General features: G+C 37.9%; 1 pseudogene; it reads left to right on the top strand.

The window, feature by feature from the left end:
• Window positions 1-42,514: 42,514 nt before the first annotated feature.
• LOC145167586 (anthocyanidin 3-O-glucosyltransferase 2 pseudogene) lies at window positions 42,515-44,108 on the top strand (annotated as a pseudogene).
• Window positions 44,109-72,089: the final 27,981 nt, after the last annotated feature.

Raw genomic sequence — 72,089 nt, 5'->3', positions numbered from 1 at the left:
TCGGTCGATTGCACGCATCACACCCCATTTCTTTTATAAAAATCCTTAGATTTAAATGTTTGTTTTTGTGGAAAAACCTATCAAATCCTCGATTTGAGTCCATACACACTCGAAAGTATGCCCGAATCACTCAAACCAAGGCTCTGATACCAACTTGTAACGTCCCAAAAATACAGATAAAAATTTTGTTTTGAAATTCATTCCATTCATAAGAAACCGACACCAAAGTATTCAAAAGAGTCACATTGTAACATAATATCACAGTACAAATCCCAAAATCACTAGTGCGGAAAATCATGGAGTGATGCGGTGCGATCAAGCCAGGCCCTTCCCCTTCAAACTAGAGGTACCTAAAACAGAAAATGAAAACTATAAGCACAAAGCATAGTGATTCTCCCAACATACCACATACTAATCAAACATACTATACAAACATATTGAACAAACATAGTGCCAAGCATATTTGGGTGTTGGCCTGCTCCTTCGGTCTATTTCAACTCGATACTGCCAAGCACAATTGGGTGTTGGCCTACCCCTTCGGTCTATTTCAACCGGATACTGCCAAGCATATCTGGGTGCTGGCCTACCCCTTCGGTCTATTTCAACGAGATATCGGGTCTATTTCACCCCCTACTACTATCACATAATATCATAACAGTAATCACCGAGTCATCATATAAATACAAACATTACTGAGAATTATCACAAAGACAATCATCATGCTATAATATAACTAGTGGACCGACCTTGGTGCCTTCGACCCACGGCTACTGCGAAGGAAGACTCACCTCTCGATCGGAAATCAACTAGTTCCGTCCGCTCTAATACCTACAATGGTAAACTTCCCACCTTAGCTCGTCCTCACGTCGTGGCCACTAATGCTCATGTCGTGAGAACAGACTCAACCCAGACTCACTCAGTGAGTCGACTCAGCTTCACACGCCAACATGACTCTCAGATTAGGACATTCGCCTACCTCACTTCGTGAGGTTCCATTTCTTACATCGTGAGATCTGTTCAGACCAACTTTAAGTATTAAGCTCTTAATCTGTTAAGGCATACTTGGGGACTTTCCAAAATACCTTTTTTGACCCTAGGGACCATAAAAATCGTAGCTTTTTGGTCATGCATGTCCAAGGCATTACTTAAACACTAGCTAGGTCAAAACAAGGGTATTAAGATCAAGACTCAAGCTTGGAGTCCAAAACCTACACCAAAACTCAGATCCAAAGACTCTCATATAGAAAATGTCCCAGTAATCCATAAAGTTGCCAAATTTATAGACCTCATGCATTTTAAAACACCCAACCATGCAAAGAAAGGTGCCAAAGCTTGGATCTAGCATGCTTAAGGAAAAATGATAGGAGCTTTATGACTTACAAATGCTTACAAGCTCAGTAAATCCAAAAGGGAGAGTCTAGCTTGCCAAGATGAACCACTACAAGAGCTTCCTTCAATTTCAAGTGACCAAAAACTCCAAGTAAGCTCTTCAAAATCACCAACAATGGCTCAAGGACTCCAGGAGGTCGAACTTAGGGTTTTTCAGGGGCTAGAGAGTGAGAGAGACTGCGGATGGGTGTAACACCGTAAATTTCCAAACAATTTTTTTTAAAATCACATCAATTTCATTAACACAACCATAAAAATCCCCAAATATCGAGTTATCAAAAACACATGTTCATTAATTGTTTAAACATAATCCAGGATCCACAAAATGTAAACTCCATCTCAAGTGTGTGTACAATAAAGCAGGCGCCTTCCCGCGATATTGAGACGTACCTAAAACACATATCACATAACACGGTAAGCATAAAGCTTAGTGAGTTCCCCAAAAACCACACATATATGATTAGCCAATCATGACTATACTCAGATAAGACCCTCCGGTCAATGTGTCTTAGTGGGACCCTTCGGTACCACAACTCGGGTGGACCCTCCGGTCCTAACTCAGCAAGCTCAGAGTAATACACATCATAAATCACATAGACATAATGCAGGATATCACAATACTCAATATAAGCACATAAGACCCTCCGGTCACACAAAGGTTACCACTCTAGCTAAGTACAGTGAGAAGACTCACCTCGTAAGAAATCAGATAACCTCGAACTAAAATCACTGGTCTAGCCTCCACCTAATACATACGATAAGTATCTCTAATTAATAACGGCTCTCAAAAAAGCTAGACTAAACCCTTCTATAAAATCATAGAAGGATAAAAGACCATTTTACCCTTCCATGGCCTTAATAGTCCACAAATTGACCAAACCCTAAAATTCAACTTAAAAGTCAACGGCAGCGCGTACGCCGCGCGTACAAGCCCTCTACGTTGGGCGTACTCCTTCGCCATGCACGCATCGGGGATTCTCGACCCTACGATGCGTGTACTGGGATTACGCTCAGCGTACATCCTAGTTTTTTTCTTCCTACTCGTTTGGTCTTAATCCGTTAATACCTTAGCTCAAATCTTAGATCTGGACTCCCTAAAAGCTCATACTCCATAAAGTCTGTGACTTTAAACCTTTGCATGGCTGAAAAAGTCACAAACACCAAAACTCTCACTCTCTATTCTCAAGAATGCTCATATCGCATGCATGGGGTGGTTTTTACATCCAAGACTCCATTTTTATGAAACCACTCCATTAAAACACTCAAAGGGAAATATATTAGGCTCTGGAGTTTCAACAACTCATAAAGCTTCAAGCTTTGGGACCAAAAACGCTAAAATGGACCATGTAAAGCACAAATAAAAAAGGATGAGAAAGCTTTGAGCTTTATACCTCTAAATGAAGCTCCAATCACAGATAAGCTCATATCCAAAGCCTAGACTCCTACTCCTTCCTCTTCAAAGCTCCTTCTTCACTCCAAAGAAACCACAAGAACACTTAATAGCTCACAAATGGACACACAAGCTCAAGGGACGAGAAATAAGGGTTTGAGAGGGTTGAGGTCTGAGAATAGTGGCCAGAAATGAGGCCATCATGTTCTCTATATAGGGACACACCCTTAATTAGGGTTTTCACTCTGGGCCTAATACGCCCAGCGTACCCTCTGGTACGCCCAACATACTAGGTGGCTTCCGCGTCAACAACATGCATATGAGTCCGCTGAGCGTACATACGCGTACGCCCCGTGTACTCACTTACCACATTTTCTCTAATAAAGGGCCAAACTTGACAATTACCAAAAGAACAAGGGTTGATGAGGTATACCTGATTTAGGGATGTTACAATTCTCCCCCACTAGAATCAGACTTCGCCCTCGAAGTCATCTCCTGGAAATAACTCAGGGTACTGCTCGTGCATCTCGGACTCTGGCTCCCAAGTCCACTTGGACCCCTTCCGATGTTGCCACTGTACCTGAACCAAGGGCACCTCTTTATTCCTCAAGACCTTCACCTTCCTATCTAAGATCGCTATCGGCCTCTCGATGTATTCAGGCTCGCATCAACCTGAATGTCCTCTAACGGAACCACTGTCCTCTCATCGGCTGCACACTTCCTCAACTGAGACACGTGGAAGGTGTTATGTATCTGGCTCAACTCTTCAGGTAGCTCCAACCGATAAGCTACCTTCCCCACTCTGGCAATCACTCTGAAAGGACCAAGATATCTGGGAACCAACTTTCCCCACTTCCTGAATCGGATCACCCCTTTCCACGGGGATACCTTCAGGAGGACAAAATCTCCAACCTGGAACTCTAGCTCGGATCTTCGCTGGTCCGTATAACTCTTCTGGCGACTCTGGGCCGTCAGTAACCTCTGTCTGACCGGCTGAATCTGCTCGGTCGTATTGAGCACTATCTCAGTGCTACCCATCACTCTCTGTCCTACCTCTCCCCAACAGATGGGAGTCTGACATCTCCTCCCATATAAGAGCTCAAAGGAGGCATTTTAATACTGGAATGATGGATGTTGTTGTAAGAAAACTCAGCCAAGGGCAAATAGGTGTCCCAACTTCCTCCGAAGTCCATAACACATGCACGCAACATGTCCTCAAGCGTCTGAATCGTCCGCTCACTCTGAACGTATTTATGTGGGTGGTATGCGGTACTGAAGTGCAATCGGGTACCCAACTCTTCATGGAACTTCTTCCAGAACCTGGAAGTAAAATGCACATCCCGATCCGACACTATCGATGTTGGCACTCCATGCCGTGCCACCACCTCTCTTACATAAATCTCAGCCAATTTATCTGCAGAAGAGCTCTCACTTATAGCAAGGAAGTGAGCACTCTTCGTCAACCGGTCCACAATCACCCATATTGCATCGACACCTCGCGCGGTTCTCGGTAGCTTGGTAAAAAAATCCATGGAAATCTATTCCCACTTCCATTGGGGAACCTCTAAAGGCTGCAACAAACCATGTGGATGCTGGTGCTCCGCCTTAAGTCGGCGACAGGTCAAGCACCTCTCAACAACCCATGCTACATCACTCTTCATACAGGGCCACCATTAATCTCTCTTAAGATCCAGATACATTTTAGTGGCTCCTGGATGGATCGATAATCTCGATTTATGTGCCTCCTCCATCAGTATACGCCGAGCTCCACATGTATAGTGAACCCAAATCCGCCCACAGAAGTCATAAGCCCGCGACTATTAGTCTCAAACTCAGAAACTTGCCCAATCACCTGCTCCCTCCTGCGGTTCTCCGGTCTCATGGTCTCCACATGGGCCTCTCGAATGGTATCTAAGACTGGAGTCATCACTGTCATCCTCATACACACATCTCAGATCGGAGTACTCTCTGCTCTGTGGCTCAAGGCATCAGCTACCACATTAGCCTTGCCTGGGTTATATAAGATCTCGCAGTCGTAGTCCTTCACCACATCCAACCACCTCCTCTATCTCATATTTCAGGTTGGGCTGATCCATGAGGTACTTCAGACTCTTGTGGTCGGTGTATATGGTACACCGGACTCCATACAGATAGTGACGCTAGATATTGAGGGCGAACACCACCGCCCCTAACTCCAAATCATGGGTGGGATACCTCGTCTCATGAGGCTTTAACTGCCTCGATGCATATGCAATCACGTGTCCCCTCTGTATCAACACCGCTCCCATCCCTGATATAGAGGCATCACAGTAAACTACAAAATCCTCCACTCCCTCAGGAAGGGCTAACACCAGGGCTTCGCACAATCTCTGGCGAAGAGTCTCAAATGAGCCCTGCTGCTCGGGCCCCTAAGTAAAAGTAACACCCTTCTGGGTCAATCTGGTAAGAGGGACAACAATATTGGAGAAATCTCTGATAAATCTCCGATAGTAGTTGGCCAGACCCAGAAAACTCCTGATCTCAGACGGGGATCTCGGCACCTCCCATCTCATAACTACCTCAATCTTGGCCGGGTCGACCAATATCCCATTCTAATTAAAGAGATGCCCCATGAATTGGACCTCTCGTAACCAGAAATCACACTTGGAGAATTTGACATAAAGCCTTTCAGCCTTCAATACTCGAAGAATCTCTCGCAGATGTTCCTCATACTGCTTTCTGGACCTCGAGTACACCAAAATGTCGTCGATGAACACGATTACCGATCGATCCAACATGAGCCTGCACACACGGTTCATGAGATCTGTGAACGCCGCCATTGCGTTGGTGAGCCCGAAAGGCATCACCACAAACTCGTAATGCCCATAACAAGTCCTAAAGGCAGTCTTCTGAATACCCTCCTCACAAACTCTCATCTGATGATATCCAGATCTCAAATCAATCTTGGAGAACCAAGATGCCCCCTACAACTAATTGAATAAATCTTCGATCCTCGGAAGTGGATAACGGTTCTTGACAGACACCTTGTTCAACTCCCAGTAATCAATGCACATCAGGTGTGAACCATCATTTTTCTTGACAAAAAGGATCGGAGCTCCCCACGGTGAGCTACTCGGTCTGATGAACCCCTTCTCCAGCAGCTCCTGGAGCTGTGAGGATTACTCTTGCAACTCTGGTGGCACAAGGCGATAGGGTGCCTTGGCAATAGGTTCCGCACCCGGAACCAAATCAATCCGGAACTCCACCTGCCTCTCGGGAGGCACTCCCGACAACTCCTCGGGAAAAACATCCGGAAACTCGCACACTATCGGGACCTCGGAGATAGAACTCGTTCTCCCAGAACCAACATGTATATCCATCGCATACACCATAAAGCCCATACAACCCTGTTGTAGAATCTGTCTCGCTCTGGAAACACAGCAGAAAGCTGATCCAGATCTGGTACCCTCACCATACACCGTAAGTACTCCCTCACTAGGGTCTCGTATGGTCACCATCTGACGCTCACAGTCGATCACAACTCCAAACCTACTCAACGATTCCATGCCCACTATAATACAGACATCACCCATGGCTATCAGTACCAAATCTATCGGAAACTCAACACCAAAAATATCTAATACACATCCTCGGAATACATCAGTGAAAAAAACCGCATGCTCGTCGGCTATAGAAACCCTTAGAGGTCGACTCAACACCTCTCGCCTGACACTGATGTAAAGACTAACAGCAGGTACATAAATCACAAGAAAAGTACCTATATACAACACAGTATAAGCAAAACAAATATCAAAATAATAGGAATAAGGAAATACGTACTAGCCACGACATCAGGTGCTGCGCGGACCTCCACCGCTGTCAGCTGAAAAGCTCTCCCACGAGCCTTCGGTGCCTCGAACTTCGCTGGTCGACTATCAGTAGCTCGAACTTCCCTGGGCTGATCCTTGAATAACCTGAGGGCACTCGGCCTTCCGATGGCCGGTCTGGTTGCAGTGAAAGCAGACTGCAAACCCCTTGGGGAAATCCCTTACCAGGTGCCCCTCTTTGCCACATTTGTAGAAAATCCCTACCCGACACGATCCCTTGTGACTCTTGTCGCACTTACCACAAGTGCGGCCCTTCTGGCCCCTAACCCTCGTATCAGCGGGCTTCGCCCGCTTTGTCGCCGGCTGCGACTATACTGGTCTCTAGTCTCTCCCCTGAGACTCCCCCTCCTCCCTAGCCTGTAACTCTAGCTCAATCTCCCTGCGCCTAGAAATGGTCTGAAGCTCAGCCAATGTCCGGTATGACGAGTTCGCCACAAAATCTCGTATATCCCTCCTCAGGATGCTCATATATCGGCCCACACGTGCCTGCTCGGTAGAAACGTGCTCAGGGCAGAACAGCGCCCTCTCATGGAACATTCTCGTGATCTCGGTCACAGTTTCTGTCTTCTGCTTCAGAGAATGAAACTCCTAGGCCAACCGTTCCCTCTCCACCGGGGGAACATACTCATCTCAAAACAACTGTGTAAACCTCTCCCATGTCACTGCAGCATGATCTGCAGGAGTAAAGTTGGCAGTCACAAACTTCCACCAGTCATTCGCTCCCAAGCAAAGTTGGTTCAGTGCAAACCGAACTCTCACGTGCTCAGGGCATGAACACGTGTAAAAACATCCCTCAATGTCTGAGATCCATCTCATAGCATCAATCGGATCCTACGTCCCATCGAACTCTGGTGGCTTCGTGTTGCTGAACTCCCGGAACAATAACGAGTCACCCCCCTGTGGTCTCAAAGCAGCTAGGGTTGCGGTGGCTGCGGCAGCAGCAACCTCAGTAACAGCAGCATAGCGCTCATTCAAGGTCTCAATCAACATGGTCTTAATAGACCCAAACATCTCTGCTATCGCCTCTCGGATAGCTGTGCCCACCTCAGGATGGATGATCCTGCGGATCTCCTCATCACTGGTACCACTGGTGCTCCTTGGGTTATTGCGTGTACCCACCATAATGTCTCTGAAACACAACATAAAAAAATCAGAGACTCATTCGATCATACTCACACTCGATTACCCGCCCCTACATGCTCCTTAGTATCCTAAGGATTCTTACTTGAGTTGCATACAGATCTGGTGCTTTCAGTAGTTCGGGCCCAATACTACCTTCCACACCAACCTGTAGTCATCCCAAGTCCTCCTCCTAGGATCCTATTTCACAACACTCTATCCCTCACGGATATCAAACTACTCTCTCAGTAGATTCCTCTATGCTTATCTAGGTATCTCTCCTAGATCACTCAACTCACTCTAAAAGATTCCTGCTATGTCTCTCCTACTCAATTCACACAGAGCAAATAATAGATAAGATCACTAAATAGCATACCCTAGGCTAAGGCATCATGAATTAGGCAAATATAGCTCTAATTTTGGAAGTACCTAGCCTATCCTCTAGCATGCAACTCTAATATCTCATAATATCTCATAACAACAAGTAATGGTATTTTGGGAATCACCGTTTGGGCTCTGGCTGATTGGACACACTGCTCCTCCTCCTTTTTCTCTAAAAAACTCTTTACTCGTTTTAGAAAAATCATTTCTTTTGAAAAAATTTCTCAAATCCTCAGTTTGAGTCCAGACACACCCGAGGGCATATCCGAATCCCTCAAACCAAGGCTCAGATACCAACTTGTAACACCGTAAATTTCCAAACAAATTTTTTTTAAAATCACATCAATTTCATTAACACAACCATAAAAATCCCCAAATATCGAGTTATCAAAACCACATGTTTATTAATTTTTTAAACATAATCCAGGATCCACAAAATATAAACTCCATCTTAAGTGTGTGTACAATCAAGTCGGCGCCTTCCCACGATCCTGAGAAGTACCTGAAACACATATTACATAACACGGTAAGCACAAAGCTTAGTGAGTTCCCCAAAATACCACACATATCTCATTAGCCTCTCATGGCTATACTCAAATAAGACCCTCCAGTCAATGTGTCTCAGTGGGACCCTCCGGTCCCACAACTCGGGTGGACCCTCCGGTCCTAACTCAGCAAGTTCAGAATAATACACAACATCAATCACATAGACATAATGCAGGATATCACAATTCTCAATATAAGCACATAAGACCCTCCGGTCACACAAAGGTTACCACTCTAGCTAAGTATAGTGAGAAGACTCACCTCGTAAGAAATCAGATAACCTCGAACTCAAATCACCGGTCTAGCCTCCGCCTAATACATACGATAAGTATCTCTAATTAATAACGGCTCTCAAAAAAGCTAGACTAAACCCTTCTATAAAATCACAGAAGGATAAAAGACCATTTTACCCTTCTATGGCCTTAATAGTCCACAAAGTGACCAAACCCTAAAAGTCAACTTAAAAGTCAACGGCAGCGCGTACGCCGCGCGTACAAACCCTTTACGTTGAGCGTACTCCTTCGCCATGCACGCATCAGGGATTCTCGACCCTACTCTGCGCATACTGGAATTACGCTCAGTGTACGTCCCAGTTTTGTTCTTCCTATTCATTTTGTCTTAATCCGTTAAGACCTTAGCTCAAATCTCATAACTGGACTCCCTAAAGGCTCATACTCCATAAGGTCTGTGACTTTAAGCCTTTGCATGGCTGAAAAAGTAACAAACACCAAAAATCTCACTCTCTATTCTCAAGAATGCTCATATCTCATGCATGGGGTGGTTTAGACGTCCAAGACTCCATTTTTATGAAACCACTCCATTAAAACACTCAAAGGGACAAATATTTGGCTCTGGAGTTTCAACAACTCATAAAGCTTCAAGCTTTGGGACCAAAAACCCTAAAATGGACCACATAAAGCACAAATAAAAAAGGATGAGAAAGCTTTGAGCTTTATACCTCTAACTGAAGCTCCAACCATAGATAAGCTCAGATCTAAAGCCTGGATTCCTACTCCTTCCTCTTCAAAGCTCCTTCTTCACTCCAAAGAAACCACAAGAACACTTAACAGCTCACAAATGGACACACAAGCTCAAGGGACGAGAAATTAGGGTTTGAGAGGGTTGAGATCTGAGAATGGTGGCTAGAAATGAGGCCATCATGTTCTTTATATAAATACACACCCTTAATTAGGGTTTTCACTCTGGGCCTAGTAGGCCCAGCGTACTAGGTGGCTTCCGCGTCAACAACATGCATATAAGTACGCTTAGCGTACACACATGTTCGCCCCGCATACTCACTTACCACATTTTCTCTAATAAAGGGCCAAACTTTACAATTACCAAAAGAACAAGGGTTGATGAGGTATACCTGATGTAGGGATGTTACAATGGGTGATCCTAGCCCTCTCATTCCATTATATTCGAGAATTAGGGTTTAGGGTCATAATACATGTATCACGTCGTGAGAACTATGCCTCACGTCATGAGCGTCATGAACACGGGTCAAACGATCAATAGGCATTCTAACGTCGTGACCACTATGGCTCATGACGTGAGCCTCCTCCAAAGATCAAAACTTTAAAAAAAATTAAGTATCTCCAGGTTTCGGATGCTACACAAACTATGCAGTTTTCAAATTAGAAACATTGTTCCCTACGAACAGTATTGTCAACATGCAATACTAGCATAACAATTATGCTCCCACTAGCTTTGACATATACCCAGTGATCAATTAGACTTCTAGAGATCAATATTCTTGAGTTTCTTACTGAAGTAAAAATGTATGTTATGTAATGCTTCGATAAGTCTCCAACTAGACTTATTAAGCTTATACACCTTCATTGGATAGAATATGTGTGTGTTCAAACCCTTTCATAACTCATAACTATAAGTCTTGAAAGTTTAAACAATTCCTTGCGATTCCTCACAATTTGAAATATGAAAAGGGATGTCGTAATCATATTATGAATTTAAGAATGCAATTAATACAAGCAATATTCGTACTAATCTTTATTAGATCCTTTAAAATCTACTATCGAAAGTGTTTCCTCATAAACATTCTCATGAACTAGAGCAAAAACTTTGCCACCTAGATTTTATGGTGCATATGTTCCCATCCATGTGAATCTATCATTTCCAACCTACAATCATACGACAAGGTTTAGGACCAAATCAAATTCAAAATTATCTTTCCTTTCATGGACTGAACTTTGCTTATTTTAAATTTCTTGCCCTCTGGTAGCACAAGGTACAACCAGTGCTTCTGTGTTGTTAGCAACTCACCCATATTGATCAATGTACTTTCACTGACCAATGTGATTTTTGCTTTTGCAGTTAATTAAAAACATAGAACTCAAAAGCATTACCAACCCAACTGGAAGGTGCATAGAAATAAGAATGTCTCAATCAAACACGATAGGTTATCAACCTCAGGCTACCTGCTAGTGATAACTAAAAGGTTAATTGTCGGTTGACTCTTGAAACTCTTAAGATCAATACGACTCCCACTGACTTCTTGACATATAAGTTTTCTCTCAAGGAACATTCCTTGACGAGCTAAAATAAATATTCAAAAGTTCATGTGGATTTCCAACAAGAAAAGATTTTATAGAATATGGCTCAGTTTATCCTTTGTTTATCGATTAACGAAAACATCACAACTCCAATTTTATATGTGCTAGAGGAAGAAACATTTTAACTCGACATATTTCGAGGTGTTTTCAACCTTCTTAGTTTGAAAAGAGTTTCAATATATGATTTTTAGTTACTAGAGTATGAGTCTAAAACTTGATTGGAACAAAGTATGATTCATCTATGATCGACCCATTTTCAACAATGGAAGATTCCTCTTCTTAGTCATAAAATTACACTAAGATGTTCTTCGAGGATCAAATGTGGTATAGCTCCATAATCATTATGATCATAAAACATGATACTAAAGTACTCTCCTTTCCTTTCAGATTGGAGAAACGTTTATCTTTCTGCCTAATAGATTCTTCTTATTCGTTATGCTACTCTTTGAATTTTTTTTCAAAGTATCAGAATTATGCTTAATCTTATAAACAGAACCATATTACTGAAACATTAGTAAATCATGATGAATAGAGTTATCGTCCTTTGTGGTGGATATGATGAGTCCATATCAATATGTACCAGATCCATTACTCTTTCATTTGACTCATATAAACATGTGATCAATGAATTAGTCATAATTTTCCAATGAACAAGATTCTTATATACTATACAATACGACTTGTATAACACCAGGTATCTATCCAGTTGGTGATGAGATTTCTTTTCGCATGGTCAATTATTACAATACCACAAGAGATATCATAAGAATCAAATCCACAATTAAAATTACTAATATTAGAAATGTAACCAACACTTTCATAAATGCCATTGCAAGGAAATATAAATAAAATGAGGCAACCAGATAAACCAAAATTTCACTTTTATTAAAAATAAATGAAAAATTGGAACTTGTCCTTAAAATGCATAAAAATGAAAAACTATTTTTTTAGACATCGCCTAAGAGTAATAGCAATCTATTAAATTATCCTAACTCCTTAGTAGTAGCTCCAAATCCTGATCTTCGAACCATGAGACTAAAGTCTATTTCTCACGATCAGATTTAGCTCATTCTGCTTAAACTTCCTTCTTTCTCTTATATCCTGCAATAACATCAAAATGTGATTATCACATCATGTATTAAGGGTCTTTGAATAGGAACTTGTTAAAACAATGGAGTTAGATAATGGATTTACTTGAAGTAGAGTCAGACAACTTGAATTTACTATCTTTGAGATCTTTCAGGTACTTTGGTCAGCTTCGTGACCAATGTCCCTTCAATTGGTAATAGAAACATATAGACACTTTGGATAAACACATGGAACTATCCCAGAACTAGTCTTTCTCTTTACTATACGATCAAACTGTTGGATCTTGGCCGACCCCTTTCCACTGGGAAGATAAATCTTTTCTGGACGACCATTCTCACCATTGTCAATGTCCATGGAAACCTTGGAATTAGACCCAATAAGCATTTTTGCTTTAGATGTGCTCTTAAGAATTTCTGCTTCTGCAACAATCAACATTTGGGTCAGATCAATTAGGGCCACGTCGATGTTCATCATATGAAATTTCTCAATGATCTGTTCATATGACTTTGGAAGCGAAAGAAGAACCAAATCAATGGCTTGCTCCCTTGGGAAAATGACACCCATTCTACCCAGCTTGTCAAGTTATGATTTCATTTCCATAACATACGCACACACATACAGAATTTCCGTCTTGATGTCTATATGCCAATAGGGCTTGAGTAGCTTCGTATCTTTCAACTTGGGAATAACACAAAGTTGGGAGAGTCACTGGGGGAGGAGGTGGAAGAGTTGAAGAAGCATGATGTCCAGTTCCACCATTTCGAAAAGAAGAGAAAACATTTTCACCTTGATTAGAAAGTGAAAGATCATCTTTAGAAGGAAGAGGAAAACCATTTCCAAAAGAATAAGGAAGACCATTTGCCTTGACATATATAATGGGAGAAAAGACAATTCAAGTTAGTTGATTTTAATCCTTAATTATTAACCCATAATTTTTAAATTAAGGATAGGATCCATATTTTCGATTCTAACTTTTAAGAGGGATGACGTAATCAAATTCGAATCTATTTTAGGTAGGCAAGGCTTTTACCAATTTCAATCTTATGAAACTCCTAGATCTTTTGAGATTCATTGATTCTTATCAATGACATGTTTAATCTCGGATTATGCTCTCACTTTTGTGACTGGATGCCGAGGATCACAAACGAGATGTGAATAACCATATAAATATGTTTGGCACTTTCAATGTCATTTATCATCTCTCATTAATGTGCAAGTTAACTACACATGCTCTATTAACAACGATAATTTTCGAGATGCCCATTATAACTCTTTATAGTCATTATTAGTGTGCCGGTTAACCACACGCGCTCCACTAACTACATATACGGTATAATGTACAATCTTCTTGTACTTTTAATAACATTATACTTTTAATGAGAATTAGTGTCCTATCAAATCTGTTCGGCTAACGACCCACCACCATACAAGAGAGCGGTGGGTAAGAGTGTATACCAATGGCGGTCATTTTATAGGTCGCTGCCATAAACTCCCTTTATATTATGGCTTCGTGAATGAGGTGTACTAGCGATTTGATTGACTTTAGTTTTATACATATATTAATAATTAAGATTTTAATTTTACATATAGTATAAGGTGTATTTTAAACTTTTCAAAATACTAGGGTTTATATTTCAATTTTCGAAATTAATATTCAGTTAATTAAATTTAAAATAAATTAATAATGATTTAATTATTATCCTTTAATTAACAACTAATTAAATCAATTAAATCAATTAAGGATTATCAAATTAAATTAATCATATAACTTAATCCTAATCCTTACCCTCTAATTTTCGAAAATAAGGGTATAGGATTTATCTAATTTTATTAATCAAATTAAACTAACAATTATCAAAATATAGAAACCCTATAAGCGTACCATTTTCCAAATTACTTGGGGAGGAAGGCTACGGTTTCAAAACCTATAACTAAGAACATTAAAAAGAAACATGCAAACCTTATACAATTTTTTAAATTGAAATTAGAGGGTTTTAGGATTACATACCTTTTAGTTGTTATAGAAAAAAACTAGAATTCCCCTTTGTTGATCTCTTGGAAGCAAGCACCACAAGTGTCGTGCCTCTAATGGAATCACCCCGAAGCTAGCAAGAAGATAATTTAAAAGAGAGGATAAGAGATTTTCGCCCAAGACTTGTAAAGGGAAGGGTTGGGATGAAAACAAGGCTTGTAGAGGGAAGGGTTGGGACGAAAACAAGGCTAGGAGGTTCCTTATATAGTTGAGGAAGCTTGGTGCCAAAGGTAGGGTTTAAGGGATAAGCCCTAGAATCCTTGTTGACCAAGCAATCCAATCCCATTATCCAAGGGGCCTTGGACAAAATCTCCTAGGGTTGCCCTAGAGATTTTCGTCCACGTCATTCCATGAGGTTCTATAGCCTTCATTTCTCAACTATCAATAAATAACCAAACAATCCTTGTACTTTTAATTAATCCAATTAATCCCAAAATTAATTCCAATTAATTTCTGATTAATTATTAATTAAATAATATGATTCATATTTAATATATTATTTTCATAGCCTCCTAGCCTTGTTTTTGTCCCAACTATCACACCCCCAAACCAGAACGACGGAAACGTTCGGGGGTGGAGGATGTCATGTATAGTATCACAACAATTGCATCATAGTAATCAAAGTAAACACAACCATTAAATTGAATATATATATATATAAGGTATTTACATCCGTTTGGTACATAGTTGGTATACATCAAAAGTATAGCAAAGTATAAAAAACGTGACTTTATATGCTCCGTCTTCTCAAAAGCATGTGGAAGTACCTGTCTACTGATTTCCTGAGAATACAAGCAGTTTTGAAAGAGTATCAGCATTAAAGTTGGTGAGTTCATAAGCATGTTTTTGTAATGAAAACCTGTTGATGAATCTGTGAAAAATGTTTGTATGTTTCCAAGAAAATCCAATATTTTTTTTAGTAAAAAGGTACTCTTAAACCCTAAGACCAATTGTAAGTTTGTTATTGAATTCTGTTTTTATGTATGAAAGTACTTGTATGAAATCCCCACGCTACCACCAGTAATGTAAATAATGCATTATATGAAATCCCTGGCTAACACCAGAATGTAAGTAATGCATTGTATGAAAACCCTGGCTAACACCAGAATGTAAGTAATGCATTGTAGGAAAACCCTGGCTAACACCAGAATGTATAGTAGTTTTATTATTTAAAATAAAACTATTGAAGAATGAAGTCCCGTAAACAAAAAGGTCAGTTTATACTGTTGTGAGTTCGTATAACCATACTTCATATGACCTAGTGACCCCTAAGACGTTCTTCAGGCGTCGGACGTTATGACATTTGTCACCCTATGCATGCCTGCCTAACTGTAGCTAGCAGTTTAGGTGTGGGATAGTCAATCCCGAATAGATCTATTCACAAATCTCACGCTCTCCCTCCAGGAGACTTTGGTTATACCATGATAGGATTTAGTCCGCACCCCGAAGGGTACAATTGAAGTGATGTCTCACAACCCTGTATTAACTAGTTTATGTGTAATGTAATGTTCGCTTGTACTTGAATCTATACGTATGTCTGATAGAGTAAAAATAATTATACTTAAATAATTATTTAGTAAGGTACTCTTGTATTCGAGAAACAGTATTGTATACCATAAACTAGTTTTACTATAGTTTATATGTTTGATATGATGCACGGTTCTTGAATTTGTAAAATGGTGTATTGAAGCCCAAACTATACCTATTATATTTTTATATGTATGTTTACTCGTATGCCTTGAATTATGTAAATGTTTGATGATGCTTCCAAAGTATAGCAACAAAGTTTGAATTTATAGCATGTATGATACAGAAAACCTTGCAATTTGTATATTGAAAACTACCCTCATGCTCAGCATGTTACATAAGGGATTAAGATATCTAAATATTTTTATAAAATGTATTGATTTCTCGATTTGTATCGATTGCAAAGGTTTTTAAATCCGTTTGAAACCATTTTGTATAAAAGCACAAAATTCTAGTATTTTACTTGTATTCTCCCCCTGAAACATTAAAAGTAGTAAAAATGTAGGGGTATGAACTCACAGTTGGTTGTGTGCGGAGACAACGAGACTAGAAATAAGGACCCTCGAGTTGATGTACGCGGCAATTAACGGAATCCTAATAATAATTAAACACATATTTGCATTTAATCTGTGAATCCATTAGATAAAGTGTTAGAAAACACTTTCTTTTGGTTAAACAATGTTACCGAGACTCGATTGAAGAGGAAAATGTGGGTTTACAGCCAAGATTCTGATTGGGGCTGATTGCGGCCCTGAACTGTTCTCGGTCGTGAACTGATTTCTGCCCTTGAAGGGTTTACGGTCTTTGAGTGGTTTACGGCATGTTCTTGGTGTTCTTGGTGAAATATGAAGATTTGAATATTTCACGGCCGTGAACTCAAGAATGAAGAATGTGTGATTTGATGAAATGGTGAATGTTTGATGCTCTAAAACAAGTTCCAAGGTGGATTGGATGATTTTCGGAGGTTAGATGAGAGAAATCTTGAGTTTTCGGTTGGTGGGTTTAGAGAGAAAAAGTGGTGTTTTCGGCCAGAATTGTAGAAATGAGGGTAAAAATATATATTTATAGGCTGGGTTCACGGTAGGAGGTGGGATCCCCAGGCCGTGAACGTGTTTACGGCTGTAAACACGTTTGCGGCCGTAAATGCCGAGATGAACGAGACTTGGCTGATTTTCGAAGAAAAACTTGATTTTTCGCACAATTTTAGTCCCGACACTTATACAAATTTAATTTATATAATCTAAGTTGTTTTCAACCCTTACGAGCTTGAAAAAGTTTACAAAATAAATAAAATTCGAAAATTTTATTTAACGGGATTTGACTTTGTTGACTGAAAAAGATTCGGGTTGTCACACCAACCCTTCCCTCTACAAGCCTACCGGGAAAATAACCACCATCACAATATCGGCAAAAAGTCACTAAAAATGATTGACAATGGGAGGAAACCGTATGGGAAGTGTGGATGGTGGCGGAGCCGAGATCGATTAGTGAAGCACCTCTGTTAGTTCGAAAATCGAATCAAAGAACTGTTGTAAGTTTCAAAATATGAATCACATAACAAATGAATTTAGGTGATGTTTAAATACCCAACACCATTGTAAAACCTTGTGGAGCATATCCAATAGCCCATCACATGCCTGATTTGGGTAACAGATCCGTACATCCGTTCAATCTGTCCATACGCCCTCCATTATGATGTCCATACGCCCTCCATTATGAATCCAAATAGCTCCTTAATTTCCCAATTGTGATAACACGAAACAATGTTTGATTTGCAGGTGGGGCAATAATTAGCTCTAAAACCTTATTTCAGAAAAAACTACTGAAATTGACTATAAATCACTTAAGAAACCTGGTGTTTTAGTCACTCTCATACCGATAAACACATCTTATCTCTCTTTTCGTTTTTAAAAGCAAATATGTTTGAGAAATCTATTTTTTATGTTAGTCGATTCTGCTGAAGAACATAACTATTGAGTTTTTGTGTTTTCCCTGGTATGTCCTGGGAGGGATGGTAGATCTCAGCTCTTGTTTGAGATTTTTGTTGAAGAATAAAGCAGCAAACACATCCCAAAGAGGGAGAGATGAAGAAAGAGGAGGGCGGTGCTGATGGTGTTTGACGGTAGTGGGTGGTGGTGATGGTGGGTTAATGGTGGAAGTGTTGGCTTTTGAGTAATATAACACTCCTATGGTGCACATCCAACCCTAAATGCTTTAGATCTATGTTTTCTCTAATTATACATGCATTTTGAATTTTCCAAAGCATTCTCCCTAACTAGCATACAATTGAACATTTGAACAATACAACTGGTTAGATAACTTACCTCTTAATAGGACTAGTAGTTCTTGGCCTTCAAAAGCTTGAGCACCTCAAGTGTGATGCCTCTAATGGTTCACAAACACCAAATGCAAGAGGATGCTTGAGAGAATAAGTTACTTATCACAAAATCAACTTCACTCTCTTAGAATGAATGGGGTAGCCGATTTTGGGACTAGGGGTATGCTTTTACTAAGCTAGGGTTACATGCATGAAAACCCTAATGCTCCATGACCTTTCATATTCTTATACACCATGGGTTAAACTTCCATGGATGGAATATCTCGTTGGTTTATCCCATCTAAGCAATCATGGATCATTGGCCCACACGATAAGAGTCATTGATTTACATAATCAATCCCCATATATTTAATTAGTCCCTTTTGATCACAAAATTAATTCCAAATTAATTCTTGATCAATACTAATTAAATAATATGATTTCTCAATTAATATATTATACTTATAATATATTAATAAATAAAAAATAACCTTATTCTCAAAAGTCCATCCCATCAAATTGCACTGATGAAGGCAACCCAAAAGGACCATGCTACAATCGGGTCAAGTACATCCCAGTTACATTTATGGGCTTAGACACCAAATCCAACAGTATCCCACTTGGATAAGTCTAATAACTATAACTGCCAATGCAACTTTAGGATCCGATTAGCAATCGTAAGCTTTCAAAAGTCGTTGTCGAACATTGACCCAGTTAGTGACTCGTCCTTTAGATAAGGGATCATATATTCCTCTATTCTCAAGATATCTATGCGGACAAATACATGGAATATAGTCATACTTATTGTCCTGCAATTTGTTTCCCGATTTCCGATTCATCTGACATAGAACATAACTAAACACATCAATTTAGTTCTGACCGGGCCCGACACATAGTCAAAACAGAATCATCGAGGGGCCCAAGATATCGCTTTTAATCCTCTTAGGATAAAAGGAACAGATAAACTTCGACATTATATGCTTGTACTAACTACTCATCAAATTATGTACAACGACACATTTTATAACATCAAGTTACTGATGTGTTTTCATGCCATCAATGCACAACCAACTCGTAGTCAAAAACTCATATATCTTGGTTTGAAGATTATATTATATTATCATCTCACAATCACTCGTGATAAATTCCATGAAGTGATTCAGGTGAGCGCGGGTTGAATTCAGTACTTAAATCTTATTTCAGGAGCACTCATGAATGATGTAGCACACTTTTGCTATGTCTAACGCCTTAGACAATCTACAAGCCAACTCATGACAATCTTTTTTTATACTTACTTCCAACGTATGAACGACTGTGGATAGTTTGAATAATTTAATTATTCTGGAAGTCAAAACATGCAAAGTGAAACAATAGTAAATAATTGACACAAGGCAGTAACTTTACTTATAAATAAAACTCATTTTATTTAATCATCAAATGTCAATTACAATTTAGCTATTACAAGTTTCTATTTATCTAATCACTAAAACTAATATTGTCCGTTAGCCCAATGCCCCTTGCATGTTGCAAGTGCTTAACCCTGTTTAGTCCCTTTGAAAGGGGATCTGTCGGGTTGTCCTCTGACGATATCATCTTCACCATGAGGTGTCCTTCTTCTACTTGATGTCTTATAAAATGGTACTTTCTGTTGATATGTATGGATCTACTATGATCTCTCGGTTCCTTGGTTAAGGTGACCGCCCCTTCGTTATCGTAGAAAATCTCCACAGGCTTCTTTATGGATGGCATGACTCCAAGGTCTCCGATGAAGTGTTTCAACCATATCGCCTCCTTTGATGCTTCGCTTGCTGCTATGTACTCTGATTCGCACGTTGAATCAGCTACAGTCTCCTGCTTGGAACTTTTCCATGTTACTGCTTCTCCATTCAAGGTAAACACCCAACCCGACTGAGAGCGGAAATTATCTCTGTCAATTTGAAAGCTGGCGTTAATATACCCTGTCACTCTCAAGTCATCACTCCCACCGAGGGTAAGGACCCAGTCCTTAGTCCTCCGCAGGTACTTAAGAATGTTCTTAACCGTAGTCTAATGAGCTTTACCAGAATTCCCTTGATATCTGCTGACCATGCTCAAAGCAAAGGCCACATCAGGGCGAGTACAAGTCATAGCATAGATGATCGAACCAACTGCGGAAGCATATGGTATGTGATTCATCTCTGCTATCTCAGTCTTTGTGCTCGGACTCTGAGTCTTACTCAGTTTGGTATTGCATTGGATAGGTAAGCCACCTTTCTTGGAGTTCACCATGCTGAAACGCTTCAACACCTTGTCCAAGTATGTAGTTTGACTACGTCCTATTAGTCTTTTACTTCTGTTTCTCAATATCCTTATCCCTAGGATGTAAGCAGCTTCCCCAAGGTCCTTCATAGTGAAACACTTCCCAAGACAGGACTTAACCACCTGTAAGGTTGGGATGTCATTTCCTATGAGTAGTATGTCATCTACATACAACACCAGAAAGCTAAATGTACTCCCACTAGCCTTGACATACATACAGGACTCATCATCGCTTCTCGAAAATCCAAACTCTTTGATTTTCGCATCGAAACAAAGATTTCATCTGCGAGATGCTTGTTTCAATCCATAAATGGATTTTTCAAGCTTACACACTCTATTAGGGTACTTTTCATTGACAAAACCCTCTGGTTGACTCATGTAAACATCTTCAGCCAACTTTCCATTAAGGAAAGCGGTTTTGACATCCATTTGCCATATTTCATAATCATGAAATGCAGCTATGGCTAGCATAACCCTTATAGATTTAATCTTCGCTACCGGTGAGAATGTATTATCATAGTCAACTCCATGAGTTTGAGTAAAACCCTTCGCAACCAGCCGCGCCTTATATGTGTGTACTTTCCCATCCATGTCGGTCTTCTTCTTGAAGATCCATTTGCACCCGACTGTCTTACGACCCGGTACATTGTCAACCAAGTTCCAATCTTGATTTTCATACATGGACTGAATCTCGCTGTCCATAGCCTCTTTCCATTTTGCAGGCTCGGGGCCTGTCATGGCTTCCTTGTAGTTGTTAGGTCCATCTAGATTTACCAGTATGTTATCACTGATAAATGTATCACCTTCAGTTGTTATATGAAAACCATATAACAAATGTGGAACACTGTGACATCCCCATTTTCACGTCCAGAAAAGACCGATTTTTGTTTATGCTTTATAAAAATCAGAGTACTTCTTTTAATAAAAATGTTGCGGAATTTGTTCCCAGTAAAACATGAAAAATACGTTATCAAAGCATTTCCGAAGAAATGTATTTTTATTCAGTTAAAACATTTGGGATGTCATCGTCAATACAGAAACATAAGCATAAACAGAACTTACATTCATTTACACTAGTGATCTACATCTCTTTTAAATCTCTCAGTGTAAAGTAGCTTCGTATCGACACCTGTGATACAAATAAGCTGGAGTGGGTCAGGTTGGGAAACCTGGTGAGTACATAGGGTTTTCAACCAACAATAATATAATTATTATATTTAAACATCAAACAATCAACCCGATTACCCATCCCCGTTATCTTCTTTAATATTCCTTAAAGAATTATCTTAAGGGTCATCTCCTATATCATATTTACCTCTCATCTTTCTACTCACATTTCCTTATATGCTCGTTCCTAAGGCATGAATACGTAGTTACAACGTCGCCTGAACTCGTAATTCATAGTAAGGGTTAGAGTATCATCGCATGAATATACAGTCACCACATCACCTGGACTCGTAATTCATCACCTACAGGTTATAAGTCTGCTGGTGTTTCCACGGGTTGTCTAGAATATTCCGTGGTCGCCATCTATACTCTAGTAGATGACTATATCTCCAAATTGTCGGACAAGGTTATAGTATCTTTCATCCTACATCACCGATTCATCATCACCTATCCATCACCTAATTATCATCACCTTCCTATCATCACCTATCTCTCATCATTTTATTTCATCACACACCAACTATTTCATCTACCCATGTTTTATCCCAACGTATTTGTAGATATAAAATAAATATATATTTAAATCATTTAAAACATGTATAAAATCATTCATACATCATAGACAGCAAGTATTCAGATAATATGCACACATAGCACGTAATTTATATAAAATATTTCATATCTATGTGTAAGATGAAAGGGACCATGCACTCACCTGTTAAAGTGATGATTCCAAACTCAGACAGCGCTTCGTTACTCTTCAAACAATTTCCTTCGACAAAACCTAGTATCAATACCACTAGGGTTTAGTCTAACGTTAACCGCGACTAATTAATAGTCTAGCTATTATTATTATTATTATTATTATTATTATATAAGCGTTAAACAACACTCTTATATAACTCATAATAATATCCCAAATAATTGTTTTAAGGTCCTAATAATGTTACTATAATTAGTTAGAAGTTATATTAAAAATAGCGTAGGCGTAGCTTACTTACAGCGAGTTTTTATTAAAAACTGGGCGTCGCTGGAGCAGCTTTTCCGAGCCGAAAGCTTTTCTTCTCGGAGCCGTCGGGCGCTCCGGGGCTTTCTTCTCATGCTAGGGAGGTTCCCTAGACTTGGGAGGGGTTTAGGGAGGTTAGAGAGAAGTTAGAGAGAGAAAGAAAGGTTTGAAGGTATGAGGAAATTATGAAGAGTTCATCTCTTATTTATAGGAATTGTATAGTAAAGTAGTCTCCAAGCTTCGTCCGTAACTTTCGCATACGAGCTCCGTTTTTGTCTGTCTTTTTACCGTTGAGTTCCTATTAATGAGATCTTCAACTCTCATTTAGACCTCGTTGGCTAATTCTCATTCTATCGCGGATTTACAAAACTGTCTCGAATTCGCCGCGCTCGAAAAGTAGAGACTAAGCTTCGTCCATAACTTTCGCATACGAGCTCCGTTTTTTGTCTGTCTTTTTACCGTTGAGTTCCTATTAATGAGATCTTCAACTCTCATTTAGACCTCGTTGGCTAATTCTCATTCTATCTCGGATTTACAAAACTGTATCGAATTCGCCGCGCTCGAAAAGTAGAGACTAAGCTCCGTCCATAACTTTCGCATACGAGCTCCGTTTTTGTCTGTCTTTTTACCGTTGAGTTCCTATTAATGAGATCTTCAACTCTCATTTAGGTCGCGTAAGCCAAAAACCGCTCGAACAAAAATTCGAGTTTCGGGTTGTACACTACTAAGCCGAAACTTCGAAAAATCATAACTTCCTCATACGAACTCAGATTTGGGCGTTCTTTTTATGGACGCTCTTGGTTTAACGTTTTCTACGACTTTTGTTTAGATCACTAAGGCTAAAAGTCGCTCCATCGTAAATTCACTATTTACGCTTCCCGGTGCCGTGCCAGTTTTGCCGTAAAACTTCGATCGGCCATAACTTCTTCGTTATAACTCGGATTTCGGAGTTCTTTATATGTACGGAAACCTTGAGAAATATTCTACAACTTGGTTAAGATTATTTATTATAAATAATATTTTTCCGAAAATTCGTTTTTGACACTCATTGCCTCTAAATTGACTAGCCCGGATCTACGGGCATTACAATTATCTCCCCCTTAGGATGATTACGTCCCGGAATCATCAACGAAACAGGGTTGTATAATGACTCCATACGTTATCTCTTCATCCTAGGTATTAATCATAACTTCTATGTTCCTTCAAATGTGTATCTAACTTTTGGTCTTCTTGACTGCAAGCGGTGCTCGAACTTGCACCTGCTCGTTAGACTCCAAACTATGACATTCGAGTCACAATCTTGATCCTTGATGGAGACTCCTTCTTCTTCTTAGAAAGCTTAAGATAAGCTCCTCTGTTACTACAACATACCGATGTGTCATATTCTAATGACCTCTCATCGTGTGCTTAAACTCAAATCTCTTAGAGTTAAATTCCATAACAGACTATACCTTCCTTCATGTTCTAATGTGACATAATCACATCTTAAAACTTAGTATCTCTAGCTACAAGCCTTTTTAGCGACAATCGCGATACTTCTATTGATCGCTTTGATTTTAATCTTTTGGTTTAAGTCGGACGCTACATCAAACTTGGTTCTCTGAACCACGTAACCTACTTATCGTAGTCGAACTCAATTTGATATGACCACTAGGGTCGGAATAACAATCATCTTCGATGGTAACGACATACTCGAATAAAACGAAATCAATTACTAACTTCTTAGTAACCTTGTGACTTTCCCTGATCCAAGCGTGAGTCCTGTGCTTCCGGTAGTATAGGCCTCTACTACCATTCACACCTACTCATACTCGTCCCAAGTATTGTCTCGCAGTTCCCCAAGTTATTATCACAAAAACAGTTTTAACACATACAAATGTGTCCAAACAATCATATAATTTTTCCTAGACTCTACTAGGACTTCTTCCATGCGTATCTTTGATCGTCAATTCTGCTTCAACTCGGTTGGTGGTCGAAACTCCATACGATGGGACAACTTCAGGAATTACACCAATCCTTCCATCATCCTGCCGATCGAAGGTGTACTTCGGACGTACCGTACTCCTCTAAACGTACCGCTTGACATTTTCTAAAGCCAAGATACCACTCTTACAATATCTTCCGATAGGTGTCATTCACTATCATAATCCTTTTCATTTCCTCTATTTACTCAATTCTCTATGAGTCTTTCACCATGACGTTATTTTCACGGAAGCATGCATTCATTGCATCGAGACGAGAATATAGATAGAGAAGATTTAGACGCGTAATCCTGCTTATTACTCTGAAAAGTTACATGCCAGTTCTAATACCGTATTTAAACGTTTAGAAATCTGAACACATAAAATTTCCAGATCCGGTCGGCAACAGACCATAGATCCGATCAAACGATAACATCATAAAACATCACAATCATTTAGCACATAAAGCAATTTAGGCATCTTCCTTAAATGAGCTAGTGCTCGTGTCTATTTAGGTGTACTTTCCTAAAATTTATTAGACACACTCCTCACCATCATTGCTTAGCATTCTAAGTTTAAGTCTAGAAATAAATCCATATTCCTAGTTCGCTTAAACTAATGCTCTGATACCAACTGTGACATCCCCATTTTCACGGCCAGAAAAGACCGATTTTTGTTTATGCTTTATAAAAATCAGAGTACTTCTTTTAATAAAAATGTTGCGGAATTTGTTCCCAGTAAAACATGAAAATACGTTATCAAAGCATTTCCGAAGAAATGTATTTTTATTCAGTTAAAACATTTGGGATGTCATCGACAATACAGAAACATAAGCATAAACAGAACTTACATTCATTTACACTAGTGATCTACATCTCTTTTAAATCTCTCAGTGCAAAGTAGCTTCGTATCGACACCTGTGATACAAATAAGCTAGAGTGGGTCAGGTTGGGAAACCTGGTGAGTACATAGGGTTTTCAACCCACAATAATATAATTATTATATTTAAACATCAAACAATCAACCCGATTACCCATCCCCGTTATCTTCTTTAATATTCCTTAAAGAATTATCTTAAGGGTCATCTCCTATATCATATTTACCTCTCATCTTTCTACCTCACATTTCCTTATATGCTCGTTCCTAAGGCATGAATACGTAGTTACAACGTCGCCTGAACTCGTAATTCATAGTAAGGGTTAGAGTATCATCGCATGAATATACAGTCACCACATCACCTGGACTCGTAATTCATCACCTACAGGTTATAAGTCTGCTGGTGTTTCCACGGGTTGTCTAGAATATTCCGTGGTCGCCATCTATACTCTAGTAGATGACTACATCTCCAAATTGTCGGACAAGGTTATAGTATCTTTCATCCTACATCACCGATTCATCATCACCTATCTATCACCTAATTATCATCACCTTCCTATCATCACCTATCTCTCATCATTTTATTTCATCACACACCAACTATTTCATCTACCCATGTTTTATCCCAACGTATTTGTAGATATAAAATAAATATATATTTAAATCATTTAAAACATGTATAAAATCATTCATCCATCATAGACAGCAAGTATTCAGATAATATGCACACATAGCACGTAATTTATATAAAATACTTCATATCTATGTGTAAGATGAAAGGGACCATGCACTCACCTGTTAAAGTGATGATTCCAAACTCAGACAGCGCTTCGTTACTCTTAAAACAATTTCCTTCGACAAAACCTAGTATCAATACCACTAGGGTTTAGTCTAACGTTAACCGCGACTAATTAATAGTCTAGCTATTATTATTATTATTATTATTATTATTATATAAGCGTTAAACAACACTCTTATATAACTCATAATAATATCCCAAATCATTGTTTTAAGGTCCTAATAATGTTACTATAATTAATTAGAAGTTATATTAAAAATAGCGTAGGCGTAGCTCACTTACAGCGAGTTTTTATTAAAAACTGGGCTTCGCTGGAGCAGCGTTTCCGAGCCGAAAGCTTTTCTTCTCGGAGCCGTCGGGCACTCCGGGGCTTTCTTCTCGTGCTAGGGAGGTTCCCTAGACTTGGGAGGGGTTTAGGGAGGTTAGAGATAAGTTAGAGAGAGAGAGAAAGGTTTGAAGGTGTGAGGAAATTATGAAGAGTTCATCTCTTATTTATAGGAATTGTATAGTAAAGTAGTCTCCAAGCTTCGTCCGTAACTTTCGCATACGAGCTCCGTTTTTGTCTGTCTTTTTACCGTTGAGTTCCTATTAATGAGATCTTCAACTCTCATTTAGACCTCGTTGGCTAATTCTCATTTTATCTCGGATTTACAAAACTGTATCGAATTCGCCGCGCTCGAAAAGTAGAGACTAAGCTTCGTCCATAACTTTCGCATACGAGCTCCGTTTTTGTATGTCTTTTTACCGTTGAGTTCCTATTAATGAGATCTTCAACTCTCATTTAGACCTCGTTGGCTAATTCTCATTCTATCTCGGATTTACAAAACTGCATCGAATTCGCCGCGCTCGAAAAGTAGAGACTAAGCTTCGTCCATAACTTTCACATACGAGCTCCGTTTTTGTCTGTCTTTTTACCGTTGAGTTCCTATTAATGAGATCTTCAACTCTCATTTAGGTCGCGTAAGCCAAAAACCGCTCGAACAAAAATTCGAGTTTCGGGTTGTACACTGCTAAGCCGAAACTTCGAAAAATCATAACTTCCTCATACGAAGTCAGATTTGGGCGATCTTTTTATGGACGCTCTCGGTTTAACGTTTTCTACGACTTTTGTTTAGATCACTAAGGCTAAAAGTCGCTCCATCGTAAATTCACTATTTACGCTTCCCGGTGTCGTGCCGGTTTTGCCGTAAAACTTCGACGGGCCATAACTTTTTCGTTATAACTCAGATTTCGGAGTTCTTTATATGTACGGAAGCCTTGAGAAATATTCTACAACTTGGTTAAGATTATTTATTATAAATAATCGTTTGCTGAAAATTCATTTTCGACACTCATTGCCTCTAAATTGACTAGCCCGGATCTACGGGCGTTACAAACACTAACTCTACTAGAACGTCTCAGAGGTACGGACTGGTCATTCGGTTCAACAGGAGTTTCCTCCTCAGGTTGATCGCTAGTGTTTGAGGTTCCTTCACCGCTTAACTCTTGAAGCTCTTCAAAGTCAATTTGCCTTCCACTGTTCCCTTGCCCTATGAGCTCTCTCTCTCTCTCTCTCTCTCTCTCTCTCTCGAAAGACTCCTCTCCTTGTAACGAAGACAACATTGTCACTCGGTATGTAGAAGAGATATCCAAAGGACTTCTGTGGGTAGCCGATGAAAATACATCGCTCACTCTGAGGTTCAAGCTTGTCGTGAGTTTCTTTTCTCACAAAAGCCTCGCAACCCCAAACTTTGATGTGGTCTAATGTGGGAACTTTCCTTGTCCACATCTCGTGAGGTGTTTTGGAAACCTTTTTGGTAGGGAATAGATTAAGGATATGGGCGGCAGTCTCTAAGGCATACCCCCAGAATGAGATAGGTAACGAAGCTCGACTCATCATGGAAAGAAACAATGTCTATCAAGGTTCGGTTGCGCCTCTCAGCCACACCATTAAGTTGTGGTGTCCTAGGTGGCGTCAACTGCGAAAAAATTCAACATTCCTTAAGATAGTCTAGGAACTCAATACTAAGATACTCTCCTCCTCGATCGGATCGTAGCATCTTTATTTTCCTGTCCAATTGATTCTCTAGTTCTTGCTTAAACTCCTTGAACTTTTCAAAAGTTTCCGACTTATGCTTGATTAAGTAGATATAGCCATACCTACTGTAATCATCGGTGAAAGTCACATAGAAGCAGTTAGCATCCCTTGCGGAGGTTCTGAATGGTCCACACACATCAGTGTGTATGAGATCCAACAGACCTTCACCCCTTTCACAAGTACCAGTAAAGGGTGACTTGGTCATCTTTCCAAGTAAACAAGATTCGCAAGTGTCATCCGACTTCAAGTCAAATGACTCCAAGACTCCATCCTTTTGGAGTTGGGCTATGCGCTTCTTGTTGACATGTCCAAGACGACAATGCCATAAGCATGCCTTGTCCAAAGCATTGGACGAATAAATATTTAATACATTATTTCCTAGGTTATCTACAACCATCACAGTTTCATATATACCATTGCAAGGTAATGATTCAAAATAAAATACACTATTACAATAAGCATAAATACCACCATTTTCATTATTAAAAGAAAAAATAAAACCTTGTTTATACAAACTATGAAAGGAAATAATATTTCTCGCCATATCGGCCGAGTAACAACAATTATTCAAATCTAAATTTAAACCATTACTAAGCAATAAATAATAAACTCCAATCTTGCTTATAGGCGACACTTTACTATTTCCCATGATTAAGTTTATCTTCCCGTGCACCACATCCCTACTTCTTTTTAGTCCCTGCAAATCAGAACAATTGTGAAATCCACAACATATATCAAGGACCCAAGAATTAGCATGTGATGAGTTATTAGATTGAATAGTGTAAATACCTGCAAAGGAGGGCTTGATCTTGCCATCCTTTATGTCCTGCAAGTACTTGGGACAACTACGTTTCCAGTGCCCTTTTTCATGACAGTGGAAGCACTCGGCATCCTTTGGATTGGAAGAAGGATTAGTAGAACCAACTTTGGTCCCACTGGAAGAGGATCCATCAAGAGACTTTCCCTTGCGGCTCTTGGAGGGAGCCTTCCTCTTCTTTCCCTTCCCATGTCCAATTGCCAGAACAGGGGCAGAAGTAGTAGTAGGAGTAGACACAACCGACTTGCCTTCCAAGTTGCTTTCTGCAGTTCTTAGAAGGCCTTGAAGCTTGCTAAGAGTGACCTCCTCCTTGTTCATATGATAGGTCATACGAAACTGATCATAACAAGAAGGTAAAGTGTGTAGAATAATATCTATGGCCAACTCTTCATCAAAATTGACATTCAATTTAAGCAAGCAGTCCATAAATCTTTGCATCTTTTGCAAGTGGGCCATGATGGGTTCACCGTCCTTCATTTTGGTTGTGATCATGGAGGCAATGATCTCCTACCTCTCCTGCCGAGCACTTTGATGGTATCTTTCCATCAAATCTTGATACATTTCAAAGGGATAGTAGTCCTCATAGGACTTTTGTAGCTCAATAGTCATGTTAGCAATCATTAGACATGACACCTTTGTCACATCCCTCTCATGAGTAGTATGTTTAGCGATTTGTTTGGGAGTAGTAGTGGTGACATCAATCTCCTTAAGCTCTTTATCTAGGACGTATTCTCTGTCCTCATAGTGAATAGGCATTCGGATGTTCCGAATCCAATCATTGAAGTTCGAGCCATCGAAAATGACCCTCCCACATAGGTTCATGAGGGAGAAAGAGCCTAAAGGGATTGGGTTGGAAGCATTGTTTGGGATAGACATCTGAAAAAAGAAGAACAACAAAGTTTAGATTAGATGATATAATCCTTAATATAACACCCAAATGAAATATTAAGGCTAGGACCCAACACAATATTCTACAATTGCAAAAAGGGATGTCGTAATCCAATTGTAAAATATTTGAAGGTAGATAAATGACGATTTACCAATTTCCACCATGAAAAACGAAATAGATTATTAAGTTTTAATTGGATTGAAATTCCTAGATCCTTTGAGATTCATTGAACTTTTCAATGACATGTTTAAATCTCGGTTGTGCCCTTCATGTTTGTGACTGGGATGCCAAGGATCACAAACAATGTGTGAATAACCATGCAAATTAGCTTGGTACACCCAATGCTACAAATAACCCAATCAATGTGCCGGTTAACCACACACGCTCCATTGATCTATGATTAACATCAAGTTATCCTTTGTCACACATTGTCAGTCCCAGATTAGTGTGTCGGTTAACCACATACGCTCCACTAACGACTTAACAAGGTGCAAAGTGTAATTTCATGGATTAGCACTTTTTTCACATTTTCCTAAAGTAACTAAGATTGAGAATTTAATAAAGTTTAGTTACTTTATATTTATCATTATACTTTTAACGAGAATTAATGTCTCATCCTACCCGTTCGGCTAACGACCCTCCACCAGTCAAGGAAGCAGTGGGTGAGAGTGGACACCCATTAAACCACCATTTTATAGGCAGTAACCTTATACCCCCTTATAGACCGGCTTCGTGAATGAGGCCTACTAACGGTAAGACTGACTTGTGTTGTACATATATATATATATATATATATATATATATATATATATATATATATATATATATATATATTAAACTTATAATATTAGAAAGTATAAGGGTTCAATTTTAACTTTTAAAACTCTAGGGTTTGGAATTAAAGTTCCATTAGTGACACTTTACAAATTCCAAAACTTGAGGGCAAGTTTTGAAACTTGTCAAAACTCTTGGTATTCATAACTTATAAGTTTAATGCAATTTTAAAGATGAGACCTTTCATTTTCCATAACTTGACAAGTTATGGAGGTCATTAAAATTCATTTAGATCAATTTCTCACAACTAAAATTATCATACAATTCAAGATTGATCTAACTAAACTCATAAACAAGATAATATCTAGTCAACAATTTGCAAGCAACTTTGTTTATCATATAAATCAACAATTATCTTAAAACTATGACAATTATCTTGTAATTGGATGAGCATGATCACTACCATATCAAGAAAACAGATTATATGTTTCAAAAACAGTTTGTCGTAATGATCCTAATCCAATTCTGGCCAAAAACACGAAATTCTGCACTCAGAGCCATCTACTCGACGAGTGCATGAACTGGACTCGTCTTGTTGCTTTTTTACTGAGTGGACTCGTCGAGTCAGTACATGGACTTGGTGAGTTCATCAGACAGTGGCCAAAAAATTGATTTTTTCAACTTTAAAAAATAATAAGCATCAAGTATAACAGAAAACAATCCTAGGCTCTGATGCCACTGTTGGGTTTTGAGCACTATAGCACTCCTGTGGTGCACATGCAACCCTAAATGCTTTGGATCTATGTTTTCTCTAATTATACATGCATTTTGAATTTTCCAAAGCATTCTCCCTAACTAGCATACAATCGAACATTTGAACAATACAACTAGTTAGATAACTTACCTCTTAATAGGACTAGTAGTTCTTGGCCTTCACAATCTTGAGCACCTCAAGTGTGATGCCTCTAATGCTTCACAAACACCAAATGCAAGAGGAGGCTTGAGATAATAAGTTACTTAGCACAAAATCAACTTCACTCTCTTAGAATGAATGGGGTAGCTGATTTTGGGACTAGGGGTATGCTTTTATAGTGTTACTAAGCTAGGTTTACATTCATGCAAACCCTAATGCTCCATGACCTTTCACATTCTTATGCTCCATGGGTTAAACCTCCACGTATTATCTCATTGGGTTATCCCATCTAAGCAATCATGGATCATTGGCCCACGCTATAAGAGTCATTGATTTACATAATCAATCCCCATATATTTAATTAGTCTCTTTTGATCATAATATTAATTCCAAATTAATTCTTGATCAATACTAATTAAATAATATGATTACTCAATTAATATATTATACTAATAATATATTAATAAATAACAAATAACCTTATTCTCAAAAGTCTATCCCATCAAATTGCACTGATGAAGGCAACCCAAAAGGACCATGCTACAATCGGGTCAAGTACATCCCAGTTACAGTTATGGGCTTAGACACCAAATCCAACAACAAGATAGGGCTGTAAACGAACCGAACATTCAGTGAACCATTCGTGACCCGTTCGGCTGGAAGTTCATTTATGTTTGTTTAATTATTAAATGAACAAACATGAAAACAAATTCTCGTTTGTTTAGTTAAATGAACGAACATGAACAATAATCATGTTTTTTCATTTATGTTCGTGAGTGTTCATTTACGTTGTTCGTTTTTGTTTGTTTGTTTAATTTTTGTTATGTTCATATATGTTCAATTGTTTTTTATTACATTACTATATTATATGTTGATTTATGTTCATATATGTTCGTTTAACATGTTCACGAACATAAACGAACAAACATAAACGAACGAACATAAACAAGGTAATTTCTTAAATGAACTAACATGAACAAGAAAACTCGTTCGTTTATCCGTTCATGTTCGCTCGTTTATTCGGCTAACTTAAATGAACGAAAATGAACAAGCTCTTTATTCGTGTTCGTTCAATTCGTTTACAGCCTTAATGGAAATGCATTTTCGTCCTTTTTAAATTTTTAACAGCCCCTCCGTTAGGGCTATTAGAGGGGAGGACCACAAGTTTTACCGAAACCTTTCATAACGACCAGTGTTATTACTTTTCTAAAAGTTGGACCAAAACTTTTATTTCATATAAACCACAAGGATTGTAATTTACTCCAAAAAGAAAAGTCTAAGTTTTAAAAGAAAATTATTTCTTATATATATATATATATATATATATATATATATATATATATATATATATATATATATATATATATATATATATATACTTCGGTTATTGTATTCTTACTATATATTGTGTGGATGTATGGTTGATTGTAGACCAATCATTTTCGTTATTTTAAGAAATTGATTAATAAATATTATTGAGTTAAAGATAATTAAAAAAATACCATTTAATTTAATTGTAAGCGTGTTTTAGTCAATTAACATAAATTTAAAAATGGAAAATTCTATATTTTTGGAGATATTTAATTCTATTGATTTTAAAATTTTGATTTTTTTAACTAATTCAATTTCAATTCTAACATAATTCGTAAGCAAAAACCAATTTTATTCTATCAGAATATTAATTTGTTCGAATCATGTTATGTGAGAATGTTCTGTCAAAATGTTTTTATTTTAAAATGTTATTGAATAATAATAAACTTCTTAGAATAACAACATTTTTATATATTCATACACATCGGAAGTTAAATACAAGTTATACAAATTCTTATAGAAAATAGTCTTATGCATTTTAATATAAGTATACAAATTCTAACAGAATGTCATAAAAAATAAAAAAATTTCTTTAAAAATATCATTCTTAAATATACTATTCTTGAACAACGATCCCTTTAGGCCCTTCATCATGGTCCCTTTACACATTCTATGAGAATCCCTCTCTCTGGTTCCATCATATTCCCTCCACTAATTCTGTGAGAATCCTCCTCTCACTGGTTCGTTTCCAGCATGTTTGTAATCAAGCAAAAAAGAGCTTCATTTTCGAAATAATACTCTCTCATTGACCTAAAAACAAAATAAGAGGCGTTATGTAAAAATGAAGTAGAATTATTTTAAGTTGTAAAAACACACATACACACGCAAATAGTAAAAGAATCAAACTAAATGTTCGACGTGTGCATTTTAAACGAATAAAACTATAAATTCTTATAAAATGTGGTAGACATTAAAGAATTATAATTTATTCTTAAGTACAAAAGACCTGGTTTTCTTTAAGAAGTATGAGTAAGTGGACCAATTTGCTTATAATAAGAAGATTAGAATTAAAGAATGCATTTTAAAATGATAGTGTATCCTATCAGAATATTCTATACAAAGCATAATGTATTCTTCCAGAATACATTATATTGTGTACATACTAATTAAACAATAAATTCTGATAGACTGTGGTAGTTGTGAAAATATAGGTTCATAATGATTCTATAAATTTGTGTGTTGATGAATCCATAAATTTCATAAGCTCTAAAGAAAGTAAAAGATGTTATTTAAAGTAACAAATTATAAAGATAATTAACAAATATTAAATCAAAACCATGAAACAATTACAAATTGACAAAAGATCTCTTCCAGTTTACATAACATAAGCATACTAACAAATTCAGTAGAAAGATTGATTAAAACTCGATTTAGGACAACATCAAAACCTGCTAAATACTTTCAATGAAAAATTTACACTCTTTTGTCTTCAATATAGTGATATTTTTTTTTCTTGAATGTAAAAACTAGAATTTAATTCCAATATAAAAAATTAAGGGTTTTTGGTTGAAAAAAGAAAAATCTAATATACATTCAAGTAGCTTTAAATAAAGACTCATAAAGATCATATAACTTCCATCCACATTTCGCTACATTAAGGTAAGAAAAAACATGTACAGATCATAACTTTCAATTACTGATCAAACAAATTCAATTAAAGGGTTTTAGGTTTTCTAATCGATACGAGTAACTACATGTCTAAATAATTAAATTTCATAACAATACTCCCCTCAAAATCAAACAAGTAAATTAAAAACGTAGGAAATATGCATTCTCTTAATCAGAGATATAAACAAAGACGATGTAGAAAGGTATTATTCTTTGAAATTAGTATCAGATGTAAGCATTCAATTGCATTTAATTAAGACAATTATAATAATGATTCAAATACGGCAGCAAATGTAGAAGACAGTGGAGGATGGAATTTTATTTTGCCACTGGTGCACCCTTATCACACCCCCAAACTGGAATGGCAGAAACATTCGGGGCTGGAGGACGTCATGTACAGTATCACAACAATTGCATAATAGTAATCAAAGTACAACAACCATGCATTGATAAAGTATAATTTTTTACATATGTATTCAAGTCATTATATACATGACACCAAAAAGTTAAAAGACATGAGTCAATGAAGCTCCGTCTTTTCAAAAATCCATGGATGTACCTGTCTACTGATTTCCTGAAAATACAAGTAGTTTTGAAAAGGTGTCAACAATTAAGTTGGTGAGTTCATAAGCATGTTTGTAATCAAAATCTGTTGTTTGTTCCTTAAAAATTTAAGTATGTTTTCCCAGAAAATCCTATATTTTCTGTTGTAATATTTTGTACTCAAAACATGTAATTGTTATTGTACTCTGAAATGGTATAACTTAGTTTTAAATTTACATAAAACCATGAAAAGTATGTTTTCTCTGCACTAGAATAGTATTCTGTGTTTTTACTCGTAAGAACATAGTATAATTGTAACTATCTGAATTTACCAGCTATACTTGTAAAATATTGTATTATAGTTTTATTATTTAATAAAACTATGTGAATTTATTTACTTATTCATACACTAATCGTATAGTTCAATACCAAATTATGAGTTATCGGGATGCCTGAACACACGTTCCTCAGGCATCGCAATTGGAACTACATTTGTCACCACAGGCCTGCCGGCCTAGCTGTTGCAAGCAACTTAGGTGCGGGATTGTCAGTCCCGTATAGATCTATACACAAGTGTCACGCTCTCCCTCTAGGAGACTCTGGTTATAATTTCAGGTCTGGGATTGAAGTATGCCTCATAAAGCTATATCGACGGTTACGTGTAGAATAATGAAAACTCATTTTTGAAATGAATAAACTGTATGTATGTCTCATAAACTATACCTATCATAGTTTATATGTCTGTTCCTGTAATGTAACCCGAACTTGTAAAATAGTACGTTTGTTCCATAAACTATACCTATTATAGTTTATATGTTTGTTTCTGTATGAAAACGTCAACCGAAAACTATTTGAATAATATTGATGTTTATCACAAATTTCTTGTGTTTTACTTGTATTCCCCCCGCCCCTAAAATAGTGAAAAAATATGAAAAAGTAGGGGTATGAACTCACTTGATAAGTGGTGATTTGGGCAGCGCTTCGCTACTTGAAATTACGAGTTTCTGATGAAAATTGAGTTTCGCGCGGGCAAAGTTTCGACTGGATAAGATTATTTTCTCGAGGACTTCGGGGCTCCTGGCTTTCTTCGTGTGTTAGGGGGGTTTCCCTAGGCTTCGGGGGCTTAGAAGGGCTTAAAAGAGTGTTTAAGGTGAAAGAGTATTCAAAAGTGTAACCAAAAACCCGGAGGTCTCGCATGCTATTTATAGGAGGCTGAGGCCTCGCATTACGTTGGTCGTACTTCGGTACGTTGGGCGTACTTCGGTTTGCACAACATACCTTCGTACACTGCACGTACGAGATACGTGTCCTCTGATCGGGTTCCGAGCCTTTGGACGTGCCAAGGCTATTGATACGCGTCGAAGCTAGTCTGAGTACGCTGGGCGTACTCCTTTGTACGAGCGGCGTAGTGGCTACGTACCTTCTGTTCGGTTTCCGGACTTCGGACATGTCAAGGCTACTAACACGCATCGAAGCTAGTCCGAGTACGCGGGGCGTACTCTTTTGTACGTGGGGCGTACTCCTTCGAGGATTTATTTTTCAAACTTCAAAACTTCGTAACTTTCGCATACGAGCTCCGTTTTTTATGTTCTTTATATCCACGCGTAGGTGGGACCGTACTCTACGACTTTCGTTTAGACTCCGTCGGCTAATTTTGACTTTATTTTTAATATTATATTTTTAACAGGTCGGGACAGGAAAAGTCCGTTAAAAATTCATAACTTCTTCATCCGGCATCTGTTTTCGTATGTCTTTTTACCGTTGAACTACTATTGACGAGATCTTCGATTCTCATTTTGTGTCGGCTAAAAATCGTTCGATCTTTAATTCGAATTTCGGGCTGTGTACTGATATATCGAATTTTAGAAAAAATATAAACTTCTTCATACGATGTCAGATTTGGACGTTCTTTTTATGCACATTTTCGGTTTAACGTATACTACAACTTGCATTTAGATACATAACGCTAAAAATCATTTTATTGTGAATTCACTTTTTACGCTTTACAGCGTTTTGCCGGTTTTGTCGCGGATCTTCGATAGGTCATAACTTCTTCGTTATAACTCGGATTTCGGTGTTCTTTATATTTTCGGAATCCTTGCTACAATCTCTACCACTTTATTCATCCCAATCAAGTTTATTTAACAATTTATTTTTGACGATCATTTTTATTACGTCTTTAAAAATAATTAAATGCACATAATATTCAAATAATTTCTCTTTATTACTTTAACACTAGTTACAATGGTTGACATAGACTATTACATTGACTTGAAATATCGGGTTGTTACAACCATTGTGGAACCAAAAAACAAGACAGAGAAATTAAATGGAAAATAAGGATGGAAAGAGTGAAAATCGTCTTACCGTGAACGATATCCGGTGTCTTTCCCTCATCGTCGGCAAAGGGGACCAACTCCGGTACTTATGTATTCTTCGATTAAATGTCGAAAATTTCGAACATCATGTACGAAGTGGCTGCTGTGGCTTTACGTGATGGCTGTTGTGGAGGCAAGTCATAATCGGAAACAGTATTCAATGTCGAAGTGGCGGAGGAAACAAGGGGAAAGGCGACCGGCTATAGAGATGAAGGATGAAGGAGTTGTTTGTGTGAGGATGGAGGTCGACGTTTCTTCTGTATAGGGTTTTAAAGCAGTAAACAAATTTACCTAAATTAAAGGGGTTAATAATTTGAATATTTAATTACCAAAATTAATTAAAATTTCAGATTACAATTTTACCCTAATCCATGTTTTCAAAATGATTGGTTCATATTAAGCCCTACATCCACATAATAATTAGTTAGATATTTGAACCTATATATATATATATATATATATATATATATATATATATATATATATATATATATATATATATATATATATATATATATAGATATTAAAGAAGTATAAATTACTAATATATTATTTTGCAACGGAATGATCAAAACCAAGATTGTTAAAATTTGGATCATGATCGTAGGTTCATATGACGATCTCACCTAAGTAATGGATCTTAAATATATTTCATTCGTTTGGGGGGTAAGATCGATGGTAGATTGTAGAATCGGATTTTAAGATTGAAATACCATTCAGGTTCCTATTTTTTTAATAATATAACTAGGTTATAACCCGTGGAAACCACGGTTTTATGATTAAAATTATTATATAGATAAAAAAAATATTAAATGTTAACAAAAAAATGCAAGGTATTATCGATTGTAAGTAATCATGAATTAATGTGATAAGCTTAATAAACATAACATTTTAACATTGATTTTGAAACACTTCTTTGTATACAACATTGAAAATTTTACCTAAAATCAATAGCTTTAATCGTTCTCTACTCTGTAGTCTTGATAAATCAACATATAGTTGACTGTGTGAAAACTAGTTCTCGCAAGATCTAAGCTACATCGTCCTTGATATTAGGCACTCTAAAATACACAATAAATATAAATTAACTAAGAATGACAAAGAAAAAAAAACAAAAAGAAAAAAAGTATAGTTGAAGAAATGAATTGACCTATCTGTCTTTGGAGGCAGTTTCAACGATATGGAGCAAATTAGAAGAAGTGATTTGTGAGCCATAACAGGGGCAAGAAAGGAAATTGAATGAATAACATTCATATGGTACAAATAATTTGGGTTGTTAACTATATCCAACACCTGACAAAAAAAAACATGTAATTTCATAAAATAAAAATAAATAAATGCAAAAATATAAATAGAACTTATAATGCATGTGGAAAAATGTGCTGGATTGCCCAATCCGGACCAAATTCATGTGCAAGGCGCTTTAAGTTTTAAGCAACAACGTCTCAAATGGAGTAAACCTGTTATAACAAAAATAATAAACAGGTGTGGTGTGAAAGTAAGAAATTACAAAACTAACCTTGTCCTAGAACCATTTCATACAGGAAGCACTAAGCTTATCATCAAAAAAGCCTACACGTAATTGACTACCCAAAAGAGGGATATATTCTCTTATATAGCCAATTGGACACTCCAATGTTTGTCTTCTACAAGCTCAACAATTGTTGTTAGCTAGTGAAGATTGTAACAAAAGATCAATACTAATAACCTAAGAAATTAACACCAAAACAAAACATTAGAATGACTTAATAAAAAAATGTAAAACCTATATAATTATAACGAACAATGTACGGTATGTATAGTATAGTTATACCTGATTCACTTGATCTAGCTTACCGATGATATTGAAATGTACATATGGAACTCATCTTTTAGAAGAGAAAGAAACGTAGGTATACCTTATTCACTCTCTAAGGAACCTTTCTTTGGCCACTCAAACCTATAATTTGGTCATTGAAACCAAATAACCAAAAGTCCAAGTTGTATTAAAATGTTTTTGTCATATTTTGTACATGTTTGCTGACTAATCCAACAACTACCTATCATTTTTTGCTTAGTATAGCTCAACCGACATCCATAACATGAAAACAAAATGTGCTTAAAATATGCTAAAGTAACAAATTCATTATATTTACAAAAAGGAAGAAAAAATAAAAAATTATTCTAGCATTTCATCAAGCACCATGTGTGCATCATCAAACTTGCCATATTTTAACAGCAAATCATTATCTTTTTTTCCTCATTCATATTTATCATTTATTATTTTCATTCTCAACAACAAATCCAAAGCTTTAAAGCTATAATAATAATAATAATAATAATAATAATAATAATAATAGTTTACCTGGAGTATTTCTCTTATATGAGAGCTCTGCAACTCCATTCTTCTGTAACCTACAGTAAGAACCATTGCCCATAATGTCAACATAAATAATTTAAACTAATTATATTACATAATACAAACACGAGCATGGTACTTCATTTAACACATTTCCTGATCTCATAACATCTGTTTTTCCATTCAATGAGAATATTTGCATAGAGGAGATGGAACCATCATCTTTTACAATTTGTCATTCTCAAGATTTGTACTTTGTATCTCGACCACCAAAGTTGCATTTGAAAAATAGTTGAAACATAATACCTAAAACAAATCACAATTCACATGCCCTGTAATAATGCTAATACAAATACCATAATGCTCCTGTATGAGAGGTAATTACCCAAAACAAATCACAATACGAATATCGGGGTTATTTATCGACTTCTAATTGAAGTCCATATTAGAGAGGTAACTATGGGGTTGAAATTGAACAACAATATAAGAAATTATGGGAGTTTTTGGAAAGTAAAGACTACACACTGTGAAATTGGATTGCCGGTACTCTTCGACTTCATCACAAAAGATAAATCTGTAACCACAGATCTGCAAAAAAAACATTTTCTAATTGAAATCTGACAATAGAAACATGTTTGTGATATAAAATCAGGAGGTTAAAGCATACCTTCATACACACACAGAGAAACCTTGATGGTAAGGATGGTAAATGGTGGTAAAGGTGTATTTTTTATAGTATCATAGATACAGGAAGAGAGAAAGAATGTTAGATTCATACCTGATAAGGTCGATTCCATGGTCACTTTTACCAGAGGGTGAGAGCGTAGATAGAGGAAGGGTGGTGACGAGGGGTATGGTAAATCCTAGCAGAACGTTGGTGGTGGAGACACGACTATCGCTAGGTCCGGTAAAAAGAACCAAAAAAAACCTTGAAGCATGAGAATTTTGAGGGTTTGAAGGAGGAAAGGAAAACGACTATGTGTGGGGAAGAAGGAAGGTCGTGTGAAAGAATAGGAAAAGAGCAGTCATATCTTACATTGAGGACAGAGAATCTTGAAATTTGAATCCATAAGTGGGAATGGACGGTGAGAAGCTGATTAGGCTTGAGGGAGTGGTGCCACGAAACCGCACTCTCTTCATTGCCACATAAGCGTCATGTCAGTTTTTACCACAAAAGTGTGGTTTCTTGCCATACCTAAGGAGTGGTGTCATATTTTTTTAAGGATTTAATTTAAATATGACTTCGTTTTTAATAAAAAAAAACATAAAATTTCATTACTTCAAAATTAAAAAAACATTGCATTGCATTACTTAAAATTTAAAAAAAAAATAACATGAAATTTTAAAAAAATACTACAAACTTAAAAAAAAGCACATATATGAAACGGTTAAAATAACTTATAAAATAAACTCAAATAAAATAACTTAAAAAGGAAAAAAAACTTTATTAATTAAAGTGCCGGTGGGAACAATGGCAAACATATATTTTTTTTATTTTATAAAACAATTTATTTTTAATAAAAGTAAAAAACAAAGCACAAGAAAATAGAAATACTCCCTGGATTTGTTTCAATTGTATGCGTGTGTTTTTGTAGTCCATGCATAGTCCATTTAGGAATTTTAAAACAACCCAATTAAAAATAAGAAAAGAGAGAAAAAATTGCGGTAATAAACAGCCGTGGGGGAAGGGAGTGCGGTTCAAACCGCATGCTAGGGGCGGTGTTCTCCATTGACACGGTGGCAAACCGCAGTGAAGACTGCACCCACTCCGCATATTCTTATACAGGTTCGAAAAAGAGGATTCTAGAGGAAATGTTGATCTGGTATATTTTTTGGGAACTGAAAATGAATATTCAAACGAAGAGGGTGGGTGGGGATGATTAAACCTTCGAAGATTTGGTGTATTTTAAAATTAAATCACTGATTTGGTTTCCAAAAGAGATAAGGGTAATGGGAGGAGATAGAAATGTGATTAGAGAATGAACCTTGATTTTTGCTGATTTTTAGGCATAGGAGTACTGGTTGAATCAAAACAGTGACACTTGTCATTTTTTAAAATTAATAGAAAAAATATCAAAATGACACATATTCAATCTATTTATTTATTCTAGTGACACGTATTAATTTTTTAAAATTAATAGAAAAAATATAAAATAACACATATTCAATCTATTTATTTATTAGAATAAGAATATTCTTTAATATAAACCCTAAAAAATATGTTTTGAATTGTCTATCTTTATCTTTAGTATTTTAAGCCATTTACTTTACGCAAATAGTCAATGCAAACATATTTTTTTTATTTAAACTGTTTTTAGTAGGATATACCTACACTTTTAAATAAAAAATAAACATTTTTCATACTACCGATAACTACTTTTCCCTCATGATATGATGTTCTGTTTTTCACGATTTGATAGAAAGTTTGCTTGTCCACTCCATAAAAGCCAGCTGTCGCTGCAAATATGGAATTAAAATATGCCTTTAAATCCCCCGAACTGGCACATCATAGATAAAACTTCAAACAAACCTTTGAGAAGAAAAAGAAATGGCAAACCCAATTCTGGAGCTCGTATTCATCCCTGCACCAGGGGTTGGTCACATCATGTCCACCATCCAGATCGCAAAACTACTCGTAACTCGCGACCACCACCTCTCCATTACTGTCCTCCTCATTAACCCGCCGCCCACCTTCGGCTCCTGCTCCGCCGTCACCACGTACATCCAATCATTAGCAAAGACTAAAATGGATCGTATCTCCTTCATCGATCTCCCTCAAGACAAAACCCCACCAGTCTCAAAAGTTCCAATGGCTGCGTTGACTAGTTGTATCAACAATCACTGCAAATACGTAAGAAAGATTGTCGCCAACAAGATGAGTCAACCGGGTTCGGCTCGTGTCTCCGGGTTCGTCGTAGACATGTTCTGCACCGGGATGATAGATGTAGCAAACGAGTTTAATATTCCGACATATGTGTTCTTCACTTCTAATGCTGGGTTTCTTAGATTTAAGTTGTACATCCAGACACTCTATGATTATGAGAACCAAGATATTGTCGTGTTAAGCAACTCGGATTCCACGATTCACGTTCCGAGTTTTGCCAAACCAGTGCCCACAAAGGTTTTTCCAGGCGTCTTCCAGACTCTAGAAGGGCTGGACTTTGTTCTGGGGTCTGCCCGGAGACTGAGAAAGGCGAAAGCGATCATTGTCAATACATTTTTGGAATTGGAAACACATGCTATTAAGTCATTCTCGGAAGACTGCACCCTTCCGATGTTGTATCCGGTGGGTCCGATAGTCAACCTAGATGTCTGTTCCCTAAAAGCGTCTGGTAATGATGAAATCATCACCTGGTTAGACAGTCAACCGCCTTCCTCGGTGGTGTTCCTGTGTTTTGGGAGTACAGGGAGTTTTGATGAGGTTCAAGTGAAGGAGATAGCAAACGGTTTAGAGCGGAGTGGCCACCGTTTCCTATGGTCCCTGCGTCGACCTCCAAAAGATAAGAGAACAAGAGCACCAAGTGATTACGAGGACCCCGGAACGGTGTTGCCCGAAGGATTCCTGGAACGGACGGCCGGAATCGGAAAAGTAACGGGGTGGGTTCCGCAGGTGGATGTGCTGGCTCATGGTGCAGTCGGAGGATTTGTATCTCACTGTGGTTGGAACTCGTTGTTGGAGAGCTTGTGGTTTGGTGTACCATCGGCGGCATGGCCAATCGACGCCGAGCAGCAGATTAATGCGTTTGAAATGGTGGTGGAGCTTGGTTTAGCGCAGGAGATTAAGTTGGATCATAAGGATTTTTGTAATCAGAAGGCTGATAAAGTCATAGTCACTGCGGAGGAGATTGAAAGTGGGGTAAGAAGATTGATGAAGGATAACGAGGTGAGAACAGAGGTTAAAGAAATGAGGGAGAAGAGCATTGCGGCGGTTGCAGTGGGAGGTTCGTCGTATGCTTCTGTAGGTCGTCTTATTTTGGACTTTAAACGAAACCTGTTATGAGTTCTCTTTCAAGTGTTAGTGTAATAAGTGAATCACATATGCAATGACGGATCTTAAAAGTTAACTAGGGTTCATTATAATAATAAGAAAAGAAATATAAAGTACTATTAAAACTGGTATTGCTGCAAAACGGCTTAACCCGTTGTTCAACACATTTTTGGTTGGGTGAAATTTATCATTCTCATTTTGACCAGCCAACATTTAACTAAAATATATATAAAATTACATTTAAATAATATTATTTAATACTTTAATTAAAATATTATATATTATTGTTTATGTTTTAAAAAAAAAACATGTACAATAGGAATTCTCATATCTAACTTTATACCGACAACACTATATATTTTAGACCTCATTCCTTAATTACGCCTCATATTGCCTAACCATGAATTGTCAGAGTTTTTTCTCAAAATCACGAATTGCGGAAAACATGAGTGCTGCGCTGTGATCAAGCCGAGCCCTTCCTTTTCGAATCAGAAGTACCTGAAACTATAAAACCATAAACTGTAAGCACAAAGTTTAGTGAGTTCCCCAAATATCACATACCATACATAACATACGAGCATACATATCATGCATACAATAGGAGGTGTTATGTGCCAACCATAGTCTTACCATTATGCCATGAGTCGTATCATGGTCTTTCCTTGCCAAGTCGGTGACTAAAACCCTGGGTCTTACAGACAAGTGTCAGGAGCCACCTCCTGGTCTTCCATGCAAGCATAATAAAAAAAAACTAGCATATAATCTACATCTACTTATCTACTTAACTGTCAGATTCCAAACTTTGGTCTTGCATACAGGTCTGCCAGGAGCCACCTCATGGTCTTTCATACAAATGCCAAGGGCCACCCCTGGTCTTCCTATAATAAATAAACCAAATGGACCAGCATTGGTGCCTTCGACCCATAATAAAGTGAGGAGACTCACCTCGACAGCTGAACCCACGAATAAATCTCTTACCGCTGATATGCTAAAATCCCCACGCTATTAAACACATAACACCCAATTAAGAATTGGGTTCCAAACCAAATCCAACAATCCAATTTGGGGTAAAAAGACCATTTTACCCCTCATCTAGTTTGGTCCAAGAATAAGGCTCAAACTCACAATCATAAAGGCCCACAAACCAACAATCATCTAAAGCCCACTTATGGCCCAATTTTCCAAACTGTGCCCAAACGTTTTCATGGGCCTTACCCTAAAGCCCATTAACTTTTCCCTGATCCAAAACACATATTCTCAGATAGCCCAACAAAGCCCCAAGCAACCAAGCCCAAAAGATAGCGTAAACCGAAGCCCAAACATACAAGGCCCGAACAGACCGAGTATGCAGGCCGTACAAGCACGTACACGCAGCGTACCTTCTTGGAGACCTGTACGCTAAGCATACCTACTTGTACGCCCAACGTACTCACCCTATCCAGCCCAAACTTGTTTTTTCACTTAATCCATTAAGACAAGGCTCCAAAACACAGATCTGACGTCCTTGAGCTGGATTATCACGTAAAGTTGCCAACTTTATGTCCTAGCATGACTAAATGAAGCTCTTAAGCTTAAAAGGGACTTAATAGATGACTTAAAGCATGCATGACACCATTCTTCACATAAAGCTTGCACCTTTATGCTCAAGGATACCAAAACAAACTCGGATCTAGAAGAACAAGCCCTTAAACAACCCAACAGATCCATAGACCCAAAAAGGAGACCAAAATCACAACAAACTAACCATGAAGAGATCTAGACATATACAAGCCAAGATGAAAACTTGATACCTCAAAAAGCTTCCCCACAAGATGATGATTCTGGATCCGAAACCTCTCCACCAAGACAAACAAATTCAAGCTTCTCTTCTTTCCTTCCCACGGGCTTAATGTGCACCAAAGCCTTCCAATAGCTCAAGAACACCACCAAGAGGCTACAAGGTCGATTTAGGGTTTTTTAGGGTATGGAGGCTAGCTTAGGAATGAACCAAAGGGACTAACATAAAGCTTATATAGGGTACAATACGAAAATTTAGGGTTTCACACTAACCCGCATACGCCCAGCGTACTCATCGTACGCCCAGCGTACGAGGTCTCGCAGTACGCTAAGCGTACTCCTCATTACGCATGACGTAACTCCCTTCGCATAAGTATGCACTGCATACTCCCTTGGTACGCCCAGCGTACTAGGGTCTTCCCTCAAACCCTAACTGATTCTGAATGCCATAACTTCTTTGATACAACTCCGATTCTGACCATCCTCATATTCATGAAAAGTTATCGAGAAGCTCTACACTTTTATCAACTCAAACTTGCCATACAGATTCCCGAACAGAAATCCAAGTCCCATGAAAGCCCACTGCCATTTTACCAAAATACCTCTTGGCTCCAAAACCAAATCCGAACGCCCGAAACATCTACATTTCATCACCCACGCCGAAATGGGTAACGATTCGGAACAAGGCGTTACAACTCTCCCCCACTTAAATTAGATTTCGTCCTCGAAATCATTCCTTACCTTTCACAACACACCAAACAACCTACGCAACACAACCTCAATCCCGAGAATACCATAGCCTTCCCAAGGCAACCGAAACCAACCCTAGCAAAACTCACCAAACCTGAAGAAGAACGAACCTTAAACCCTTGCAGATAACCCTAGCAGAACTCACCAACCCTAGCAGACTCCAGACACGAACCCAATTCACTAAAACAACCCCGACTCATCTTGCTGCCCCCTAGCTGATTTCCAAAAGTAGTCGAGACCTCCCTGGTCCCAACTTGTCTGCCAACTATCTGAAACAACAGACTTCTACACGGTTGCTGAGTCGAAAGACACACATACACAGTCGCCCCACGCGACTCCCAAGAGAAACCTTATCTGGTGATAACCACCTCCATCTTTCCCGAAACCTGAAATCTCAAATTGGTCTAACTCCCCGACTGATCGCCCACACTGGACCACTACTATTCCAATTCCACAATGAATTCGATAAAAAAAACACTTCCAACCCTTGAGGCTTCCATGGGGAAACCAAAATCACTGACCTTATACTATTGCAGAACATTTATACTTGACAGAAGGCTCAGATAATCCTTCGAGTAGAAGACTTATCCCTACAACGATTAGACTCAAACGAGAGTTGCGCAACGGGGTCCAATCAACCACTCTGAGATTATTTAATCCAACTTCAAGCGACTTAGCATATGCCCCGAATAACAAGCGACTCCAGACATGAACCCAATTCACTAAAACAACCCCGACTCATCTTGCTTCCCCATAGATGCTTTCCAAAAGTAGTCGAGACCTCCCTGGTCCCAACTTTTCTGCCAACTATCTGAAACACCAGACTCCTACCCGGTTGCTGAGTCGAAAGACACACATACACAGTCGCCCCACGCGACTCCCAAGAGAAACCTTATCTGGCGATAATTGCCCAAGCCATCTTGCCACTAAATCCAATGCTAAGATGAATGCTACATGACCAATTGTAGTCTCATATCATACCCGGTTTCCAATGGCCTACTATTTCCTAATTCCAAGCATGTTGTGGCCCTACCATAGTCTTACGCGTTGACCCACCCTGGTATAAATCATTTGAAGAATTTTGTGGCCAATCATGGATTTGTCACACCCTCACCGCTGCACAGGGACCGATGAATGCTTCGAGCCACCCCATAGTCTTACAACACTCTCACACTAACTGCCAACTATTGAATGCTACGGGCTACCCCGCAATATTACAACACTTCCTATTTTGCCATGGCCACCGCCCATGGTCTTACCGCTCACCTATCAATCCATACACATCTAGAGTCGAACACGCACCCGACCAAGCACCCAAGCTGAACTCGAGTCATGACTGGAATCCCCACCCTGGGTCCACCAAAAGCCTGTTATCCATCACCAAGAAGGCGCTAACCAACTTTTGGGAAGTTTCCCGAACTCCTAACTCGCACAATCCTCAATCCAGATGGCCTCTTGGGCCGCCTTCCTCCCCGAAAGGGATGTGAAACTCATCCTAGTTTCACACCTGCTTCTGCTCCTGATTATCTGAATGATTCCCCCCACTTTGATTTGACTAAGCCCTTACAGCGCACAAGGTTTGAAGGATTCCCAATCCATCTTACCCTATAATGATCGAACTGCTGACAACTTGCACTTACCAATGCTAGTGTTCAATTACTAGCCAAACCCCAAAGACCATACAACCCTTGAAGACCAGATGAACACTCCTCGAAATCCCAACAAATCTGATAACTCTAGATGATTTCCTGTTGGATAAGGTGTCTAAGTCCATAACTATTTCTGGTATGTACTTGACCCGACCCGACATGGTCCATTTGGGTTGCATGGCACCATGCAATTGGATAAACTAAAATGAGAGAAATAACACTTATGGTTTATTAATATATTATAAGTTCTAATATATTAATAATATTATTTAATTAGTTTGATCAAGAATTAATTTAGAATTAATTAAGTGATCAAAAGATAACTAATTAAATATATGGGTAGATTATGTAAATCTTCCATATCTTATATAGTGGGCTAAGAGGCTCCATGGATTATCAAGTTGGGTTCCACCCATAGGATGCTCCATGGATGCTCCATGGGAGTTACAAACCCATGGGTCATGGAAATAAAGAGTCATGACACATTAGGGTTTACATGGTGTAACCCTAGATGTGTCAACACTATATAAGAAACCCATTCTCCACCAAAATAGGCTACACTAAGAAACAAGAGGGCTAGAGCCGATTTTGCAAGTGTAAGATTCTCTCAAAGTTTACTCCTTTGCATTTGGTGTTGTGTGAAGCATTTAAGGCATCACACTTGGGGTGCTAGGCTCACAAGGTTTCAAGGATCATAATCAACAACAAGGTAAGTTATTCTATCTTTCATTCAAGTTAAAAATGTTCCCCATGTATGCTAGATAGGAATATAACCTTGGAATTCAACTTTGCATGATTATTAGACAAACATAGATCCAAGGTTATTAGGGTTGCATGTACACTTAGGAAGTGTTAGAATGCTCAAAACCCATCAGTGGTGTCAGAGTCAGGTTCGTTTGTTGTTTTTTTTTGTGTGCAAACAGCTTGAAAAAAAAATCGTTTTTCTGTTTTCTGCTCGTATGAAAGTTTGCACATTTGTTGCTGGAAATGGACTATAAACATTACCCTAAACTGTTTTGATGTTTTAAAGCTTGTTTTAGATGGTGTAATGTTTATGCTAATCCATTTACAATGGCAATTATTAAAATTACAAGTTTTTTTTAAGTGTAATTTTTGATTCTTGAAAGTGTTCATATTCATGTTCTTGAACTTATGAAGATTAGATGATCATAGGAATTGTTTGTAACATTCATGGTAGTTTAATTCATGATCATAATGTGTTTTAATGGAGTCCATAACTTGTCCTCAAGTTATGGAAAACCAAAAGTCTCACTTTTATTAAAGCCATTAAAAGAACACAAGAGTTATAAAAATGAAGAGTCTTCATTTTTATTACTCAATTAATTCATAAGTTATAAGAAATGAAAAGTTTTGGAAGTTTACAAAACTTGCCCTCAAGTTTTGGAACATGTAAAGTCTTGATTAAAACTTTAGTTCCAACCCTTAGAATTTTAAAAGTTAAAATTCAACCCTTATACTTTATAATATTATAAGTTACTAATATATATATATATATATATATATATATATATATATATATATATATATATATATATATATATATATATATATATATATATATATATATATATATATAACGTCAAGTCGTCTTACCGCTAGTACGCCTCATTCACGAAGCCGGTCTATAAGGGGGGTATAAGGTTGTTGCCTATAAAATGGTAACTTAATGGGTGTCCACTCTCACCCACCGCTTCCTTGATCGGTGGAGGGTCGTTAGCCGAACGGGTAAGACAAGGACTTATAAATTCTCATTAAAAGTATGATGAATATTATAAAGTAACTAAATGCTTTTATTAAATTCCCAATCTTAGTTACTTTAGGAAAATGTGAATAAGGTGCTAATCCATGAAATTACACTTTACACTTTGTTTAAGTCGTTGGTGGAGCGTGTGTGGTTAACCGGCACACTAACTTGGACTTAACAAGGTAGGTAAAGGGTGACTTAAGGTTTACCATAGCATCGGTGGAGCGTGTGTGGTTTACCGGCACATCGATTGAGTGATAAACCTTGAGGGTACCAAGTGATTTGCATGGTTACTTCACACCTCGTTTTGTGATCCTCGGTATCCCAGTCACAAAACTTGGAGGGCACACTCGAGATTGAAACATGCCTTTGAAAAGTTCATTGAATCTCAAAAGAATCTAGGAATTTCTAAGAACCAATTAAAAACCTAATATCTATATTTCATTTTTCATGGTGGAAATTGGTGAATCGTCATTCACCTACCTTTCAAATATGTTATAGCTTGGATTACGGCATACCACTTCTAAGTTATAATATATTGTGATTGGATTTTAGCCTTAATATTACATTTGGGTGTTTTATTAAGGACTCTCTTAATATCTAAACTAATCTTGTTCTCTTCTTTCAGATGTCTTCAAACAATGGTGCTTCTGGCTCTAATCCTAATGGCTCTTTTACCCTTATGAACTTGTGTGGGAAAGTCACTTTTGATGGATCCAACTTCAATGAATGGATCAGAAACATCAGGATGATTACCCGCTACGAGGACAAAGAATATGTCCTTGACAAGGAGCTTAAGGAGATTGATGAGACCACTGCAACTCCCCAGGAGATCGCTGACTTCCGGGCACATGAAAGGGATGCTACAAAAGTGGCATGCATCATGTTGGCCACCATGACAGCGGAACTCCAAAAGTCCTATGAGGACTTCTACCCTTTTGAAATGCACCAAGATCTGATGGAAAGATACCATCAAAGTGGACGACAAGAGAGGTATGAAATCATATGCTCTATCATAACAACCATGATGAAGGACGGGGAATCCGTCACGAGCCACATGCAGAAAATGCAAAGGTATGTGGATCGGTTGCTGAAGCTTAATGTGAACTTCTCTGAGGAGCTTGCAATAGATATCATTTTGCACTCCTTACCATTGTGCTATGATCAATTCCGCATGACATATCACATGAATAAGGAAGAGGTCACACTCAGCAAACTTCAGGGACTCCTCAAGACCGCAGAAACAGGTCTTAAGGGTAAGTCGATTGTTAACACTCCTACTCCAAACTCCGCCCCGGTTTTGGCAATCGGGAAAGGTAGAGGGAAGAAGAGGAAGAGCTCTTCGAAGGGTACCAAGGCTAGGACCCTTGATGGCTCTTCTTCAAGTGGAACCAAGAAAGGTTTTGTCACTCCTTCTTCTGACCCTAAAGAGGTTGAATGCTTCTATTTCTATGAAAAGTCACATTGGCAGAGGAACTGCCCAAAGTACCAGCAAGATGTGAAGGATGGGAAAGTTAAACCCAACCATGCAGGTATTTACACTATCTTATCTAATAACTCACCCCATTCTAACTCTTGGGTCCTTGATACCGGTTGTGGTATTCGTATCTGTTCTGATTTGCAGGGACTAAGAAGAAGTGAGAATGTGGAGCATGGAAGAATAAACTTAATCATGGGGAATAGGAAAGCTTTACCTGTCACCAAGATTGGAGTTTATACTTTATCGCTAAGTAGTGGGTTTAGTTTAGATTTGAATAAATGTTGTTATTCGCCAGAAATGGCAAGAAATATTATTTCCTTTCATGCATTGTATAAACAAGGTTTCACCTTTTCATTTGATAATGAAGTTGGTTCGATTAATGCTTTCTTTAATAATGTTCTTTATTTTAAAGCATTACCTTGTGATGGTGTGTATGAAACTGTATCTGTGGTTGATAACTTAGGAAATAATGTATTGTGTATTGATTCTGTTAATGATAATAACTTGGATAAAGCATCATTATGGCATTGTCGTCTTGGACATATAAGCAAGAAACGCATAGGCCAACTCCAAAAGGATGGAGTATTGGAGTCATTTGACCTAAAGTCAGATGATAGTTGCGAATCATGCTTACTTGGAAAAATGACAAAGTCACCCTTCATAGGCTCTTGTGAGAGGGGTGAAGGTTTGTTGGATCTTATACACACGGATGTGTGTGGGCCCTTCAAACATGCCACAAGGGATGCTAATCGTTATTATTTGACTTTTACTGATGATTACAGTAGATATGGATATGTCTACTTAATCAAGCATAAGTCAGAGACTTTTGAGAGGTTTAAAGAGTTTAAACAGGAAGTTGAGAATCAATTGGGCAGGAACATTAAGATGCTTCGATCCGATCGAGGTGGTGAGTATCTTAGTTCAGAGTTCCTCGACTATCTTAGGGAATGTGGGATTGTCTCACAATTGACACCTCCCAGGACACCGCAGTTGAATGGTGTAGCTGAGAGGCGTAATCGAACCTTGTTGGATATGGTTCGTTCCATGATGAGTCGAGCTTCGCTACCAATCGCATTTTGGGGGTATGCCTTAGAGACTGCCGCCCATATCCTTAATCTAGTTCCCACAAAGAAAGTTGCCAAAACTCCTCATGAGATGTGGACTGGTAAAGTACCCAAACTAGACCACATTAAGATTTGGGGTTGCGAGGCTTTCGTGAGACGCGAGACTCATGATAAGCTCGAACCTCGAAGTGAGAGATGTATTTTCATCGGCTACCCACAGAAATCCTTTGGTTACCTCTTCTACAGACCTAGTGAGAATGTGGTCTTTGTAGCTAGGAGGGCTTTCTTTCGAGAGAGAGAGTTCATAAGCCAATGAGACAGTGGGAGGCAAGTTGACCTTGAAGAAATTCAAGAGTCAAGTGGTGAAGGAACTTCAAACCCTAGCACTTAACTTGAGGAGGAAACTTCTGTTGAGCCAATTGACAAGTCTGTACCTCTGAGGCGTTCCACAAGGGTTAGGAATGCACCTGTGCATTACTATGGATTCCATATTACTGTGGAAGGTGATACACTTATCAGTGATGAGACACAGATAGGTCTGGATGAACCTAACAGTTACGCGGAAGCCATGGCAGGCCCTGAGTCAGCCAAGTGGAAAGAGGCAATGGACAGCGAGATACAGTCCATGTATGACAATCAAGTTTGGAACTTGGTTGAGAATGTACCAGGTCGTAAGACTGTAGGGTGCAAATGGATATTCAAGAAGAAGACCGACGTGGATAGTAATGTACACACTTATAAGGCACGACTGGTTGCAAAGGGTTTCTCACAAACTCCGGGAGTTGATTATGATGAGACCTTTTCTCCAGTGGCCAAGATTAAGTCTATTAGGGTTCTGTTAGCCATAGCCGCATTTCATGACTATGAAATATGGCAAATGGATGTCAAAACCGCTTTCCTTAATGGAAAGTTGGCTGAGGATGTTTACATGAGTCAGCCAGAGGGTTTTGTCAACACAGAGTACCCTAATAGAGTGTGTAAGCTTGAGAAATCCATTTATGGGTTAAAGCAAGCACCTCGCAGATGGAATCTTTGCTTTGATGAGAAAGTCAAGGAATTTGGCTTTTCTAGGAGTGAAGATGAATCTTGTGTATATGTCAAGGCTAGTGGGAGTATAGTTAGCTTTTTGGTATTGTATGTGGATGACATACTACTCATAGGAAATGACATCCCAACTCTACAGGAAGTTAAGTCCTGGCTTGGGAAGTGTTTCTATATGAAGGACCTAGTAGAAGCTGCCTATATTCTAGGGATAAGGATCTTGAGAGACCGGAGTAAAAGACTAATTGGACTTAGTCAGAGTACTTACTTGGATAAGGTGTTGAAGAGATTCGGCATGCAGGACTCCAAGAAAGGAGAGTTACCCATCCAGAGTAATGCCAGATTGAGTAAGACACAAAGCCCTAGTACTGAGGCTGAGATAGCAGAAATGAGTCGAATACCTTATGCTTCGGCTGTAGGATCGATCATGTATGCTATGACGTGTACTCGACCTGATGTAGCCTTTGCTTTGAGCATGGTTAGCAGGTATCAGGGGAACCCTGGCAAGGCACACTGGACTGCGGTAAAGAATATCCTCAAGTACCTACGGAGGACTAAGGACTGGGTCCTTACCCTCGGTGGGAGTGAAGACTTGAGAGTTGTAGGGTATAGTGATGCTAGCTTTCAGACTGATAGGGATAATTTCCGCTCTCAGTCAGGCTGGGTCTTTACCTTAAATGGAGGAGCAATTTCTTGGAAGAGTTCCAAGCAAGAGACAGTGGCTGATTCAACTTGCGAATCAGAGTATATAGCAGCTAGCGAGGCAGCAAAGGAGGCGATATGGCTGAAGAACTTCATTGGAGACCTTGGAGTTGTACCAGCTATTAAAGAGCCAATGGAAATTTTCTGTGATAGTGAAAGTGCAGTTGCCTTAGCCAAGGAACCAAGGGATCACGGGAGATCCAGACACATTGACAGAAAATACCATTTCATCAAACATCGAATAGAAGAAGGACTCCTCGTGGCAAAGAGGGTATCATCGGATGAGAATCCAGCAGATCCCCTCACGAAGGGACTGACTCGGGTTAAGCATCTCCAGCATGCTCGGAGCATAGGGCTGAAGGATAATATTAGATTTAGTAGTTAGATAACCTTGAAATTTGTAAAGTGTAATTGACATTAGATGATGAATAAAAGGTGTTTTATTTATGAGCAAAGTGTTCTTATCTCTTGTCGATCGTTTACTATTTTTCTTTTGCATGTTTTGACTTCCAGAATAATTATGTTTGGTATATCATATTATTCGAACCTCCACAGTCGGTCATATGTCGGAAGTAGGTATGAATCAAGACTGTCATGATTGGTTGCAGAGGTCTAAGTTGTTGGACATGGCTACAACACTCATGAGTGCTCATAAGTTCTGAGCACTGGACTCAACCCACGCTCACTGGAATCACTTCATGGAATTTATCTCGATTGATCGTGAGACGGTAATATCATATAAGTCTTCAAACCTAGAGATATGATTTGTTACTTATGAGTTGGTTATGCATTGATTGTACGTTAACGCATTGGTAACTCGATGTTATAAAACGTGCTTTTGTGTATAATTCAATGAGTGGTAGAACAAACATATGAGTCGAAGTTTATCTGTTCTTTCTTGGATTAGAAGCTGATATCTGGGCCCCTCGATGATTTTGTTTTGACCTATGTACCGGGCCCGGTCAGAACTAAGTTGATGTGTTCAATTAAGTTCTTTGTCAAACAAATCGGAAATCGGGAAACAAACTGCTGGACACAAAGTAAGACACTGTTCCATGTATTTGTCCGGCTGATATCTAGAACAGAGGATTATATGATCACTTATCTTAAATGGCGTATCATCATCTTCTCAGTTCCGAGAGACCTTGAAAGAGCTACGATTGCCGATCGGTTCCTGAAGTATTGCAGTTATAGTTATTAGACTTATCCAAGTGGGAGACTGTTGGATAAGGTGTCTAAGTCCATAACTATTTCTGGTATGTACTTGACCCGACCCGGCATGGTCTATTTGGGTTGCATGGCACCATGCAATTGGATAAACTAAAATGAGAGAAATAACACTTATGGTTTATTAATATATTATAAGTTCTAATATATTAATAATATTATTTAATTAGTTTGATCAAGAATTAATTTAGAATTAATTAAGTGATCAAAAGATAACTAATTAAATATATGGGTAGATTATGTAAATCTTCCATATCTTATATAGTGGGCTAAGAGGCTCCATGGATTATCAAGTTGGGTTCCACCCATAGGATGCTCCATGGGAGTTACAAACCCATGGGTCATGGAAATGAAGAGTCATGACACATTAGGGTTTACATGGTGTAACCCTAGATGTGTCAACACTATATAAGAAACCCATTCTCCACCAAAATAGGCTACACTAAGAAACAAGAGGGCTAGAGCCGATTTTGCAAGTGTAAGATTCTCTCAAAGTTTACTCCTTTGCATTTGGTGTTGTGTGAAGCATTTGAGGCATCACACTTGGGGTGCTAGGCTCACAAGGTTTCAAGGATCATAATCAACAACAAGGTAAGTTATTCTATCTTTCATTCAAGTTAAAAATGTTCCCCATGTATGCTAGATAGGAATATAACCTTGGAATTCAACTTTGCATGATTATTAGACAAACATAGATCTAAGGTTATTAGGGTTTCATGTACACTTAGGAAGTGTTAGAATGCTCAAAACCCATCATTTCCATGATACAACACCCAACTCTTGAAGTCCCTTACACCGATGACAAGACCAAAACCTTAACAATAGACCCCTTCTCTTGGCACTCCTAGTGGCCAACCGAGCACAAAAGCTAAAACCACTGAACCTTGGCGATGCTGGAGAACTAACCCGCTGATCCTGGCCATAGACATTCCACACAATACCCCTGAACCGATACCGACTAAGAACCAGAATAACAACCGGACATACTGAAGCCCTGTCAACAAGATGTAACCCCTTTTGACCCACTAATAATTCATGGCATGCGAAAGGCATATAAAAATTATTTGATAATACAACATAATCAATGCGAAAGGCACCTGATCTGACCCCCTCTTCCCTAGGTGCTCCAAATTGATCTCCCGCTCTCGGGCTCTAGAAATCATATCATTCAAGTTATTGCACCTGGAAATACTCACAAACTCCCTGCTATTATCCCATAGCATATCATGATATCTCACTTTCTTCATTTCCTCATCTGCTGCATACTGCAGGACCAATAAATCCCTCTCTCGGAACTTGGTAGTGATCTTTGCCACAGTCTCCGTAGTCTGGCAGAGATCCTGAAACTCTTCCGCCATCTGTTGCACCTCAATCACCGATGCAAACTCCGCTCGGAACTTGGTTGAAAAATCATCCTAAGACATGACATTAACTGCATCATCACCGACCTCACGTCCTACCTCCCCCACCAATCCTGTGACCTGTCCTTCAAAAGGCAGGAATCATATCTGATCTTCACCTCCTCGGGGCAGAAACTCGTCCTAAACGCGTCCGTCATATCCGCTAACCATCTCCTACTAGAAATGGGGTCCCTCTCCCCATAGAACGTAGGAGCTCCACATGGAACTCACGAAAAGAAAGAGTGCGAGCCCCAACGATAACCATAACCTCCGCACGGAATGCTCCCAAGCGCTTATCCAAGATCTCCAAAATCCTATCCTTAACCGAACCAAAGATCATAGAAGTCTGCTCCAAAATAGCGTGGGTAATCTCCGGTGAGATGAACTCCCACATATGCTCGTAATCGGCTCAGTACCTGCACCTGCGCCGGAACCAAAACCTGAACCTCCTCCCTGAGTGCTCATCACCAAACTGAAATACAACATGCCAATGATCAGAACATACCCAAAAATTCTCCTCCTATAAGCTTCTTAGATTCTCCCAGACTCTCCCTGGTTCGAGTATGGATATTGTGCTTTTAGTAGTACGGGCCCAATACTACCTTCCACACCTATCCATACTTTCCTCAGGAATCATCTTGAATCCTCTAAGTCACCTACTCAAACTGATGCACCAAGAAGTCACTAAACAACGCCACTAAACCCAATGAAGCATATCCTAGGCTCTCCTAGGTTCCCGACCTCACCCTGCCCTCAGCTAGTGAAAAGCTCCCACCAATGTCAACTAACTACCTCATCAACACAGTCACATGCAATAGATATCAGATAATCCTTCGAGTAAAGGACTCAACCCTAGAGCGGTCGGTCTCAAACAAGAGCTGCGTAATAGGGTCAAGTCCACCACTCTAAGATCATTTAACTTGTATCACATGCGACTTAGCATATTCACCTAGTAGTTGATCCAAATTGCTAAGAGCCCCACAAAGCACAAAGCAAGTAGCATTCAGGGAACAGAAAATCTAACCAGCATACACTATTCAAGCTATTCTATCCACTTATCAGAAATTCATACTAGCATACAATTCTAAAGCTCATAAAATCATGAATATAAAGGCATCTCTCCTATCATAGAATCCGGAGAAGATCCTTAGCCCTAATCTAGCATGCAATTCTCATAATCATATCATATATCATAATAAACATGTATTGGTATTTTGGGAACCACTTATTTGAGATCGGCAGATTACACGAATCACACCCATTTCTTTGATTAAAAACCCTTCTTAATACAACATTTATTTTATGAAAATTTTCACCAACCCTCAGTTTGAGTCCAGGCATACCCGAGAGTATGCCCCAATCCCTCAAACTAAGGCTCTGATACCAACTTGTAACATCCCGAAAACTAGGGTAAATATTACATTTTTAATATAATCAAAACACTCATTTATCTTTTATTCAAACATTTATAAGTATTTCAAAATAAAAACAATTATCAGAGTTCATTCCCAAAATCACGAATTGTGGAAAACACGGGTGTATGCGCTGCAATCAAGCCAGACCCTTCCCTTTCGAACCGGAAGTACCTGAAACCATAAACCACAAACTGTAAGCACAAAGCTTAGTGAGTTCCCCAAATACTACATACCATACATAACATACGAGCCATACATATCATGCATAAAAGAGGAGGTTCTATGTGCCAACCATATTCTTACCATTATGTCACGAGCCGTATCATGGCCTTTCCTTGCCAAGCCGGGAACCAAAACCCTGGGTCTTACAGGCAAGTGTTAGGAGCCACCTCCTGGTCTTCCATGCAAGCATCACAAAGACAACTATCATATAATCTACATCTACTTATCTACTTAACTACCAAAGTGTAAACTCTGTCTTGCATACAGGTCTGCTAGGATCCACCTCCTCGTCTTTCATACAAATGCCAAGGGCCACGTCCTGGTCTTCCTTTAATAGATAAACCAAATGGGCCGACATTGGTACCTTCGACCCATAGTAAAGTGAGGAGACTCACATCACAGCTGAACCCACAAATAAATCTCTGACTGCTGATGTGCTAAAATCCCCACGCTATCAAACAAATAACACTCAATTAACAATTAGGTTCAAAACCAAATCTAACAATCCAATATGGGGTAAAACGACCATTTTACCCCTCATCTAGTTTGGTCCAAGACTAAAGCCCAAACTCACAAGCATAAAGGCCCACAAACCATTAATCATCCAAGGCCCAGTTATGGCCCAATTTTCTAAATTGGGCCCAAAACCTTACATGGGCCTTACCCTAAAGCCCATTCACTTTTCCCTGATCCAAAACACATATTCTTAGATGGCCCAACAAATCCCCAAGCAACCAAGCCCAAAAGATAGCCTAAACACATATTCTTAGATGGCCCAACAAATCCCCAAGTAACCAAGCCCGAACAGACCGAGTATGCGGGCCGTACAAGCACGTGCACGCAGCGTACTCGCTTGGAGACTTGTACGCTAAGCGTACCTACTTGTACGCCCAACGTACTCTCCCTATCTAGCCCAAACTTGATTTTTCACTAAATCTGTAACACCAGTCAAAATAGGCCAATAACAATCACATGTGATTATGCCAATCATGTAATGTGATTTTGTTAAACTAGTAATGTGATAAACTTACTATAAATTGTAATACAAGTAAGAACTTTCATACATAATTTATGATACAACTCAAATTATAAGTCCATACGGTTCCAAAAATATAGAGAACGTCTAAATCTGACTTCGCGTGAAGAAGTTATGATAAATTCTAACGCTATAATGCCTTATAACAAGAGGAATTGAAAATATACTTAGAATTAGCTATTGGAGTCTAAAATAAAGTCGTAGTACTCGGATATACCTACGCGTGCATATAAAGAACGCCGAAAACGGAGCTCGTATGCAAAAGTTATGACCTTCCGCAGATGTAGCTGTCTGAGAGCATGACACGTGGCAGAAAACCCTAGTTGTCTGGATTCACGACGTGAACATTAAATTCATGACGTGAATGAGCCCAGAACACCCTATAAATAGCGATCAAAGCTCATTCAATCCTTACACCTTCTCCTTTCATTCTCTCTCGTTTCCGAAGGCCGTTTCCCTTCCCGAGCCTGACAATGACGAGCCTCTGACCGTTTAGATTCTATAGATCATGCTACTAGGGTGAGTTTCACGGCCCCACTTTTTAATGTTTTCGAGGGAAAACGCATGCTAAATATTGAATACAAGTTAATACTATATTTATATGATAGTATGTTCGTTAATCGAGATATAATTGTTTTGTATCTATACAACTATCGTAAACTTGTTAACATGCTATTGTTATAGTGGTATACTAATGTAGATCTTGAGTTATACTTAGGATTCTATATATATGTTGCGTGCGATATAGTTCCAGAGTTATACTCGGAAGTTCTATATGTTAATTGTTATGTACGTTGTTATTTTTGGTTTTATGTCAAGATAAAACTAGGAACGTTATATGTTGTTGTTATTGGTTTTATGTCAAGATAAAAGTAGGAACATTATATGTTGTTATTATTGGTTTTATGTTAAGATAAAACCTGGTTTTTCCTCAAGTTATAATTGTTGTACTGCCTAAAGTATTATGAATTTAGGAGTAAAGTTTAAAAGCATAGTCTAGTAATTTAGGGTCTTAGACACGAAAATGCTTTTGTTGTTAGAGCTATAGGAAGCCGATAAAGTCAACATGAGTTATTGTGTTCATCATCTAAGATTGGGGATATTAGTGAAAGTCCTCTGACCTGCAACCGTTAATCCCGTGTGAACAAGGAATTTATGTATGAATAATATACGGGTTGACAACCCCACTCGTGGTTGCTAGCTACAACCCAACTTAAGCGAGTGACGCTCTATCCTTTTATTTGTTTATTGTTCCGGTGTCGATGAAGCGTGCGGTGTTCCTCATGGAAATCATGAGTGGGTTGTCCTCATGGAAATCTTGAGTGGGTTGTCCTCATGGAAATCATGAGTGGGTTGTCCTCATGAAAATCATGAGTGGGTTTTATCAAAGGTATTATGTCATAGCAACGGTTACAGGCTCATGGTAGCAATTTGTTAGAAGCATTATACTTTGTCGATATACAAGTATGAATGTTAAGTATAAGCTTCCCAAGGACTTATACTCTAAGTATAAAAATCTGGTAGGTATATTACTTGTATATTAAGTTGACCATTATACCTATTCTACTTACTCGTATAGAATTGAAATAGATTTATACGTAGCGGTTTTACTCGTATAGAATTGAAATAAGATTTATACGTAGCAACTTACTTTGTATGGAATTACAAACATTTATATTTATAATATATAAGACTTATAGGTATATACTTATTTGGTAAGTAAACCATTATACCTAGGATATATATACTAAATGTTTGAGAGTCAAAATGATACTTTTAAAACTATACTTTTGAACTTGAGAAAACGTGTTATTTTATATGGAGTCAAAACCTGTGAACTCACCAACGTTATGTTAACGTATTTTAAAATGCATGTGTTTTCAGGAAGTTGATAACTATGATACGAGAAATGAAGTTACACCGCCCGGTGTTTCCGCCGACGGCCGGGGTGTGACAGATTGGTATCAGAGCTATTGACTATAGTGAACTAGTACTTTCTTAGGAAAGCACGACTATAGTATAGGGCTTACTCTTTAGGTTTAGGTATATCCCTTAACCTACAATAAAAAGTATTAGTAATTATACTACTGAAGGACCACTTACTGGAGCGGTGAAAGGATAGACACGTCACTTGGGTTGCTGGATTTCAGAACGGCTATATGCTAAAATGATCCTGCCCACCGACTGTCCTGACTGGCCGGTGCCTTATCAGCTAGACCTGAAGTAACAAACAATAATTAATAATATCCATGAACATAACAAACACAAAGATATAGAGTTATGTATGAACTCAGTCGCCCGATGAGAACACATGTATAACCCAATAATATAGAAAACCTGAACCCTCGATAGCAATACAGCGCAATGTTTTAGGTCAAACTCCATAATCGAGTTTTATTGTACATGGGCCGAACGACAACTAAACGTAGACTGATCACCTATGTTTAATTATGGTTAGACCGATGCACAACTAAAATTGGATACGGTGTTTGATAGACTAAAACACCTTAAGATTCTAGAAGATTAAAGATAGATCTCAGATCAGGATACCATCAACTCGGAGTACAAGAAGACGATGTTCCGAAAACAATATTTAGGACTCGATATGGTCATTATGAGTTCCTAGTTAAGCCTTTGGATTGACCATCACTCCAACAATGTTTATGAACCTCATCAATAGTGTTTGCGAACCGTACTTGGATAAATTCGTGATAGTATTTATCGATGAAATATTGATATATTCACGAACCAAGGAAGAACATGGTTAACACTTGCAAATAATCTTGGAACTACTAAGAAAAGAAAAGTTGTACGCCAAATTCTCCGAATGTGAATTTTGGATTAGAGAAGTACAATTTTTAGGTCATGTAGTTAGCAACGAAGGAATTCATGTTGAACCCTCCAAGATTGAAGCAATCAAGAATTGAGAAGCACCAAAGACGCCAACATAAGATTTCGTCATATACCGCGACACATCAAATCAAGGATTGGGATGTGTGTTGATGCAAAGAGGAAAAGTTATCACCTACCCATCTCGACAACTTAAGGTGCATGAGAATAATTAGACTACCCTTGAACTTGAATTGGGAGCTGTAGTTTTTGCACTGAGAAGTTGGAGACACACAATTGGCCAGAGAACATAAAGGTGATACCTTATGTGCCGAGCCAGAAATAATCCACGAGGCAACTCAAAAGATCGTGCAAATTAAGGATCGATTAAAGGCAGCACATGATCGTTAGAAGAGTTATGCTGACGTAAGACGTAAGCCTTTGGAATTCGAAGTTCAAGATAGAGTAATACTAAAGGTATCTCCTTGGAAAGCCGTAATTCGATTCGGAAAACGAGGCAAACTAAACCCACGGTATATAGGACCTTTTGAAATTCTAGCAAGAATTGGTTCTGTCACATACCAACTCAAGTTACCTCAAGAGCTAAGCATTGTACACGATGTTTTTCACGTGTCAAATCTCAAAAGATGTCTATCCGATGACACTTTTGTTGTACCTCTCGATGAGGTACAAGTCAATACCAAACTCAACTTTGTAGAAGAACCTGTCGAAATCATGGATCGAGAAACCAAATGATTAAAACAAAGTCGTATTCCCATAGTGAAAGTTCGACGGAACTCTTTACGAGGACCTGAATTTACTTAGGAATGTGAAGATCAGATGAAACAAAAATACCCCGACTATTTAACAAAACCCCATCCACAAGATAAATTTCGGGACGAAATTATTCTAACGGGGGGAGAATGTAACACCAGTCAAAATAGGTCAATAACAATCACATGTTATTATGCCAATCATGTAATGTGATTTTGTTAAACTAGTAATGTGATAAACTTACTATAAATTCTAATACAGGTAAGAACTTTCATACATAATTTATGATACAACTCAAATTATACGTCCATACGATTCCAAAAATATAGAGAACGTCTAAATCTGACTTCGCGTGACGAAGTTATGATAAATTCTAACGCTATAATGCCTTATAACAAGAGGAATTTAAAATATACTTAGAATTAGCTATTGGAGCCTAAAATAAAGTCGTAGTACTCGGAAGTACCTACGCGTGCATATAAAGAACGCCGAAAACGGAGCTCGTATGCAAAAGTTATGACCTTCCGAAGATGTAGCTGTCTGGGAGCATGACACGTGGCAGAAAACCCTAGCTGTCTGGATTCACGACGTGAACATTAAATTCACGACATGAAAGTAGTCCAGGACACTAATCGGAGATAGAAAACATGCGTTAAGGCTATGAGATGACTCATGGAAGTTCACGATGTGAACCTATCATGTTCACGACGTGAATGAGCCCAAAACACCCTATAAATAGCGATCAAAGCTCATTCAATCCTTACACCTTCTCCTTTCATTCTCTCTCGTTTCTGAAGGCCGTTTCCTTTCCCGAGCCTGACAACGACGAACCTCTAACCGTTTAGATTCTATAGATCACGCTACTAGGGTGAGTTTCACGGCTCCACTTTTTAATGTTTTCGCGGGAAAACGCATGCTAAATATTGAATACAAGTTAATACTATATTTATATGATAGTATGTTCGTTAATCGAGATATAATTATTTTGTATCTATACAACTATCGTAAACTTGTTAACATGCTATTGTTATAGTGGTATACTAATGTAGATCTTGAGTTATACTTAGGATTCTATATATATGTTGTGTGCGATATAGTTCCGGAGTTATACTGGGAAGTTCTATATGTTAATTGATATGTACGTTGTTATTGTTGGTTTTATGTCAAGATAAAACTAGGAACGTTATATGTTGTTATTGGTTTTATGTAAAGATAAAACTAGGAACGTTATATGTTGTTATTATTGGTTATATGTTAAAATAAAACCTGGTTTTTCCTCAAGTTATAATTGTTGTACTTCCTAAAGTATTATGAATTTAGGAGTAAAGTGTAAAAGCATAGTCTATTAACTTAGGGTCTTAGACACGAAAATGCTTTTGTTGTTAGAGCGATAGGAAGCCGATAAAGTCTACATGAGTTATTGTATTCATCATCTAAGATTGGGGATCTTAGTGAAAGTCCTATGACCTGCAACCGTTAATCCCGTGTGAGTGAGGAAGTCGTGTATGAGTAATATACGGGTTGACAACCCCACTCGTGGTTGCTAGCTACAACCCAACTTAAGCGAGTGACGATCTATCCTTTTATTTGTTTATTGTTCCGTCGTCGATGAAGCGTGCGGTGTTCCTCATGGAAATCATGAGTGGGTTGTCCTCATGGAAATCATGAGTGGGTTTTATCAGAGGTATTATGTCATAGCAGCGGTTACAGGCTCATGGTAGCAAACTGTTAGAAGCATTATACTTTGTCGATATACAAGTATGAATGTTAAGTATAAGTTTCCTAAGGACTTATACTCTAAGTATAAAAATTTGGTAGGTATATTACTTGTATATTAAGTTGACCACTATACCTATTCTACTTACTCGTATAGAATTGAAATAGATTTATACGTAGCGGTTTTACTCGTATAGAATTGAAATAAGATTTATACGTAACAACTTAGTTTGTATGGAATTACAAACATTTATATTTATAATATATAAGACTTACAGGTATATACTTATTTGGTAAGTAAACCATTATACCTAGGATATATATACTAAATGTTTGAGAGTCAAAATGATACTTTTAAAACCATACTTTTGAACTTGAGAAAACGTGTTATTTTATATGGAGTCAAAACCTGTGAACTCACCAACTTTATGTTGACGTATTTTAAAATGCATGTGTTTTCAGGAAGTTGATAACTATGATACGAGAAATGAAGTTACACCGCCCGATGTTTCCGCCGACGGGCGGGGTGTGACATAATTCATTAAGACAAGGCTCCAAAACACAGATCTGACCTCCTTGAGCTGGATTATCAAGTAAAGTTGCCAACTTTATGTCCTAACATGACTAAATGAAGCTCTTAAGCTTAAAAGGGACTTAATAGATGACTTAAAGCATGCATGACACCATTCGTCACATAAATCTTGCACCTTTATGCTCAAGGATACCAAAACAAACTCATATCTGGCAGAACAAGCCCTTAAACAACCCATCTCATCCATAGACCCAAAAAGGAGACTAAAATCTCAACAAACTAACAAAGAAGAGATCTAGACATATACAAGCCAAGATGAAAACTTGATACCTCAAAAAGCTTCCCTACAAGATGATGATTCTAGATCCAAAACCTTTCCACCAAGCAAAACAACTTCAAGCTTCTCTTCTTTCCTTCCCAAGGGAAAAATGTGCACCAAAGCCTTCCAATATCTCAAGAACACCACCAAGAGGCTGCAAGGTCTATTTAGGGTTTAATTAGGGTATGGAGGCTAGCTTAGAAATGAACCAAAGGGACTAACATAATGGTTATATAGAGTACAATACGAAAATTTAGGGTTTCACAGTAACCTTCATACTCCCAGCGTACGAGGTCTCACACCGCGATCCCAACATCGCAGTACGCTAAGCGTACTCCTCATTACGCATGGTGTAACTCCCTTCGCATAAGTATGCCCCGCGTACTAGGGTCTTCCTTCAAACCCTAAATTATTTCAAAGGCAATAACTTCTTTGATAAAACTCCGATTCCGACCATTCTTATATCCATGAAAAGGTATCGAGAAGCTCCACACTTTTATCAACTCAAACTTGCCATACAGATCCCCGAACGTAAATCCAATTCCCGTAAAAGCCCGCTGCCATTTTAGCAAAATACCCCTTGGCTCCAAAACCAAATATGAACGCCTGAAACATCTATATTTCATCACCCATGCCCAAATGAGTAAGGGTTCAGAACAGGGTGTTACAATACAAGAGAGGAGAGAGGAGGAGAGTAAGAGAAATCAGAATTCTCTAGGTACAAGAGTAGTCGAAAATAACTGACCCAAGGGTCCTATTTATAAATGCTTGGAAACCCTAGATACCCTAAATTTGAACATATAATAATAATATTTCAAATCAGGTAATTATCTAGTATCATAATTATTATTTGGAGGCTTCTAGAAACCCTAATAGGGCATCAAAAACTGTCCATATGATAGAGGCTTCTAGATCATCTATTTTATTCAACTATTGAATAATTACAGCTCAACCCTTGCACCTTTTATTAATTCTAATAAATTTCGAATTACTTTTGGATTAATTCTGATTAATAATTAATTAATTACTATTGAATTCATATTAATTTAATAATCTTACAAATTAACAAATCAATTATATAACTATTGATCTCATATTAATTTACTAATCACATAATAAATTAATAAATCAACTATCTAATTCCAGTTAATATATTAATCATATAATATATTAACAAATCATTTATTACAATTTTTTAATCATATACTAAACGAATAAATTTACCCCCTCTCTACAAATTTCATTTTAACAAACTTCTAGTTATGAGGGCAACCTAAAAAAGACTTTGTTTTTATTTACAAGAGTATACCAATATAGTGATGAGCTTAGAAACTTTAATCCAACAGTCTCCCACTTAGACGAGTTTATAACTACAACTGCAAGTATAACCTTGAACTAAACAACAAATTATGCTTTCGAAAGCCACTTTCAAAATCTGATTCAAATCAAACGCTGGCCCTAAGATAAGTGATCAGTTATCCCTTCATTCTACAAGATATCGTATGAATAGAGTCATGGATTAAATGATCAACCTCATATTCATTTGTTTGTTTCTCGGTCTCCGATTTTGTGACCAAATTCATACTAAAAAATCGAACACATCAATTTAGTCCGGACCAGGCGCCTGGTTTTCATGGATCAACTCAAATCACTGAGGGTCCTAAAGATATCGTTTTTCCTATTAAGGGAAAAGGAACGAATGAACTTTGACTACATAACCGTATCCTTTACTTATCAAATTGCACATGACACTGTATTTTATATCATCAAGTTACTAATGCGTTTATGCAATACCAATGCACAACTGACTTGCAAATTACAACTTATGTATCTCCGTTTGAAGAATAGAATATATTATCGTCTGAGAATTAATTGTGATTGAATCTATGAAGTAATCTCTAACTGTGGGTTTATCTAATACTTAAATTCCTATTTCAAAGTACTCATGAATATTGCAACAATCTGTATGAAATGTCCAATCCCTATGGACAATCGACAAACAATTCACGACAGTATTAATTCACTACTTAATTCCAAAAGTATGAACGACTGTGGAATTTTGAATAATAAAAATTATTCAGGAAGCAAAACATGCAAAGTGAAACATAATAATAAACTAATTAACTATGGTATCATACTCATTGAATATAAATAAATCCTTATTCCTTACTCACCATAACAGTTACGAATTTATTCATTGTATAATGTTTCGAGCAATCAACTAACCACTTGAATTAAATAACACCGGTCATTCCATGTTATAAAAATGCATATTATACCTCTCAATGGTCCTTCCTTTGTGAACATATCGAATGGAAACAACTCCAATGTTGCTCATTTCATAATTCCAAATTTTTATCGTTATCTAAGATGTAGTGGAATTTCATCTTTACATGCATTGACCTTCGACGATATTAAGATTCTAAAGTCACTAAGACTGAGTCTTCGATATTACATAATGTTACACTTGAACTTGTTACTTGAAACAATTACATGGTAATGAAGTCTAAAATTTAAGGTACACTCCTTGAACACTTCTCTTGCATTAAAGTTTCCAACTCACATGTAAATTTTACAACCATCTCCCATTATGGAAACATTTCCATATTCCATATGACCATCAATTCTGACTATAATACATGTTTCTTAGCATCGAGAATTATACTATACTTGTGTTTATTATGAATATAAATTGTGACATATGTTTTGGTAAATTATGCCTAATTGAGTGTTCTTGAGTAAAAGAATTAAAACTTTAGGTATTATAGTTTAGAGGATAGTTTAAGAATAAAATATGTGTGAAATCTAGCAAAAACAAGGACTCACGACGTGAGCAAGAGAAGCTCACAACGTGATAGTGCAAGAACGGTGATCAAGTTACGTAAGTGAACAGTAGTAGTAACCTACTTTGATGTCTCACAAAGTGAAAAGAGGTGCTCACGACGTGAGCAAAGTTCAATGCCTGATTTTATTCACGACGGATCTTGCTTTGTCATAAAACAAAAGTGTCAGGAAAAAGGAAACTTACGACGTGAGCACGAGCAGACCATAAAAAACAATTACATCTTAAAACAAGGGCATTCAAATCCAAACCTAAAAACACACACTTAAGGTGCAAACCCCCCTCCCTCCAATTAAGCCCCAGAAGTCAATTCATGAGGAGATTACTTGATTTAAATAACCAAATTGTGAAGTAAGGTAAAAATTACTTCTTTTAACACATTTGATTTCCATTTTGAGTAAGATTTCTTTTTAGTTTTGATGAAACCCTAGATGAAGGGTACATGTCTAGTTGATGATGATGAGTTAGGATTTAGGTTAAATAGCCTAATTATGTTTATTTCGATTGATTTGAGTATCATGTGAATGAAAGATATTATGTGTGATGTTTGATGTAAATTTTTTTTGTGAAAGGAAGATATGGTCTTAATAAGTTAAGACATATGATGCTATTAATTTATATGATAGTAAAAGTTGTATCAGAAAGTTATTTATGGATGTTAGATAATTGAGAAACATAGAGTTAAAGATTTTAGGATGTTATATTGACCATGATCAAAGATTTAAATCATATGAATGGTTTAACAATTAGTGATTTTGAAACTTGATTAGATAGGGAATCAAGGAACGACTCTTGTTAGGGAGGAGAAATTGTTGGAGTATCATCCGCACAGACCATACTAATGTGAGTAACTTTCTTTTACTCATGATGTTAGATGTTTATTGTTGATTAGTTTGTTAGAATTATTCGATGTCAATTAGGTTGAGATGTTATGATTAAAAGATAAAGATTAACTTAAATAAGGATTTTGGAAAGTATGTTGATTAAATGAGAAATAAGTGATATGATTAGAGAGGTCAAGTGTATAAGTTAGATGAATGGTGTAATTATTCAGATGAATGTCGAAGAGTGTATTGATCAATGAGATTATTGAGATGACTATACCAGATTGTATTTGAAGACGAGTTAGTGATGATGACCGAATTTATGGAAACAAGCATTCCATATGAGATTATTGAGTTGATTACACGAAATTGTATTTGAAGACGAGTTAGTAATGATGACTGAAATTATGGAAACGAGTATTCCATAATCAATGTGTATTGATCTTATTACAATCTCCATATGAGATTGTTGTTGTGATAATGAAACAAATATTATAATTGAGAAATACTATCTCATATTAACTGGATGGAATTGATGCATTGTTATGACAAAAATTATTACTTACTAAGCATTATGCTTATATCATTGATTCTTTATGTTTTCATGTTACATGCATAAGGATCGAGGGGATGCAGTGGAGGTGTAGTCATGTTTTGAAATCAACTTTTGAAACTTAACTTGATTTTGTAAATATTGTTCTGTAAACCTGGCTCGGTCCTGTAGTCTTTAATTATGTATGATATTAACTTGTGAAATAGGTTAATGATATGTACACTTTTGTTAAAAAAAATTAGTGTACCTATTTTAGCCGGGTGTTACAAGTTTGGTATCAGAGCTTGGGGTTTAAGTGAAATTGGGTATTTTAAAATGGATTTATACCTAACTTAAACCAAGATGAGTAACATGAGATGACTACTCCACACTGTCGTATGCCTGTAATGAGTATTGCTTTGAGAATTAATATACTTATCATGATATATTACGATTATGATTTTATAAAGATGATTTAGTAAAGTGTTGAAATTTTATTTTAAGATGGTGAATACCCGAAATAGAGGTGCATTTCACAGTAGACCAAAGAGGTCTCAAGGCTCAATACGACCGGGAGGGACAAGAGAAGCCACCTGAACAACCTCCTGATTTTAAAACAACAATTGCAGATGAGGTGGCCAAAGCTATGCGAGAAGTATTACCTACTCTCTTAGCAACTAGAGAGGAGGAAAATCAGAGGATATGACAAGATAAAGATCCTGAGATTGGTAATAAAGAAGGAAAATGTAATAATGAAGTCGGAAGACCAAGCGGTGAATCATCAAAAAAGTTGGGATGTACCTTTAAAGAATTTGTGGATTGCAAACCTACTGAGTTTTTAGGGAAAGATGATCCCATAGGTTCTATGACATGGCTAACACATACAAAAAAGAAATTTCGCACAAAAAAATGTGCGAAAAAAAGATAAAGTAGATTTTGCTACAATTCTACTTACTGTAGCAGCCCATTGTTGGTGGGATATGATGAGTAGTACTTTGGGGGAAGAACTGACAGGTATGCTGACTTAGGATCACTTTAAAGTAAAATTTTATGAAGAATATTGTTCTCAAACTATAGTACGACAATTGGAGCAAGAATTTTCACAACCCACCCAGGGGTCAAAATCAGTTCAAGAATATACTGTAGAATTTAATGATAAAGCTCGGTTTGCAAAGCATATGGTTGATACAGAGGAAAGAAAAAGAGACAAATACCGGTGGGGATTGAGAACTCAAATACGAGAATCCATATGAGAATCCAAATATACCACTTTTCGTCAAGTGGTAGATGCTGCAAAAGATCATGAGTTGGAGATCAAACGTCAAGATCGAGAAAGAGAACGAAATGACGAGAGAGATAACCGAGGAGAAAAACGACGTTGGGAAGGCAAACCTGAAGGATTTGAGAAAGGAAGAAAATCTTTGGAGAAACCATACATTTCTGATACAAGGAGGAACGAAGGAAAATGGTGTGATAGGTGTTGCAAACCACATGTTGGAAGTTGTGAAAGTATTGCAATTACACTAAAATGCTTCCAATGTGGTAAGTCGGGGCATATTTCTCGAAATTGTTTATCAAATAAACCGTTGTGTTTTAATTGTGGAGAAGGAGGGCATTTTTATGCAAACTGCACGAGAAAAAAAATGAATGTGTCGGGAGACATCCGACGAGATGATAGAGGGAAGATGAAAGAGGTGAAAAGGAAGAGGGGAGAGAAGTTGTTACGAGGGGACGAGCCTTTCAGATGACAATTGAGGAGGCCCGGGACAAACCCAATGTCGTCTCAGGTACTTTTGCTTTAAACTTATTTCCAATATTTGTTGTATTCGATACGGGTGCTACTTTTTCATTTGTTTCAAGACAATTTATTGTGAAATTAAAGATATCGCCTGTCACACCCCAAAACTGGAACGACGGAAACGTTCTGGGGTGGAGGACGTCATGTTTAGTATCACAAGTCATGCATCATAGTAAGTAAAGTAATAAACAACCATTTCATTAGAAAGAAAGTGTTTACGAAGTATGTGTTCACATAATATAGACTACAAAGTAAATAACAAAACAAGACTTGAGCTATGCTGCTCCATCTTCTGAATTCCCAGAGCGCGTACCTGTCTACTGGTCTCCTGAGAATACAAGTTATTTTGAAAGCGTAGATCAAC

This window comes from Lactuca virosa, chromosome 3, assembly GCF_052849685.1.
Source record: "Lactuca virosa cultivar CGN04683 chromosome 3, Lactuca_virosa_CGN04683_v6, whole genome shotgun sequence".
Classification (NCBI taxonomy): domain Eukaryota; kingdom Viridiplantae; phylum Streptophyta; class Magnoliopsida; order Asterales; family Asteraceae; genus Lactuca; species Lactuca virosa.
This window is presented reverse-complemented; position numbering and strand designations above follow the sequence as displayed.